This window comes from Beta vulgaris, chromosome 1 (genome assembly GCF_026745355.1).
Source record: "Beta vulgaris subsp. vulgaris cultivar EL10 chromosome 1, EL10.2, whole genome shotgun sequence".
Lineage (NCBI taxonomy): Eukaryota > Viridiplantae > Streptophyta > Magnoliopsida > Caryophyllales > Amaranthaceae > Beta > Beta vulgaris.
Window position 1 is genome coordinate 2,469,986 of NC_079202.1, and position 60,948 is coordinate 2,530,933.

The 60,948-nt window shown below is 35.8% G+C and overlaps 4 protein-coding genes across 6 annotated transcripts in view; 2 read left to right on the top strand and 2 right to left on the bottom strand.

Annotated features, from left to right (window-relative positions):
- The window catches only part of LOC104901651 (hypothetical protein), a 10,263-nt gene extending 497 nt beyond the window's left edge, over nt 1–9,766 (top strand). The window contains exons 2-4 of one of the 2 annotated variants that reach the window (XM_048647646.2): nt 165–363; nt 604–690; nt 9,623–9,766. In XM_048647646.2, coding sequence (XP_048503603.1) covers nt 165–363; nt 604–690; nt 9,623–9,649 — 313 coding nt within the window. In that variant the 3' untranslated portion in view covers nt 9,650–9,766. Of the gene's footprint in view, nt 1–164; nt 364–603; nt 691–2,572; nt 3,068–9,622 lie in introns of those variants that run through there. The other variant, XM_010689247.4, reaches the window with a different exon arrangement.
- A 5,064-nt stretch (nt 9,767–14,830) lies between these two features.
- Nucleotides 14,831–21,430, top strand: LOC104901642 (squalene monooxygenase SE1). The gene is made up of 8 exons (XM_010689236.4): nt 14,831–15,244; nt 16,323–16,434; nt 18,386–18,560; nt 19,130–19,298; nt 19,485–19,703; nt 19,783–20,058; nt 20,636–20,914; nt 21,032–21,430. The coding sequence occupies exons 1-8, from the start codon at nt 15,026–15,028 to the stop codon at nt 21,137–21,139; spliced, it is 1,557 nt and encodes a 518-aa protein (XP_010687538.1). The 5' UTR covers nt 14,831–15,025; the 3' UTR covers nt 21,140–21,430.
- A 1,796-nt stretch (nt 21,431–23,226) lies between these two features.
- On the bottom strand, nt 23,227–42,278 carry LOC104901632 (hypothetical protein). Of its 2 annotated transcripts, XM_010689223.4 has the most exons (7): nt 41,865–42,278; nt 36,351–36,401; nt 32,821–32,943; nt 28,914–29,158; nt 26,695–26,731; nt 23,912–23,969; nt 23,227–23,820 (listed from the first exon to the last, which is right to left on the bottom strand). In XM_010689223.4, the coding sequence occupies exons 1-7, from the start codon at nt 41,997–41,999 to the stop codon at nt 23,744–23,746; spliced, it is 726 nt and encodes a 241-aa protein (XP_010687525.1). In that variant the 5' UTR covers nt 42,000–42,278; the 3' UTR covers nt 23,227–23,743. The 2 variants fall into 2 exon arrangements, with proteins under 2 accessions (XP_010687525.1, XP_010687528.1); XM_010689226.4 differs by lacking the exon at nt 36,351–36,401.
- A 1,558-nt stretch (nt 42,279–43,836) lies between these two features.
- On the bottom strand, nt 43,837–47,724 carry LOC104901624 (hypothetical protein). The gene is made up of 3 exons (XM_010689216.4): nt 47,553–47,724; nt 44,216–44,635; nt 43,837–44,130 (listed from the first exon to the last, which is right to left on the bottom strand). Exons 1-3 carry the CDS (start codon nt 47,598–47,600, stop codon nt 43,918–43,920), a joined length of 681 nt encoding a protein of 226 aa, XP_010687518.1. The 5' UTR covers nt 47,601–47,724; the 3' UTR covers nt 43,837–43,917.
- Between the last annotated feature and the right edge of the window lie 13,224 nt (nt 47,725–60,948).

Genomic DNA, 60,948 nt, shown 5'->3' on the forward strand with positions numbered 1-60,948 from the left:
TTCTAATTTTTTGTTGTCAGTTTTCAAAATTAACATGTTTAGTATAGATACGAATTAATTTAAATTTATTATAATCCATATATATCGTGTGACTTTTATATTCATAGAATCAAAAACGAAAAACTTACAATTTTATGATTTTCTAAAAATTTTCTCTCTTCTAGACCTCGGTTGCTGGGGTTTGTAGCGTCGCTTGACGAAGAGCTTGTGAAATTGGCGTCACAAAAAGCGTTTCTCTCTCTTCCAAACGACTTATCTAATGCCGTTTCGGAACTCACCGTTCTTAAAGGTGTGGGTCCCGCCACCGCCTCCGCTGTCCTTGCCGCCTACGCACCAGAAATTGCCCCTTTTATGTCGGATGAGGTGAGATTGTTTATATCTCAAGCGTGTTTGGATCCTCTAGCGTTTGTAAAACAACTCTACAAGGTAGAGTTTGAGCAATATTAAGCTTGTAAAATAACTCTACACGGTAAACTCTACCGTGTAAAGTTTTACTAAAACTCAAGAGAATCCGGACTCATTTCAATTTTATGATATTATAATTGATGTTTTTTTATTTTATTTTATCTTGATTTAGATTTAATTTGGATTTTTTAAAAATAGGCTATGGAAGCTGTGTTAGGTCATTCAAAAGATTACTCTTTGAAACAGTATCTTTTGCTTGCTGAAAAATTGCGGGAGAAGGCAAAGGTTTGTGATTTTCGTGCTTCTTTTATTTCATGAAATGATTTATATTTCTTAGTAATAAAAAAATTATAGAATGATACAGATTTTGGATAAATGTCTTGATGCTGAGATCAATTTATATTGGTGGTCAATTATGGTACTATGTTTTCGGTTATCATAATGTTATTGTATTCGGAAATATCTTGATGATGATGATGGTGATAAATATGTTTATTTCGATGATGATGGAGTAAATCTTTCTTATATATTCTAAGAGTTTGATTCTTTGAAGAGTTGTTTATATTGATACAAAATACAATTAAGTATATAGTACTCTGGATTCTTTTGAAATCTATCATGAGAACGATAGGTCTTGGGTGCACCGAGTGTATTTTATACAACATGTTTACTCGCTCAGGTTACAAACAAGTTAACTTTGTAGAGGGGTGACTTTTAAGTAGTTTTGGTGGTCAATTATGTTACTGTGTTTTGGGTTATCATAATGTTATTGTATTCGCCAATATCTTGATTATAATGGTGATTATTTTGATGATGATGGAGTAAATCTTTCTTATATATTCTAAAAGTTTGATTCTTTGAAGAGTTTTTTATATTGATACAATTAAGTACATTGTACTGTGGATTTTTTTGAAATCCATTATGAGAACAATAGGTCTTGGGTGTACCGAATGTATTTTATACAACATGTTTGCTCGCTCAGGTTACAAACAAGTTAACTTTGTAGAGGGGTGACTTTTAAGTAGTTTTGGTGGCTAAACTAAAAGTTTTTGTGTTGTAAGAATTGACAAGTATTCTGGCTTCTTTCTGTGAAGTTATCTTGATTAATAAATTAGTAAAAGGATCATATGGAAAATGGATATTAGGAGTGTTGTAATCTCAGTTGATACTCGAAGCAGGGGGTTGTCAATGTGAAATCACAAATGTGACTCTTAAAGACTTAGCTGTTTTATTGTTCATATGATGCATTTCTATCTACTTGTTCCTATAACCTTATCCTGCAACCTTCTGTAGAAATGACACAAGCTTATTGTTTAGATTGTAATATATACCAATGGGTAGTTTAGCTATTGTCGGATGAGTGGAATTGGAAGGGAAAGAGAAAGAGAGAGTGAGGAATCCTATATCCCTTATTTGATAAGGGTTAAAAAACTGCAAATTAGAAACAAGAAATGAAAACCAACAGGCCCTAATGTCTCATGCTTTAAAGTTTTCCACATTCTAGTTTTGATTATGTTCATCTAAAGGAAACCGTGTCCCACTAGTTCAAACTTACAACTTTTGTTTGAACTGTGGTAAAATTCATTAAAAAAAAAGAGCTTAGTGCTCTCTAGTCTATATTATAGCAAAAGATTCCCCAAACTCTTGACTTGGCTCATCGATGACAATTTGGCGACGAAGTTATGTTTCTATGCTCGAAGTCTGTCGTGGGATGGAACATGGAAGTAAACTCTGCTTCTTCCAGCTAGTGAATTTTGTGAACCTGCTGCTGATTCAGCTATCTTTCTACGTGCCAAGTCTATCATTATAACAATATTAACCCATATCTATTAGAGATAATGATCCTAGTTAGATGCATTCTGAAGATCCTGACTACCATTAAGTAATCAGCTAGTGTTCCTGTAATCATGCTTTAGGTTATTATAGGAATTATATCAAGTAAATATTCTTCTTACTGATTTAGTATAATATTCTCCCAAGTTAGTGGCTTAGTTCCTAGGATAAAGTCTTGCCTTTCTATTTTGTTGTGTATAGGATCAATATAGTTTTACATGTCACACATCTTATGCCTTATAATATCACCATATGAAGGATGATCAATTAGTCGATCTTTATTATAACATCCATGTTTGTATTATCAATAGGCTAATTTGGGTTGTTATATCAGGAATTAAGTTCAGAAGATGAGCAATTCACAGCGTCGGATGTGGAAAGGGCTCTTTGGAGCTCTGCTGTTGAAGCTAAGCTAACTGGTCCGTCTGCAAAGGTGTTGCAATCTACTTCAAAGAAATGTTGTGGAAGAAAAAGGAAAAACTCTAGTTAAACTCCGAATCTCTGATTAACGCTTGTTGCTGGAAATTGGGTATTGGGATGGCTGTCAAGGATCGTGTCTATATGCTAATCGCACTGGAGAAGTAGTAGCTTTCATGTGATCGCCCGGTTTAAGTATCTGACTTCGTATCTTCTGTCCAAAGATGGCTGCTACGGTTTTTGGTTTCAGGATGTCTGAGATAATTAGGTTTGTAACACAGTTAACACTGACTTCCTGATGTAGAGTTACTGGCATGTGTACTTTGTATTTATGCAAGATCCTTACCACTTCCCTTCTTTCCATACCTCCCACCACTTCTCTTGTTAATAACAACAAGATCAGTTTATTTTCCTTGTCCTTTTGGGAATATGGGTTTGATATTGGCATAAATAGTTCATTTCTAAAATTAGATAAGATGATTGGTTCTAGGGTATTCCCCCTGAAATTCGGAATAATACTTCACTGATCTACCACCTTCTTTCCACATAAGTAGTTCATTGCATAAGAGCTACTACTTACTACTATAGTGGTATCCTAATTGGTACCATTAGATTGTCACCGTTCTGACTTAGACTGCCTTGTACTCTTTTAAGATTAAATAGGAAATTTTGTCTTGAGAAAAGGCATGCTTAGTTCTCAAATAGTTGACTTAACCCAATACATTTAATGTGTTAGGTTGAATTTTCAACATGGCCAACCAATTTACTGGTTTTGGGTTGGATTGACGCACTCAACTCGAAAACCTCATAGTCAAATATATTAGTTTTCACTTTAGACTTCTTTTGATAGGGATGGGCAAGGGTAGGGTCTGGGTCGGGTCCAGCTGGACCCTAGACCCGGACCCTAAATATTTTTGCAGACCCAGACTCGGACCCGGACCTTAAGGGTCTGAAAAAATTGGACCCTGACCCGGACCCTTAGGGTCTGGAGGGTCTAGAGGGTCTGGAGGGTCCAGGCCTAAATTTTTTATTTTGCCAAATTTTCAGCATTATTAATATCAATAATCATCTGAAATTCGTATGAAACAAACACAAAAAATCGCATGAAAACAAACATAAGAATTGGCATGAAACAAACACAAACATATAAATTGAAATAAACGAAACAAACACAAACATAAACTTATAAACTGAAAAAAAAAAAAACGAAACAAACACAATTTACAAACATATAAACTGAAAAGAACGAAACAAAAACACAAACATACAAACTGAAAAAAACTAAACAAATACAACTTACATAAGAGTTCAGAAAGGGTGTTTTGGTGTTTTAGTCTTTTAGAAAATCAATTTTTTTTTAAAAAAAAAAAGTTAAAATGTATATATTAAATAAGTTTAGGGTCTAAGGATCAGGTCTGGGTAGGGTATGGGTCCAAAATTTTAAGACCCGGACCAGGACCCTAAAACATTTACTTGGACCCAGACCCGGACCCTTAGGGTCTGAAAAAATTGGACCCAGACCCTTAAATTAGGGTCGGGTCCAACAAGGTCCAGGTAGGGTCCTGGACCCATGCCAATCCCTACTTTTGAACCTTATAAGTCTACGATACAGAAATTGTGAGCTTCTTGTTAGTTTTAATTGTAGGAAAATTTATTAGTAGATGAAAATTTGATAATATTGCTAAAGAGGTTAGTGGGTTGTTACAAAGTTGGTTGGATTAAAAATCTCAACCCATTTACCTTATTAAGTTGGGTTCAGGTTGAGATATTCAACCTATTTATCTTAATAAAGTCAACCCGAAACCTAATCTAGGTCGACCCATTGCCAGCTTAACTATTAGAAGTGAATAAATGAGTTTTTATTTACTTCATAAAATAATTCTAGCAACAATTGTGATTTTAAGATTAATTTTTATAAATTTTGACAATAAATTATCATATATCATTATATAGTGAAAATTTGTCAATAACCCAAGTGCTTCGATTGTAACTAAGCCGCGCAAACATTTGGTGCAAATTTACAACCTGTTTGATTAAGTCAAGACGGTTGAATTTGGCAATAAAGTAGACCTATCTGTTTAAAAAAAAAAAAAATTGGTCTCATACCATCTAGAGCCCACATTCTCTTATCTTGAGAGATATAATCAAATTTTGGGAAGCCACACGCCAGACAAAGAGCCTGGAAACTTCTGGAGTGCAGAGTAGTCTGCCTAACACCCCCCAAAGTGATCATAAGCAGTGTGCTCATGAGGGATCAAATATCAGCAGCAAACAGTCTCCAATGTGCGTGGTTCGAGACATGCGAAGAGGAGCATGATACCTGAAACAATGATACGGAAAGTGCGCACCCTAACCCGAAACCAGGCGTTCTTCCACCCGTGCCTATCGTTGATAAGGCCATGGTGGCCCATGAAAGGGAAAAAAGGATCACCCAACCTTCCCAGCAGAAGTGTTGGCTGGCCTAAGTTCGAAGAAAGAGCAAAAAAGGGTATCGTTAGAGGATAACCCATGGACTCATAAACCTAGATGAAGCCCAGCACCCGCGTAGACTAGGGGTGCTCATAAATATTCGATCCGGTGAATCCGATACGTAATTCAGTCGATTCGATCTGCTAAATCGGATATCCGATCCGATTTTTTATTAATCTGGTATTTTGGATCGGATACGGATCAAAAAAGTTCTTTTTCCTATAGTCGAAAATATCCAAAGCATTAGAATTTTTTTGGATATCCGATCTGAAAAATAGTATCTATTTTCAAGACCGGATATCCGATCTGAGACTTATTTTATGAACTTTTCCTTAAAAAAATTCAATGTGCTAGTTTTCGTATATTCAATCTGGAATTTCGGATATCTGATTTTTTAGGGTTCAAATCGCATTTTTCTCGATCCGAAATTTCGAATCGAATTATCCGGAATGAACAACCCTAGCGCATACTATAGCAGGTGAGCCAGACTGATCTCTTGTGAGACCAAAATTTGGGTCATAAAGGGGTGAAGAGGTAAATGGAGACCGAACTACAAGTCGGCCACATAAATGGCCACCCGACCTTTCGGAGGAAGGTGGCCGAATTTACGAGATCATGGATCTCACACTCGTGTCCCCTACCTATAAAAATAGTCAAACATGTCATCGACATGAAAATGAGTGTGGTGCTCCTTCATCATCGTCTTCCACTAGGCTAGATTAAATTCAACCTTAATCAAGTTGTCGCTCTCAACCCGCTCATTCTAGATAATCCAAGGGCGGTTTGCCTTGGGAGCAGGTTGGGTTGATTGAGGCTTCGACACAGAAGCAATTCTCTTCGTGAGAGGAAATAGGTCCCTCCCAAAAAGAATGGACGATAAAGGTCAAATTTCCTCAATGGAAGACATTTTCAGTTCGCTAGACGTAAATTTGATGAAGAAAGGTTTTTGGGATGATTAAAAACTAACAAAGTTACCTAGGTTGAACTTCAGGAACTAGAATCAGTTCGAGGGAGATTGAAAAAACAGAGCTAGTGAAGATGGTGAAGAAATGGTAAAAGGGCCCTATTTATAGAAGAGTGGGGTGATAGTTCAGTTACACCCAACATTTTTAAATGACGGCTCCACTTTCGCAACAAATGCCATTAGGTGGTGTGTGCTCAAGAGAAGAAGGCGGCTTTGGCACTTGAAATCGTTCATCTTCCAAGGCACGATTTGGGTCTGGATCAATAACTTCAATTAAAAGATGAAATAATTATTTTGAAATCCATTGTCCACACGATTGGGTCTTCCGGAGAAGTGTTGACATCCTAACACCACAGGCCATGGCTCAATCACCAAAATCATGCAAAGTGTTCCAAAACTTGATCAATTTGTTATCCTACAAATAGTCAACGGGTTTGGGAGGCAAAATCGACGCTCGGAGGAGAGTCTGTTGTCGCTATCATCTCATCTGGGTCCATCATGTCCTTCATACCTCCTAGGCATTCAAGGTAGAGGTCAATGTCTTTTTGCGGCTCCCACGATGCAGTCTTCTTCATCAGGTGTTGATACATCAGCTTTGCCCTCACCCTCGTGGTCACCTCAGCCTCTAGCAGGTCTAGCTCATTCTTCTGAGCGTCGACCTGAGCTTGAAGTGCCTCGATCTCCAGATGTGACGTTTTCTCCAAATCGTCAGCCTTCTTTTTTATTTCCTCTAGCTCTTCACCATTCTTCTTCAACGTTTCCTTTATCTTCACCATGGCCAGTTTATTTTTATTCAGCTCTGCGTCCTTGCTTTTTACCTCAAGCTCAAATTTGTCAGCTTTGATTTTCATTGTTTGATGACCCTTCAGCAGGGACGGCATCTCCTTCTTCGCCATGAGAAAATGATATGACACCTGCATAACGACGAGTAAAAGGTAAGTAACATTTGTGATTCATTTCAAACAGTAGTAAAAAAAAACATAAGGAGCAAACCTGGAAAATGAGCTCTAAACCATCCAACATCATACAGGGACGTACGAGTATGCTCTTTTATTCTTTCCTTGACACAGGGGAAGAGAATAATCTCTGCTTCAGGCCAAATTGATCTTTCTAACGACATAAAGTCGTTAGGCACCGTAATGGTGTACGATGGACCTCCCTTGTCTCACGGAGCTATGAAGTCAGTTTTACGCATCTTTGGCGTAGCTTTAGATTCGTCGTCCTCCAATTGGACAATGACAGTGGTGTCCGTTTTGCTTAACGTTGTCGCAGACGTAGTCACAGTAGATATTTCTCTATCCCTCTTCTTCCTGCGCAGTGTCTTCGCCAACGCTTGGCTGTCCATGGAGCCCCTATGACACAATTGGGAAGAATATGTTGAAGAAAGGTCGTTATGCAAACGAAAATTCTGACGATGACGAAAAGTTAAGAAGCGACGTAGAAAATACTTACTAGAAGCCATGGATGAGCAGCTGTCTTGGTTGGCGAATAAAATTCTCTTAAACTGTCTTTCTTCCTCTGACGCTTCCAAAAACTTTTCACACAGTCGCAGAGATGTAATACTCAGTAATTTTGGAGTTATTCTTTATAAATAAGAAAATATAAAGAATAGAATCGAAAAGTATTTTAGTATTATATAAAAATAATAATAATAATAATATAATAATAATACAGTTTGAGTATGCTTACAAATATAACGTAATCCTATTATCGTTCGATTTGTTTTAATTTCGGAATAAATCAAATAAACCAAGACCTATTAGACTTAGGATCGCCACACTATAAATAGAAGAGAATAAGAAGAAAAGATAAAATAATCAGAAACCCTAATTCCTCTCTTTCTCTGCGAAGTCGAGTGGCTCTGCGGCGAGCGTGGCTTGTGGCTTCGAGTGTGTTTGTGCGATCGATTCGTGACGAGGGTTTGTGCAAGGATTGGCTTGTGTGCGTGTCGTGTTTGTGTGGTGTTCGTTGTGCGAGTGGTCGCTTTCGGGTGTGCGAACCAAGGAGGAGGTTCGAGTGCTGGCGAGTGCGTGAAACGATGGTGTGTGAGAAGGCGTGCGAAGCCTTCGAAGGTTGAGGGTTTGTGCGACGAGGGGTGTGCGTCGTCGAGGCTACGAGAGCCTTGTGCGTCACTGCCAAAATGACGTCGCCGGTGATTTTCGCCGGCGAGTCTAGGGGTATAAAAACAATAATATGTATAATATGATATTATGTTAGTTTTAATATTGTATAATCTGTTTTCTATTATATTAAATTGTAAGTTAATTAAATTGTAATTAGAGTAAATGATTAATTATTGATTGAGTTTGTAAAATTGATTTAAATTGTTCATCTGATTTAAGTTGTAAATGTGATTTAGGGTTTTGTAAGTAAGGTGTAAAGTTAAGAAATTAGATTATTGATTATTAGTTGGAATGTTATAATGGCCTTGCTATTCAAATCTGATTTTAGTAGTATTGGACATATGGACTTAAATGGAGTTAGTAAAGGTATTATGTTATTAAGTTAACTAAAATCAGCTTTGCTCACTGTTATTGGCTCTTAAAGTCGTTAAGTTCAATAGAGTTATAAAAGAAAGGAAAGTTTATAAACAACGAGATTAGTTATTGTTTATACTTCGAAATACTAAGTTATATGATAATAATATCAAGGACGTAGCACTTAAGTACTTCCTTACTCATTTAGGTCCCAATTTCATAAGCAGATTGTTTGATTAGGCAATGAAAATTCTTCGTTACAAGGTACGTATACGTACCAGTTCAGTTGCAATTATTAGTATAATGTTAGGTTGTGAATTATTCTATCGGAACATAGAATCATGATAGGGAACGATTGTGATTGCTGAGATTGTTTGATAACATGATTATGATTGGAAATCGATATGTGGCATGGTAATGCGTAATTCTATCGTATCATAAGCATGATTATTGGATTTGTATTCTTTGATCCATGGTGTAACAAGAATGTTACAAGAAGTAAAGATTGGAGTATTGTATCTAAGAAAGAATATTAAATGATTCTATGTTTAATGTGATATAAATGGACAATACTAAGAATGGACTTTGGCAATAAACTTGTAGACGGACTCCCTGCAAGTGATGAACAATGGGGAGAGTCTGGGACTTAATCTACACTCCTACACAGGCCTACTGTGACGACACTAGTGTCCTTATAAATTTTGATAGCTCAAGTAGGCGGAAGGTTCCGTACGATCTTGGGGGGGTATGCAGACTAAGGTGATTGATGTGGGACGGAACGAAACCGTATTTGCATTTCATCTAATAGACCAAGTTATCTATTAAGGATTAAGTAGCCCGTATGATTCTAGTAAGATGATGGTGCCCATTCGCTGCCAACTAAATAAAAAGTAAAGAATGTAATGCTATTATAGTATCATGTCTAGGAATGATCCTTATGGCTTTGTTTATGCTTGTATGCACTCAATATTTTGCTATGTACTCAACATAGCTAATTGTGTGTTATTGTGTTGTTTGTTGACCTGTGATGAACCATTGATGCTACAATGGGGAGCAGACTAGGTGTGCTGGTGTTGCTGCATGATGTTGAGCATACGGGGGATAGTTCTTAGTCTTGAAACTTTAAAGCGTTTTAATTAAGAATTATAAGACTAGTATGATTTACTTAATTAGTTGTGGTTTGAATAAAAAGGGGTCGTTAATGATTCCTAAGTTGTAGTTACATCTTTTTTTCTGCTGCATTTCAGGTTTCGTGACAATGATTTGAGTTAACATTTCTTTTCAATAAGCCTTGTCTTTCACCGCGGCGGTAACACTCCCAATGTCGATGCGACGTAGTCATAAACGTGTATGGATTTTGGGGGTGTTACAGAGATTCGTCGCGATGAGTCAACAATTTTGGGTTTAGATCCGTAGAAGAAACATTGTAAGAACAATGTTAACGTCACGACATGTTCACAAATGACAAAAATGTTACGAACCTTCTGTGTTCCAGCCTCCAATTAACATCTTTCCAACTTCCCCCAAGGAAGACTTATTCACAAAGACATATCGATTTTTCCAGCCTATGTCATTCGATTGGACTCCATTTAAACAACGTCTCTAGCCTTGCCCCGACATGAAGGGCTATTCTGGTTTTTGCCTTAAACCTAATTTCATAGCACAATAGCAGATCGTGAAGAGTAAAAGGTTCCTCCCATGGCGCCGTCACTCTGTTAACGACGCTTAGGATTCTCCACACTTGGGGCATTATTTTCCCTGGGCTAATTTGATAAATCTGCATCAGATCTCTAGCTATGGGGGAAAAAGGTAGGCGAAAACCTATTTTGAAAGGATATTCGTAGAGAACCACCCAATTACTTGGGCACGTCTCAGGTTCTTCATGAGATTCTACGTTTCTAAGGACGGTGTCGGTCAGAAGATTCCCTAGTTCCAGAAATTTCATCATATCATCTTTTCGTCATGGTTTATTGTTCATCCTCGAGTTCACCTCTCTTTTCTACCACTTTTTCTTACCCTTTTGATTTTTCTTGATTTTTTAAGAAATTCCTAATGCTACGCTTACTAGGGGCCATAAATGCGATTAAAGAAAGAAAAATTGAGAAACGAAGTTCGACATTGGCGAGAAGTTACCTGGTGCTAAAGAGGGATTCCGACGAAGTTCAGCGGAGAAATCTAGAGTACAATCGAGTGTTTGAAGAGAGACAAAAAGGTGGCGTAGAGTTTTGAATTATTTGGCACGATATTTATAGCCAGAGTGGTAATCATTAGCTTTACAACGGATAAGTAATTAATTGCACGGTTTTCAATTATCTTTTACATGCTAACCTTTGGGTTATCTTTGCTAAGTCTTATGAACGTCAGGTAATTGCTTTTTTTTTTCTTTATCTATTAGCAGATGGTCTAGCATAATAACGCTCGTATTAATCCTTGTATTTTGTATCTGATGAAAGTTGCATTTAACTAACAATTGTCTTATGGTTCTTGGACTCTCCCCATTTCAATAATTGGGGGTAAATTGTTATGGCTGAAATTTCATGTTGACGTTGACTTAATGACACAACGACTTTGAGGTGATGACACAAGATCAGTGACATTGTGTTAAAGGATATTGACGTGAAGACTGAGTCAATGGAATCCAAACATATTGTCCGAGAATGAAGGAGTTAAGTTAACAATTGCGCTTTGCCAACGGAATGAAGGAGCTTAAAAGTTGCACAGAGTAAGGAAGCCATTACAACCGAGCGAGCTTTGGGCGGAGAAGTTTCGAGATTCCGACAGAGATACGTTGGAGTTGAGCTTGATAGTAGCAGTAGTATTTAAGTAGAGAAAAATCTAAAAGAAAGATCATCTGAACTCCGAGAGAAAAATACATAAGAAAAAGGCATTCAATACTCTTGTTTATACACATTACTTGTACTCAGATCGAATAACTAAGGCTGTAACAATTGTGGTTCATCTTGGACGACAGTCGCTAATAGTAGGTTGGTGGAATCATCTCCACCCGCGGTTTTTACCCACCTTCATTGGGGTTTTTCGTGTCACCATTTTTCTGTGTCATTCCCCTGAAAATCCCCTTTTGCATTCATTTCTAATCATGATCATATAAACATCTGATTGTTATGATACCTAATTTTGATCCTTTTGCTAAGGTAAAATTTAGCATAAACAACGAGTATTATAAAACAGCGGAAGTAATAAATATACTACGTATGGCGAGATGGGGGTATGGTTTGTGAAGCATAATTGCACACGAGCTATATGCTGGCAGTAGTGGTGGTGCGTACCAAAATCTACCAATGTCAATTGTCAACAACGACGAATCCCTACTCTCTGCACGCTTTCCTCGAGGCTAACTCGGACAAGTCAACTCAACATCGAGTAACCAATTAGCATATGCAATATTATTGGCAGAAACAACAATACTACGTAGATTTGGATGTAAAATCAGAAGAAGAAAATAAATATAAAAATCACCTGTTGAAATCCCTCGAGGAAAGCGTGGGGGCTTTGTGATCTCACTTCAATTTTTAGCAATCATCTGCACTTTCTGCAAGAAAAACATCGATCCGAATCATATCCTCGTGTGAGTATAAAAATGTACAATTGCTATGCATTTGAAAGCAAATTTATAAATAGTAAAATCATCGTACATGGAAACATAAGAATTAATAAGACTAAGAGATGGAGGAACTATTATTAGATTAATTCTTAATAAACAAATTACGAAGTTTTTTTTTTAATTTAACATTAATTCATTGATTTAAAGTCATATGACATGTACAATAGAAGTAGAAACTAAATAAATACATATCAAAATGAAATAAATACAATTTTAATATGATAAAATCACGACCCTTGAGTAAATCTAACACTTTTGAAAACCCTCCTCTTTCACATCGTTGTCTTATGCAACCTTCTGCAAAGGGATCTGTCGATCTTTTGTAGTTTTGAAGTAGAACTAGATTTAATTCAAGTGATTGTAAATGAAGTCTTGACGTCTGTTGCAACTTCGCAAAAATTTCGATTAACAATGAATTACACAAAACTCCAAAAATAAAGTCTTCTAACTCTCACAGGGAGAGAGATAAAACCTAATATATGTGTATATACAACCCAATATATGGGTAGAAAAACTCTCCATTAGAGAATGAAATTTATTAGACACATAAACATAAAAAACTAGTAACAAAAGGAGAAAAAAGGGGCTTAATTACCACCGCCCAAAAGGGTGGTGGTAGACTCTAGGTTGAAAACTAGGATTTTGTGAGAGGAGAGAGAAGAGATAGAAAAAAGAAGAAGAGAGGAGGCAGATAGTTTTTACAAACTATGAAGTTTATAAGAAGAACAATTGAAGTTTACCATCACTAAAAAAAAGTTGAAGGGATTCTGACGCAGTTGGAAAATATGGAGATAAGCAAGCGCTAATCTCGATCAAGAACGAACAGATTTACAAGCGATAAATCTGTAGAAAATTCGGAATTCACCAGAAAAGAGTAGGAACTCTGTGATATTATTGAAAGTAAAACTGCCTCCCAATAATGACCTAATAATGTTTAAATACTTAACACATAATCCTAATACGAAATTAAGGAAATAATAAAATCCGAAATTAATTAAAATGCTGATTTCGTGCCTTAAACGAACTCGGATGGCTTAAAAAGCCTATAGATCACAGCATAGCAGTGAGTTTGACTCGTTGGCCCGTTCCGCTTCCAGAATGATATCACAATAAGCAATCGGACTCCGGAAGCCCGATTAGTAGAAATCATTTTAGGCTCTTTTATCGAACTTCGTTATCGAACTTATCCGCTAACCTTCCTATGTCAGATTCCCTAAAGCTAAGAATGTTTGGAGTCCATGTAAATTTTTTGACTATATATCAATATACAACCATAATATATATATATATATATATATATATATATATATATATATATATAATATATATATATATATATATATATATATATATATATATATATATTTATATTATATATTAAGGTAAGATAAAGTTCCTTGTAAAGAAGGGGGAAATTCGGATCCCTACTTGCAAGGGGCGAGACTCGATTTTAGGATCTCTGCGATTGAAAGTTAACACCATTAGAATATTTGGTAATATATTAGCTATATGATAACTATGTTATTTTGGTTACTAGTACACCATGTTTATTACTTTCTCTGTTATTTTAATTGCACAATTTTTTTTTGGATTTTTTGTCCCAAACTACCTTTAATTTTCAAGTTTTGGCGAGAAACTACCTTATAAAAAAATTTATGTCCGAAACTACCTTAATTTTACCATTTTTGACAGCTACCTAATGTCGAATTTCGGTGTTGACTTTTTTAGATATATGAATAGGGTAAAGCTAGCTTTCCTATTCAAGACATACTACCAATTCCTTTGAAGCTACTACCACTACCGAAGCCGGCTTGCTTCTTGCGGATTGACCTACTAACAACTAACTTGCACGAGGAAGGAGGTTTGCACACAGCGGGCTTGCTGTACTCTTGCCAACCTTCTAGAAAGAGTCTTCGAGATCTCACTTCCTTTCCCCCGTAGAAAGAATACAAGCCTTACCAGAAAGAAAAGGGCGGTCTTCTGGCGGGAATCGTTTCGGTTGTATATATGCCACGAGGTCCTTACGGGCAAAGGGATAAGTGTTGGGAATTTGTGTTTTGAGCAAATTCATGCATCAACCTACCTCAGTTCACTTTCAGACATCAAAAAAGATACTCTATTCCAATAGACTTTATTATATTCTCTATCGTAATACAAGATGTTTTATCTGTACAAGGTGAGAATAAACCCGAAATAAAAAAGAAAAAAGGTTATCATTATCGTTCCAGCGTTATAATAGATTTTACTCAAACACATCTCAAACATAAACTTTTTGGTCCAGCAAATGGATGTTATTAAATTAGGTAAAATTAATTATATACTCCATGCAAATAATTGACCTTGGATTATAGCTCTAAACTGTGGATTAGTGCATAAACAAGCATTAGTTCACCCCTTATTAAGCCAAAATGGTGGGGCCTACCCATACCCGTGAGGCAAGTAGGCAACAACGAGCGTATAATAATCTATGACTAATTTCCATTTTTCCGTCCTCTATAATGTAAAATTGTAATGTATTCTTCTTAAAGATTTTCATTAGACATCCACAATATCTTAATCTTAATTAATAATAAAAAATGAAACACACAAACAAATACAACAAGATACTGCTGAGCTGTAACTCTTATAAAAGCGATGCCATCTATGATCTCTCTGTAACAAATTCATCACCCCCTAAAACTAAACTAAACTAAACTAACAAACAAACAAACAAACTCTCAAATATTTTCCGATCAAAAAAGAAGAAAAAGAAAACCAATTGAAGTAAGAGAGAGTAAAACTACGATCGTCGGAGAAATTATTCCGACGAGCGTAAATTTCACGAGTCAACCTTAAAGAATGTTGTTTGATGAGTACATTGTTGGAGGATTCATTGCGTCGCTGTTGGCCGTCGCTTTTATATGGAGTCGGAGGAGAGAGAATAAATCATTGCCGGAAAATGGCGTCACCGCTGTAACAACCACCGTTGCTGTCGCCGGAGAATGTAGATCTGATTCTGACGTCATCATCGTCGGTGCTGGCGTAGCCGGTGCTGCTCTCGCCCATACTCTCGGAAAGGTCGTTTTCATATTATAATTCCGTTACTCTCTTTTTTTTTGTAGGGGACCTTTTTTCTTTTTTGGATATTCACGTGTAGTTAATTTCTTTTCACTTTCTTTTTTTTTTTAACAAATTTGGGACTAGTTAAGGATTAATTTAGAAAGTACCATGGTTTGAAGTTTGAACGTTATTCGTTGAATTCGGATTAAGGGGTGAAAATTAAACCTCTATCACTAATACGGAAAGAAGGCATCACAACTACAATTACTAGGTGGTTGAAAATTTAAGGTGTTGTTTGGTTGGAAGCTATTTCCCTTGGAAATACAAATTCCTAGGAAATGCATTATGGGTATTGTGTTTGGTTGGAGGGAAATGGGAGAAGCATAGGAAATACAAATTCCAAGGGAAATAGAATTTCCCATGAAACATGGGAAATAACTCACCAAGCCCCCCCTTGGTGAGTAATTTCCTAGGAAATGCAATTTCCTATGGTGTCAACCAAACAATTTTTTCTAATTCCTAAGAAATTAACAAGGGAAAGAATTTCCCATGAAATGTAAATTCCCATGGGAAATTACTTCCCATATGAACCAAACGAGACCTAAGTGTGTGTTTGATTAGACGGAAAACACTTTTAATGAAGAGGGGTTTTTCAAAACTATTTAATAGAGAAAAATTCAATTCTAAATAGATTTTTCTATGTTTGGTTGCAATGAAATACTTTCTCCATTTCATTTTAAACGCAATATATGAATATTTTATATCTGACAAACAATACCCTTTGTTGCATTTAAAACGAAATAGAGGAAGTAACTTTTATTTGAACCCATTTTCTTTATTGTTGTGGAATTGTTAGATTGAGTGGGAAAAGTGTAATTTCTCTTGTCTCTCTATGAAAAGTAATTTTTTTCACACTTGGAAAGTGATAATTTCACTTCCTTGATCCGGTCCAAACCAAATTGAGGAAAGTGCGGAAAATAATTTTTCGAGCAAATATTTTCCTCCTGACCAAACATACCCTATGAATAATTTTAGGTTTTAGCCATGTATTATTAAAGTTTATGCTGACATTTTGAAGGTGAAAAATAAAATGCAGGATGGAAGGCGAGTGCATGTAATAGAGAGAGATTTAACGGAGCAGGATCGCATTGTTGGTGAGCTTCTACAACCAGGTGGATACTTGAAGTTAATGGAGTTGGGACTTGAAGGTAATCACTCTACTCCCATCAATTAAATGCAACCCAGGGGATTCCTTTTATTTTTTTAGAGCATGTGTTATGAGGAGATAGATAGAGATGCATAGATAAAAACGGACCCATGTGATAAAGGACACGTAGAAAGAACTGTTTAACCAAAATTAGAAGGGAAACAGCTTTATAGAGCTGCATATAAGAAGTTAAAAATGAAAAAAAAATATGTATTTAATTGATATTTATTACATAGGTTGATGCATAATTTTTCCCTAAATTCACAACTTATTTCTATTTTAGATAGTGTATTTATGTCTTATATGCAACCCCATATATCATAACCCAAATTAGAATTGTTACATTGAGTTTGCAATTTCTCGGAAAGTATTGCATCTGTTTTAGGATTGAGGAAGTATTACCCTCCGTTTTGCTACAAATTTGACTGTTGCACAGTTCATGTGACACTTTTAGGGACTGTTCTCCTCAACTTATTTTCAGTTCAATTCAGTTCAATTCAGATCAGTTCAGTTCAGACCAGTTCAGTTCAGCTCTTGACAATACTGTTACTCTCACATATCACTATTCATTTCAGTTCAATTCAATTCAGTACAGTTCAGATTAGTTCGGTTCAGTTCAGATCAGTTCAATTCTGTTGTTTTATGCCGAAGAGAACAAGCCCTTAATGGGGTTATTTTAAACTGATAAAGTATAGATCTATCCGTGGGGCCTCAACCATCAGCTTAAGCTTTTGGTTGAGTTGGTCCTTTGACATGGTATCAGAGCCAACGTGACATAAAGGTCACAGATTCAAATCTCATCCACCCCTCCTTTCTAAGTGGAATATTTAGCGTCTGATATGAGGGAGACCTGTGCTGTATCCACACTTCAAGCCCTAAGGGCCCTTGCGTGAGTGGGTGTGATAGAGTATAGATTTATTCGTGGGGCTTTAACCATCCGCTTAAACTTTTGGTTGAGTTGCTCCTTTGACATAAACTAATATATACAAACAAAAAATTAGCGTATAAGATGTTTGATTTATCTTGATGTATTTTTCATTAAATCAACATTTTACAATTTTTACTAAATGTTCAAAGTTGTCGTTGGCAAGTGTGAAAATCAGATTTTAGCATTTTAAATAACCAATGGAAGTATATTGAAACTGAATTTTGAAATTTATTTGGTTAGGAGGATTTGGATGTGTTAGAATAAATAAAAGGGAATGAAGGGCAATGGAATGGTTTTTCCTTATATGCTTCCAAAAATTAAATGGTATGTCATAGGAGGGGGAAGGAATTGATGTGAAAAGAGAAAATAAAATGTGTTCTTTCCTTCGGAAAATCTACCTCCGTTTTTTCTAGTTGCAATATTTTGACTCTGAAACTTTTCGTATTAGGACTTTCACTGCCCATTTTTGCCCAATACTTGATACTGTGTAGAAAAACAAAAATAAGATTGTAAGATATTGGATTCATCTCATGTTTATTTTTGAAATATAACTTTTTCAAAATTTTATTTTGATAGATAATAATAGATATTAGAGGTCAAAGTTGTGCGTTGGCAAATAATAATGTCAAAACGTTGCAACTTAAAAACGAGGAAGTTTTAAGAGAAATGTAAGACGTATCTTTTTTATTTTTCTATACTTTTGTTCTTTAAGTTAAGCAAAACAAGTATGAATTTCTGCAAACCATTTTACTAAACCAAAGTAGGGAAAAAAGTTATAATTAATCCTTTGCATCTTTCATTTCTTGCTCTTTCCTTTCTTTCATCAAATATTATCTTGGACAAAATCTGGTGTAAGGCAGATTTGCAACAATAGTTAGTGAGACCTTATGATAACTGATAAGTTCATAATGCCTCACAATAAGTTTCAAGTCTGCATTTGCTTGTTGGCTGTTGTTCTCCAGTCATAGTACGCTTGATGGATCAATAATGATTGGTAAATTTCAATTTATTGTTGGAATAACAGATTGCGTGGAAAAAATCGATGCACAACGTGTATATGGGTATGCTCTCTTCAAGGATGGGAAGAACACTAGACTTTCTTACCCTCTGGAGAAATTTCATGATGATGTGTCCGGGAGAGGGTTTCACAATGGGCGCTTCATTCAGAGGATGAGGGAGAAAGCTGCTTCTCTTCCCAAGTACTTCACTTGCCTAATTCCTTTTTTGCCAATGCTTACAAATTACTTAACCATCTATTCTTGTGTGTCATTAGTCCACATACTGCAGCTTCTATCAACTTTATCATTTCTATGTTCCACTTGCTAGCTGCAATATTCATCGAACTAATTTTGTTTTTTTATAGAGAACAAGATCATATATGATGATGATTCATATATTTTCTTGCATATGTCATTAGTTTGATTTTTTTTGCAATGTGTTATAAAATCTATTACATAAAATCTATAATCATCTCCAAGTGCATAAAATCTGTTACTATGACTTTTAAGAACTAGTACAAAAAACCACTATTTTATTTTACTGTGTGTTGAGAATACCAAATCAGGAGATATTACTATGACTATGTAGATGTTATTATTATTCTGTAAATACTAAATACTAAATACTAAGATGAAGAAGTTGGAAATTTGCCTGTTTCGTTGTGTTCTTGGTTTGAGAACCATTACGAAAAGAGAATTTGGTGTCTTTCTGGTCAGTTATGTTTTATGTTGCCATTATTAGGAAACTTTTTAAACGTTTTCATCTCCAGTGTGCAGTTGGAGCAGGGCACAGTCACCTCTCTTGTTGAAGAAAATGGTATAATTAGGGGTGTGAGGTACAAGAACAAAGATGGACAGGAGCTATTCACGTATGCGCCTCTGACGATTGTATGTGATGGTTGTTTCTCAAATTTGCGTCGCTCACTATGCAAGCCTAAGGTACATTTTATGATACAAACTTGAATTTCCTGTCGATTATCGAATTTTCTTTAGGTGTTCAATCTATATGAATGTGTGTGTGTGTGTGTGTGTATGCGTAAAAGTTTAGTGTTGTTGCCTACTTGCATTGTATATAAGTATCCCTCTTGTACAAACTAACTGATAAAATCACTTTGTTTCTGGCAGATAGATGTGCCTTCATGCTTTGTGGGACTTGTTCTGGAGAACTCTCAACTTCCTTACGAAAATCATGGACATGTTGTTCTAGGAGATCCATCCCCAATCTTGTTCTACCCAATCAGTAGCACTGAAGTTCGATGTCTTGTCGATGTTCCAGGAGAAAAAGTTCCCTCTCTTGCTAATGGTGAATTAGCCAAGTATTTGAAGACTGTAGTGGCTCCTCAAGTATGTAGATTTTCGTAAACCTTTGTTTTAGATCCCTCTTGCTTTCAAAATTTATTGACCCATCTATATGTTATTTCAGATACCTCCTGAAGTGTATGATGCCTTTGTCGCGGCTGTTGATAAAGGAAACATAAAGTCAATGCCGAACAGAAGCATGCCAGCAGCTCCTCTTCCTAAGCCAGGGGCCTTATTGATGGGAGATGCATTTAACATGCGCCATCCTTTAACAGGTGGAGGAATGACTGTAGCTCTGGCTGATATTGTTGTACTGCGGAATCTCCTTAGACCACTGGAAGATTTGAATGATGCACCTAGCCTTTGCAGATATCTAGAGTCCTTCTACACTCTGCGTAAAGTGAGTTTTTGTTTTTTTAAGGTTTTTAATTGGATCTTTTTAGAGTGTGTTGGGATAGGGGAATTTGGGAGGAAAGGGAGGGATTTGTTTCCCTGTTTTGATATATCATGAGAGAAGAGAAGGGAAGGGAAGGGAAGGGAAGGGAAAGGGAAGGGAAAGGGAATTGGAAGGATTTATTTCCCTTCTCTTGATAACCAAATCCTTCCAATTTGGAAGGAAAAAATGCAAGCTCACTCTTCCATCCCGTTCCTTTCTTTCCTTGTCCACCCTCTCCTCCTCTCCTCCTCTCCGTAACCTTCTTCTCTATGATTGCTACCCAAACAAAGTGTTATCTTACATTTTGGTTAAGTCACTAGTCACGGCAGTGTCTGACTCAGAAGAGTTCATCGATGGCATTAACACTGAAAACTTGAAGTTGAGTGAATGCCCTTTCTAGTTGCATATAAGAATGAGATCATATTAGCTACAATCTTCATGCATAGTGTTTCTGTCTCTGCAGAGTTTGCTCACTTAATTTAGTGTAGAGATTTATATGTAACATTTAAACTGACATTTAGATATATTACATCATTTGCAGCCAGTGGCATCTACGATAAACACGTTGGCAGGTGCTTTATACAAGGTTTTCCGTGCTTCTCCAGATCAGGCTAGAAAAGAGATGCGCCAAGCTTGCTTTGATTATCTGAGTCTTGGAGGCATCTTTTCAAATGGACCAATTTCTCTGCTGTCAGGGCTGAATCCTAAGCCATTAAGCTTGGTTCTCCATTTCTTTGCTGTTGCCATATATGGGGTTGGTCGCCTACTACTGCCCTTTCCCTCTCCTGCACGCTTATGGATCGGAGCCAGATTGATTTCTGTATGTCTAGCTTCACTTTCATATCTGATCCCTGAACAAAAAAACAATACTTTGTCCCTTTATGTTTCTCTTTGATTGGATTGAGTCAATTTTCTTGATGTGATTTTTTTGTTACAGGGTGCATCAGGAATCATATTTCCAATAATTAAGGCAGAAGGTGTGAGAAAAATGTTTTTCCCTGCCATTGTTCCTGCTTATTACCGAGCTCCCCCTGTTAAATCATGACCTCTTAATTGGTTGACACACTGGAAAAGTAGGGATCGACTGCCAAATTCATATACTCAATTGTTGTCTCTGTATTGTGGTCTTCTTTTCTTGGTTTGAAATATCAGAGAAATTTGGATTGAAGGTGCAATTTTTTTGACGTGTATCATCTTGATTATGATGTTCAAATTGTACATATCCCAATTTGTATTAGTTTAGGATATTAGATGTTTTTTAACAGTTCATTTCTCATTTGGATCTTATCAGATGTTGATTGTTTTTAAGGGCAATAATCTAAAGTTTGTTTTTATTCGTTGTGGGAGGACATTTTACATTTGTGATTCCAATCTCGCTCTTGAATGTACCTCAACGCATATATTGTAACCACTAAACCAAACGATACTTGATGTTATCACTTCAAAGTAAAATATTAATAAATGAAAGATATAAACGCGAGACGTAGTCTAGACCTAAAAACTAGTTTAACATGATAAGTTGTTATATTGGTTACAACTTCTTGGAAGCATGGAGAGTAATTGTATTAGGTTGAATTACATGGAGTCACTGGAGCACCTCTTTAAAGGGTTAAAGCTATACAGAGTCCTTGAAAGTGTCTTTTGTTTTTACAGCAAGTACATACAAGCAACACAAACTCCACTACTCATGACCAAAGGCCATTAGGTTACAAGACTCGAAACACAACAATTATTACAAAGCAAAATATTATTTAAGTCACCAATACTAGATTTAGTACTACAAATATGACAACCACTATGTAAATGTCACTTTTCTTTGGACAATAGCAGAGGCATGATGGAGAGATCAAATCCTTTCTTTTCCTGCTTGTAGTAACCTACGTCCAAAAGCACAATTAGATGATGAAGAAACATTGGTGAAATAGAAAGCCACGAATGCTGCTTATCTCTTGAAACTCGAGCACATCAGGATGAGGTTCCAATACTTTTCATGATCTTGATATCATGGCAGAGTCCTTGAAAGTTAGAAACCCTTTTTGAGGTTTACTAGTTTATGGCAATGACACTAAATCTCAACCTATACTTGATGGAACCCTAATCAAGTTAGTTTTGATTGTCAAACTCTATTATTTAAATTTCTGAAAACACGTAATTTGAATTAATTTAACTCGCACATTGTCAAAGTTATGCTTTAAACACTTGTTCTTTTTCAACTTACTTTTTATGAACTTGTCTTAATTTTTCATAATTTTTTTGATCTAATCTTATTTTTGTGATCTTAGTTTTCATAACTACACTCTAATTTTTGTTAACTTCTTACTTATTCTTTTTTCAAACTTTACTAATTTTTTTTACGAAGTTATCTTATTCTTTCAGAAATTTTCAAATATGATCTGCACTTTTTTTTTTGAAGAGAAAAATCTGCTCTTTACTTATTATTAACTTTTGCTTATATTTCTGAGAACCTTTTTTTTTTTGTAACTTCTTATTTTTTCTGAAAAAAAGCAAATAGAAGGCTAAGAGAAAAGTTCCTAGTGTGACTTTTAAAAAAAAAAGAATCTTTTACAGATTTGCTAATGTGAATTAATCTTTTACATATTATGGATGAGAGGGTCAAAGAGTGCCTCAAGCATTATGTGCAATTGTTGCTGTTGACATTGTACTGTAGCAATCTGTGTTGTTCAGGATTGGCTAGAAAGTAGACGCCAGATGTCGTACCACATGCAATAAACTTAAACTTTTGGAGGCAATTTATCTAACTTATGTCATGCATGGAGCCTGGAGAAGGTTTTCCACACGACAGATAATTCCCTTTATGTGAAGCGTAGGCTCATACGCAAGAGATTCCGGAAATCTACTTGAAGCCAGTGAGTGTTCAATTCGAGACCAGTGAGGATACTCCCTTTAACATGCATTATTGAAAGACTGCCTGTTCTATAGGGTATTTGAGTCCAGTGAAGATCCTCTATTCTATTTTGTGTCTGATCCTATGTCTCAATCTCTTCTCCTTATAACACATCACCATTTTTGGTAACGAGACATGAGATCTCAATTGACTCGCGTCTTACATTATATAATATTCTGAAACCCGAACATACACCAATTTTCCCTTTCACATGCACACACATCAACTAGAAGAATGTAATTAGGATAAAAGAGTTTCATATCAACACATATACATAAATGTGTAACCAGCCAACATCTGAATAACATGTACTTCTTAGCAACTAGAAAAATGAACTAGCTACTGTTTTGAACATATGGGTGAATGCTATACAGCCTACAACAGAAGATTCATTAAGGCACTATAACATTGATGATCACCAAAATATACATCATACAAAAAGGTGTAGCTTTATACAGTAGTGGGATCATGGGATTTTTTATTTTTTCACATCCTGTAAAGCGAGAGAGGGATGCATTAGCAACACGTTAGTCCCTCACATTTTTTAGGAGGCTGATAATTGATCAATGAAAGAACAAGGAGGATCCTAGATTACAACACTAGCTCTCTGACTTTCAGAAAGCACGGTACATATTGCAGAGAAACAGATAGGTAGCCTTGCCGAGCTAGTTTACCAAATAGCTCAATGTATAGAAGACTCGTTTCTGCACTAATCAGTGATCTGTTGTACATGTTACTTGTTCTCTATTTAGATTCTTTCCTTTCAGATTTTATAGCCTCGTATGATGTCAATACCTCTTTAAACTTTGCTTCAGCAGCATCTGTAACACCAAAGGTATGTGTCAGCGAGCAGCAAAAGACAGAGTTGGCTAAAAGGAAACATGCTAATCTATGGAATAAGGACTTCTCAACCTTTATTATCCTGGTTCTGATCAGGATGAAACTCCAACGCCTTTGCCCTGAAGGCTGACTGCAAGGCGAAAAAAAAGTACGCCATTATAGCTACTGATGAAAAATATCTATGACAAGAGCCAACAGCCAAATGCATTTACTGTGGTAATATCATAGACAAAATTAAACTGCATAAATAATTCATGCTTATATTCCCCTAAATCTAAAGTTATAGATGAAATTGAAAGCAATAATAAAGCCAATAATAATAATGTAGATAACCTAGAAGCTCGAGCTCTATATTTAAGCATAGGAACTTGTTTACATAACTTTAGTTTCCCGAAGTCTAAACATGAGTAAGAGCTCGTTTACATATAACGAGAAAAATATGAAAAACCCTGTAGTAAAAGAATAAAGCATCTCTTATAGCGACTTTGGATGAGCGAAGGAAAAGGGGCAGGAAAGTGAGGGATTCAGTTTCTATTACTTGGGCAAGGAATAGAAAATACTGGTTCCAACTTCCTCTACCTTAATAAATCAAATCCTTCCAATGTTTCAAGAATTTAATGGAAAATGAAAGCCCACTCATTCCTCCCCTTTCCTGAGTCCCTTCCCTTCACTCTGTAAATGCTAAACAAACACATTGTTAGGAGCAGATGTATGAACAATAAATTGATCATGATCCAAAAGGTCATCAAGACTTAAAGCTTAAAAGTTCCAGCTATGAGATCATAAGATGAATTACATCTGAGGTGGCAGATTCTGTCTTTTTTCCCGGAGAGATGGTTCTATTTCATTGGCAAGACGATTGGCATGATCCACAAACTCTGAATAGGAAATAACAATATCCAAATACCACAAGAAAAATTATGAAGTATTATTTGATGTCCCCTTCTCTCCCGAAAAAAGAAGGAAAATGGTTGAAATAGAAGTACTTCCTCCGTTTTTTTACATGTAACACTTCTAAAATCACGGACTCCTACGCAATTTTTGGAGAGGAGAGAGATAGAGACAAAGCAAACAAAAGGGTCCCATGTGAACATGTGATAGGAGAGAGATAGAGAGAAGTTATTACCCAAAATGAAAGTGTAACATCTAATTTGAAACTTCTTAAAATAGAAAGTGTAACATGTAAAAAAAAAACGGAGGAAGTATATTATTGTATTTTGGGGGAGCTTAGATCAGCCCAATATTCAAAGGAACAGCAGCAAAGCTCTCTAGGTCTAGTTGTAGTTTCCACTTTCCCACTAGTTACACCTCTTGAATAATAACATTGTGAAACCGCCCACCACATTTTTTCAATGTCCATTAAAGCTTCATGACTCGTCAATTTACAGCTAAATCTCTGCTACTAAGACCAAACATTTCTGTCCATAATGAACCCAAAGAACCATATCATAGCCCAAGTCAATGAAGCAGTCAGCAACGCTTCGTAGTCTCTTTGTATTTTCACACTCCTCAAACCCCTTCCGTCCATTTCACACAAAAAAGGTTGGAATATGAGCCCTAAACAGTAGGCATATTTGAACAGCTAGTTAGTTGTTTGCAACCACCACCACCTGTATCCCAATGGGGTTTTCCACCAAAAGAAAAGAGCTAGCTAGCTAGCTAATTCCAGTCAACACCAGTGTCACTATGCTAAGAGCTAGGATCTCAAAAGCAATAAAAGAAGAATTAGAGGCAACATATAAATGTTGTATTGATAGAACCAGAGTAGCAAAACCAATATAACCCACAATACTTTCGAGAGGATTGTGGTTCTCTGCCAAAAGGTTTCTCTCCACTATTTTATGCATGCCTCTTCTCTCTTACATTTCTGTTATTTAAACTAAGGTTGATGATTACACCTCCTATCAACCTTCTAGAATCTAAAAACTTTCTGCCATCAGCACAGACCCCTAACAATCATATTGCTGTTTGATAGTAAATAAAAGCAATAAAAACAATTATAATGACTCAGCCATCATAATTCTTTTTGTGCCTCCTAGCATAGGTAAATAGTACTGGGGGACTCCTTGACAAATCTCTTGCACACTATTTACAGATCTAGCCTGATCACAGGGAGCTCTGAGCATGAATCCATGTATACATGGAATACGATAGAAAATATTCACATAACACAGTCAAGTCTGTTGACCGTCCTCAATAGCAAATCTCGCAATTATAAAGCGAAACACTAGCTTTATCTCGCGCACTATTCACTTATAAAGAATATTTGAAGAAACTTGTGTTCAAACAAAGGCTAGCACGTAAAAAACTACTCCATGTGTACCTAAATAATAAATCTAGAATATGACATGGTTGAGATGTGAATTTTCTAAATAATGAAGGTTACATATAGTCTTCTAACTTAATTTCTGGAAAAAGGCACCTTCATCAGATGTGGCCTATAATCTATCGCCGTTTGCCCGTTTCCTTTGGTTCTACGCATTTTTACTTTAATCCTTTTGGGTGATGATTTTTTTTTCCCCATATTACTCTCTCTTATGCAAAATTTTCCAAACCCACTTCATGGGACCTAGTTAACCCCATAAATTTCATCTTAGTATTTCTCTCTCCTCGAGAGAGTGGAATAGCCCCAAAAGCTATTCTCATCTTCTCCTTGGTGTTTGGACAGTAGAACATTAAAAAAAGTAAAAAATGAAGGAACCACTATCTAGTGATGGACTGATGGATGAATATTGCAAACAAACACTCGATAGTTCACAAGACCTTCAAAAATATAAAAAAGGGAGAGGTTACAACAAATAGAAATTTAGACTGCATTAAAATAAAATAATTTAGAATTATGTGAAATGTAGTACCTTAATCTCATCGTCCGTATATGGTTTTGTTCTTGACCTACAATTAAGAACTTAGCATGAATAAGATTTACAAATAACTTTGTGAGAGCAAATATTAAAAACAAAGAAGTATAACCAAAATTGGAGGTATAAATGGCCGAATATAAATTGCTCATGGTAAAAGACAATAGTGGAAGTCCAATCAGCTCAATCCCACGGAGAAGTGAAAATAACTATCAGGCAGGGTATATCTAACAGGCCCTGTCCACAGACTCAATTGTGCCATTACTCATTACTTATTGCCTTCCACAGTTTTAACTCAAGCCGAAATATAATTACTCCTGACAGCAATGTATTAATCCTCAACTTGAAGGAGAATAAATCTTCCAAACCCACAGCATCGAAACCAAATATTTCTACAACCTTCCAGATTGGTTCAGCATAGCCAGTAAAACCAGAAGTTAAAAGAGCAATTTTATCCAGTAGATTGGTCGAGTACTGACTACTGAGCACTGCAATAAGTCCAGAAGCTACAATTATCACTTCTTCAGTTGGGCAATCCCTAAAATTCAAAAGCCATACTTTGTTTATAAGACCCTTTGGATGATCAGTCCAGAGGAACTTTCCCAAAAAGTAACATTATGTTTTTTTAGCTACACAATTAGTTTACTTGGATAGAGGAGAATTTGGAGGGAAGCAAGAGATGAGAAAGGGAAGGATTGATTTTCCCTTGTTTAGATACAGCGTGAGGGAAGGGAAGAGAGTTAAATCGATTCATTTCCCTCCCCTCTTACTAAGCAAAATCTTTCCCATGTTGAAAATTTTCAGAGGAAAATGCAAGCTCAATCTTTTCTAACCCTTCCCTTTCCTTCCGCTTCCTTTCCCTCCATTTTGCTATCCAAACATAGTGTTAACACCATTCATGTAACCTTTCATTAATATCATCAACTTATGGAACTTCTATAAACAGTAATCAAATAGAGGAAACATTCTTTTCTTTAACATTCCATATAGAATCAAAATGTACAAAGATTAGATACTTCATTCACTTTTATTAAGAAAGAGAATCTCTTTCCATTTCTTCAAATAGTGATTCAATTCCATAATGGGTGTAACTTCTAATCAAAATAGCAATGTGCAAAACAACATCTATAATACTTAATGATCCTTGAAGCACACTCATACAGTCATAATTCTTTCAAATCTGTTTAAGAATTACTCATGCATATATAATGTAGTTCAATAAAAAGACTGGCAAGTCAATTTAGTAAACTGGCTAGGTTCACATGTATAAAATCTGGGCATTCACATATTCTGTCAGGACTCAGAAAATATAATACAGTACACAGAAAGGAACCCACACTTATCAACATACAACCAAGGTCTAACGACTAACGTTCATATTTGAATTTCATAAAATCCATCAAACTTAGCTTTCTTGTACAAGATCTTACACTTCCTATGGGCTGTGTTAGGTACTCAGGCGTGAGACACCTCACACCTGTCTTGACCCATTTGCAAAAGGAGGCAAAAGGGGAGTTTAAAGAAGGCACTTACACTCCCTTTCGCCGTGTTATGTAAGACACATCACACATGTCTTCACACAAGAGGTCAACTTTACCCTCAAGGGATCAGTAACATGGCAACATCAGATGATGCATATTACTTGGCCATAATCAAACCAAAGGCCCAAAATGACAGCCATGATTTGGTAAGTATCAGAACAATGAAGAAATGCGAAGAAGAATGTTATTTTCCCAGCTCTAGATTTCTAACTCCATTTAATAAGCCTTCTCAGCGGCGACCTTTTGCAGTAGGGGATCAATTATCATATGCTAACATCATCTTTGGAAAGATGGCAGCTTTCCAAAGCAAGGATCAAAGACAGTGTCCCAAGCATATTTGTTGTATCAAATAATCATAAAACTTAAAATCAATATTGATCTCTAATATGAGGGCAACTCAATATGATTCAAGCTTATTGCATCCCTTTTAGGTTTCTATTGTATGGAGTTTCTTTCCCCCCAATTATATGCTCCTCTTTCAATGACCACCGGATATAAATCGACTCATGGAGCCTACCCCATTACAGTGGGAATAAGGCTTTGACATTGTTGTATACGCTCCTGTTATTGTTTTTAACTTATTATCCTCTTTTATAAAAAAGGACTCTATTGTCATCAACTCGTTATTTTTGCTTTCCATGTAGCGAATAGATTTTAATAAGTTTGATTCTTTACCTGTCGAGTCCCAGAACTGCATAGTGGCGAGATAAAGAATAAGTTCCACTGTATTGAGGCGTCTGTTTATAGTTTGTCTTCCGATCTCTGAAGGATGACTCAGCTGTCCAATACCAATCCTCCCGCTGGAAATGCTGATGATATGTACCAGTCCCGTTCTCTCCATTTTCTCTCCAGCTCTCATAGCTTCTTTTAAACTTGTTTCTTTCTCTGTTAAACACATTTTGCATGCGACGTATACGCTCCTAACAATAGATAAGTTACGAAGTAAACCATTAACAAGGGCTGAAACTAGCAGTGTAAGAGAAAACTAATAAGTAACACGCCAAAAGAATAGAACAAAGCATATTCACTCTCTACAAGAAAATGCACCAGCTTAAACTAAGTTAGACACCAAACATCAGGAACTCAGCAAATTATACGAACATATTGACTGCAAAGAGAATGCATTAACATTCCAGAACCATATTGATATATAATATACTTCAACTAACAACATTCATTACTTAGATATAATAGTGAATTAATAATCAATGAAGCAGACTCCAAATAAGATTTTTGGCAGCTTCAACTTAAATTTACCAAGAATTTATTTTTTAAAAGAACCCAATAAGCAAATATTTCTTTCCCTTTCTTCATACCCCGCCCATGGACAAAACCTCCTCCATGCCTCTTCCTGGAAGGAAGCGCAAAGCAAGAACTAAAAAATGCTCTCACCAATATATCAAATGTAATAGAAAATGCATCAGGGTGCAAAAATCAAAGAGAGATTGGGATTAACAAGCTATTGGAGAGGTATGGACAAGCAACTCAAGAAATGTACTTCTTAACGACTAATAGTAGAAAAGGTCCTCTAAGGGGGCGTTTGGTTCGCGCAGGGGTAAGGGAAAGGAATCCATAAAGGGTTACAAGGAGAAACGAAAGGAATGACCCTGATTTTGCCTGTCTATTTGGTTCCAACCTTGAAAGGGAATGGTATACTCCCTGATTCCCTTTGTGACTATTTGATTTTTTAAGAAAAAATCAACCAGTTTATTAGATTATAGTTGTTTTGACCTATAATTGTACTCATTCAACCTGTTTTACAATATAAAGTTCAAAATACTTTTTGAACAATACCATTTTGAAATTTGCTTATGATCGAATTTTTTACATTGCTGCTTCATTTCGAAAGTTCCAAAATACCATTTTTTTAGCAATGTTAATACCAACTAAAACCACAACAAAATACTTGTCTAAAACACAAAACATGTCTACAAATAAACATGACAAAGTTTTAATGTACTTCAAATACAATTACTAGCTAAAAATAACATTTCTTAGCCATGCTAAAAACACCACAAAATACTTGTCCAAAGCACATAACATTAGTCTACAAACAACCATAAAAAAGTTTTCAAAAACTACAATGCAATTACTAATAGTCTTCCATAGACTTGCCATCATCTCCACCAAAAAGACCTTTGACAAATGTGCCTTTTAAAGCATCTGGACACTTAAAAAGTTCAACCACTTGTGTGGATGTGCAGTTAAGATTTGAGCTACTTCCAAAGTTTGTTGGGGACTTACACCTTCCAAAGAGAGTAGTTCATCTAGCACTTTTTCACTCTTTTCAGCTACTTGTTGCTCATGTTCATCCGCACGGGAGATAACATTAGCCATGGTAGAGAGATGAACATTCATGTCTTTCGTAAAAGCTTGCAGGCTAGCTAATTCAAACTAGCTACTTCACTTTCTTTCGTAAAAACATAAACGAGATCCTTCGGTGTCTAGCTCTCCAATCATTGAACATGCTTTGAGTTCATCCGTTTATGTTTAACGATTGGAGAGCTAGACACCGAAAGATCTCGTTTATGTTTTTTTTTGTTGATATTTGGAACATATGGCGTGAACTTGTTTTAATTTGTATCAATTAGGCTACTATGTCATGTTTGAATTAACCTTTGATTAAGTTTGTATGAATTGAATTCACTCTTGTATTTCTTTTAGAATCTTGGATGGTATTGATTTTCTTTGATAATGATTAGTTAGCATTTTTGTATGGATGGATGGATGGATGGATAGTAGAGGTAGAAGAAGGAAAAACAAACGCTTTTGGACTCCGGAAAAAGATAAAGCTCTTGTAGTTGCTTTGTCTAACTTAGCTTCTGATCCTCATTGGAAATGCGATAATGGCTTTAGAAATGGTTACATGATTCACTTAGGAGAGGTCATTGGCAAGACTATTCCTAGATGTGGTTTAAAGGCTTTATCACACATTGATTCTAGGCTCAAAACACTTGTGACCAAGTTGTTCAAATGCTAAATACGAGTGGGTTCAAGTGGGATGATGAGAAACACATGATTTATGTGAAGAGGACAGTCTATTATGAGTACTGCAAGGTATCAACCTCAAATTTGATAACGTATATAGAATTTTTTTTTCATATATATAATTTATTTCAACTTCATTTGTTAAATTATTAGATTCATCCAAACTGCAAAAACATGTATGGACATGCTTTTCCTCATTTGAATGTAATGGTGAAGATTTATTGCAAGGATTATGCCACTGGGAAACCGGCCGAGGGTTTTGTTGATGCTATTGGCAATATGGAGAAATCTGCTCCTATGCAAGTTACGGTTGATTCAAGTGATGATACTATTGTTAGTGGTAATGAAACGCAAACGGTTGAATCTAAGCCCTCCATCAAAGAAAGTGAAAGTGGTGCTAGTTCTGAATTAGCTAGCTTGCAAGCTTTTACGAAAGACATGAATGTTCATCTCTCTACCATGGCTAATGTGATGTCCCGTGCGGATGAACGTGAGCGACAAGTAGCTGAAAAGAGTGAAAAAGTGCTAGATGAACTACTCTCTTTGGAAGGTGTAAGTCCCCAACAAGCTTTGGGAGTAGCTCAAATCTTAACTGCACAACCACACAAGTGGTTAATTTTTTTCTAAGTGTCCAGATGCTTTGAAAGGCATATTTGTCAAAAGTCTTCTTGGTGGAAATGATGGCAAGTCTATGGAAGACTACTAGTAATTGCATTGTAGTTTTTGAAAACTTTGTTATGGTTGTTTGTAGACCAATGTTATGTGTTTTGGACAAGTATTTTGTGGTGTTTTTAGCATGGCTAAGAAATGTTATTTTGAACTAGTAATTGTATTTGAAGTACATTAAAACTTTGTCATGTTTATTTGTAGACATGTTTTGTGTTTTAGACAAGTATTTTGTTGTGGTTTTAGTTGATATTAACATTGCTAAAAAATGGTATTTTGAACTTTTCGTGAAATGAAGCGGCAATGTAAACAAATTTGATCATAAGCAAATTTCAAAATGGTACTGTTCAAATAGTATTTTGAACTTTATATTGTAAAACAGGTTGAATGAGTATCATAATAGGTCAAAACAACTATAATCTAATAAACTGGTTGATTCCCTTTCTTGAAAAATCAAACAGTCACAAAGGGAATCAGGGAGTATACCATTCCCTTTCAAGGTTGGAACCAAACAGACATGCAAAATTAGGGTCATTCCTTTCGTTTCTCCTTGTAATCCTTTCTGGATTCCTTTCCCTTACCCCTGCGTGAACCAAACGCCCCCTTAGAGGACTTAGAGATAACCTAATAGGAAAAATAGGTAAAGGGTTTCATTAAAGTGGTGAAACAAACAACATAAAAAGGTTTCATTAATGGTCTTTCCCTTACCTTTTCTTAACACCCCCCAGCAAACGCCCCCTTAATCTAGCTGAAGAAAATAAGAGATTGACATAATCAGATATATTCAAATATTCCATATGGAAGCATCTAATTCTATTAACGGTTAAGTAGACAATTGATCAAGCAGACACAAAAAAAATCCATTCGGCATCACTAATAATTTTGCCAAGCTTTCCCTATACTCAAACACAATAGAAGAAGATCTTACTACTCTCTCCAGCTCTTCTTCATATTCCTCTTGCATCCTCTTTCTGTACCTTCTCCGAGCTTCCTCCTGGAAAGATGATCTAAAAGAACCACTTGCTCTTTTCCCTGACTGCATCCTGGACAACTAATGAAATGAAGCACCAGCCAAAGAGTTAGTCATGGAATAGAATCTGTTCATTTTAAGTCTACGAAGGTAAATCAATTTATCCTTATTTTGCTAGGAGGCCAATAGAAGCTATTTCATAGTTCACAATATATAACAACGTAATTCAATTGAAATAAAATCAAATACTACTCAACTAACTAAAAAAAGAAGCAGCATATGAACATAGTTAACCCAAATTAGAAAGCAACACATCCTCTCAAGCAAATCATTTGCACAAATAAGGAGAACAAAATACAAATATAAGGGTTGAAAAACAATCCCAGCAAGACAGGACATATCCCAATTTCCATGGTAATCCTTGTCTATCTCATATATCTATTTTTTCTTCATAAACTTTCATTACAATTGCTTACCACTTTAGAGGTGTAATTGATTGGTACTAGAAATTTATGAAGAAAAACAAATGTTTTCGGATGTAAGTTCGGTGTCATGAACATTGACATTAAACTTTCTATACAAGTTACGGGATTCATTACTGTGACCATAATTTAGTGTCGCCTACCAAACAGACCCTTAATGATATCAACAGGAAAGGCGTATATTAACTATAAGGTGATAATGCTGAGAGTATAAGGGAGCGTTTGGTTCATATGATTCTGATATGAGGTATGGGTTCAGAATGAGCAAAACCCGTGCCTAGTGTTTGTTTAATAAATTGATATATCTAAAACCCATACCTCAAACCCACAAAGTAAGGGGTTCAGAAACCCAAGGGTGGAGGTAGGTATGGCTCATACCAATACCTCTAGGTATCAAATAAAAGAAAAAAATCCACACCTAAATAAAACCAAACACAGGGTATTAGGTATCAAGTTCCAAACCTATACCACCTTGATTTCATTCTTGATTCTAAACCCATACCACTATCGACCAAACGCCTAAGAGAGTTATAGCATTACTAGAAAGGAGTAAGGGCCGGGTTTCAAAGAACTTCTAGATTCTAAGGACCAGACTTCAACGAGCTTCTGACTTAATATTAACTCGGTCATGATCAAATAGATTAATTGCTATACATTATATGATGGTACTTCCATCTAGCTCCGAATGGTCTCTGCGCTTGATATCTTAAAAAAGTTATATGGCAGGCATGAGGATACTCTGGTCATTGTTTGGAAGACACTCCTACGAGATAGTGGGATCCTGTGCAAATTTACAGTGAATAAAATCTTAGGGCTCCATATGCTTTTACTCTGAGTAATTGTTGTAATCAGGGAAATTCCAGAATATGAATGCTTACAAGTTGATAATAGCTATACTTCAAGACCTTCTGAACTGTTTTTTAAGTGCCGCCACTAGGTGGTTTAATAGCAATACATTATGTAATGGTTCTACTTCCATTTCATCTCAATTGGTCTGCATGCTTACAATAAGGGAAGTTATATATGGCAGGCATGATAATACCCTCGTCATATTTAGGTTTAGAAGTAACTCCGACGAGTAAGGTGATCCTGTGCAACAAAAAACTCGGGATAGATCTTAGGGCTCAGCATGCTCTTAATAAATGTTGCAATCAGGCAACTTTCAGCATATAATGGCTTACAAGTAGAAATTGCAACACACAAATGATTATTGGTGCATAACTACTCCCAATGGAGTTAATAAGCCTAGAGATACCGTAACTTATAGTTCGCATGCTTGAAGAAACTCCCAACTGACTAACTCATGCAAGACGAAAGGCAGCAGCTTCCCAACTGTACACTTAAGATTGTGCAATTGAGAAAGAGTGCTTAATATTGTCTGACATAGTCTAGTCCAAAGTTGACACTGAATATACATTTACGGTGGGAAGGACTTAAAACATGAGCCCGAATAGTCATCAGGTACAACAAGTGCAAAAAAGAGGAAGCTACAGACTGAAGGCCTTGCCTTGATGCCATAGTTTATGAGCCATCGTCAAAAGCAATTATATTCTTTTTTTTGGGAAGAGACAACAAACCAACATCAGCAGTAAAAGATGTTGCTTTTAGAGCCAATGGTAAAATAACTGAAAAGGTGACAAGAAAGCTGTGTGTATGTTATGTTGGCGAATTCTGCTTCCTTTCTTCCCCACTATTTTTGTTCTTTTCCTACTTTATATGCCTTAGCTGTTTAGAGTCAGACTCCATTAGCTTCTCTATCATCTCCATGAAGTGATTTTGCTAAGTTAGATTTTATATCCTCTTAAGTTCTAAAACTTCTGCCTGCTTCTGGAATCCAGATAATTTCCAGGGTTTTATAAAGCTTGGCCCATACTTAGTGATTTGTATACAAGACCATTTTGCTAACAAAGTGAAAATGATAAAAAAATACTTATTATTCATCATTCAAATGCTAGACAGTGTTCTGTAATAAAACATTTTCCTCTTTTTCTTCCCAACATAGCAAAAAACTTTTCCAAAACAAAAGTAAGACGCCTAATAATTCTCCTCCCAGTCTCCAAAATGTGCCATGACTTTTCTTTTTGGGAAGACACTGCGATCTGCATATGAAACCTTTTCCCTTAACCTTAACACCTAGGAGACAAGGAAGTGAACAAATATACCATCTTTCTTTAAAACAAGAACCTTTGGCTTTTAAACAATAACGGATTACAATAATATGGTCCATCAAAGTATATACACTTCTTATGCATTATGAACAAGCAGATAGTCATTACGTAATGGATTAAAGGTCAATATAAACAGCTCCGACAGGGGAAAGGTTGCGTCGTCAATCTATTCCTCCACTTACCCCTCCCAAAAATGAGCCTCCAATATTGGGCGATCTTCATGTCAATGCTGTATCAACGCATTCCTACTAATATGTAGCCATGCCGAACTAATATATTGCATTTCAATGGCTTCTTCAGTATATTTTGGAAAACTGAATTAGTCAGTATAAATTACATGTTGCACAGATTTTTCAAAACCCTCTAATATTAAGTGTCAATCATGGACCATTGAGAGGGTAAAAGCAAAATCACTAGTTTATAATAGAAGCTCGTGTCACAAACATGTAAATTATCAATAACTTGATAAGGCAAGAGGATAAACCTAACAACTCTGACCAAGCTAAAACTTTTTGCAAAATGAATTGCGCAAGGAGAATGAGCCAATAAATTCAAAAGTGGCAACAAAAGATCACTCATTCATAATCTTAGTTACATGGACTCTTCAATTCACCTCAAGTACCCATGTCGAATCCTTAACACTCGGACGTGGACGCAGACACTTGGACACTTCATTTTGGGCCAAAATCATTGAAAATTTTCATATATTAGCCGAGTCAGACACTTGGACACGTACCCGTGTCAGACATGGGTATAAGAGTCCAGGTAACATAGTTCATAATCCTCTCCATGAAGCAGTTAATACTAACTAGAAAACCACATGAAGGAATATATTTACCTGGGAAGAAAGCCAATCAACAGTTCGTCCCAACTGTCTCAGTTGTCCAACCTGTCATATTTTCATTGACTTCAATGGAAAGGAAACATATGATATACATGCAAGCAATTATCTTTTTTTTTGTCATAATGATTTTTCTGGCCTTTGGCAGTCTCTTTGCTAAAAATACTCATATTTCTGTTCCACATGACAATTAGCAATTATAAGAAAAACCAATTGTTGGGCTTGCTAGGGAACTATATGACTTGATGAAATACAATTCTTTCAACAAAAGTTAGGAACTTGGAAATATATCTAACATCAATAGAAAAAATGGAGGAAGTTATTTTGTTGCACCAATAATGGCCTTATAGTATGAGAATGGGTTCTCTGGAATAAAAATTGACCTCAAGGTTCCAGATTTTGGAGTTCTCTTTCCGCAAAACCCCGTTACAGAAGAACGCCATATAAAATTCAGATCTTGCTTGCCGCTTTTCCACTAAGTAATGATAACTCGCCATGTTAGAACTTTTTTTAACCCACTACATCCGTTCGACAAATATATACTTCACTAATTAGTAATTACTTGTGTAGTTGATGAAAAATAAATCCTCCGTCTTTAAATAGTAAGAAAATTTTGACTATCACTATTCATATACTCCATTTTGACCCATTTTTTACTAATATATAAAGTTAAATTTTAGCATGTAAAATGTAATTAACTTTGCCTCAATGTATATTATCAAGATATCAATTTTTAAAAAAATGTCTACTAATGGATGATTAAAGATAATAATGGTCAAAGTTGTGCTTGGCACATGTGAAAATCAAATTACAACTATATAAAAACACAGGGAGTATTAGTCACTATTGAAACTTACAATCCACTTATTCCTAGGATAAGTTAGGTCATAAATTGTTGAGAGAATATATTTAACTAAAAAAGATGCAAAGGTAATCAGTGAAAGCATTCAAAGCAATATGAAGTGGAATCAAATGACATGAGAATAGTGAGATTGCATAAGAAAAGTAAACGACATCGTGCAGCCAAGAGCTGTCAGATACGTTCTTACTTTTAAAACGATGAAACCCAAAAAATTCTCTCACCATTCTAGCATATTGCTATATCAACTAAAACCAATAAGCATTTAACTTCTTAGCAGAACTACATATCTTCATAACAGAATTCTTATTCTCATTCAAGACCAAAAAGCAGTATATTAAAAAAATCTGCAAATTTTCCAAACATCAAAAAGTGAACATCAAACCCACCCAACAAAAAATGATAATGAAAAAGAAAATTTGTCCAGAACAACCTATTCAATATTTTCTTATGTCGAAAACTACCTTCCAAAAAAAGTTTGGTTACCTTAGTACCTTTTATGACACTTTGGCGGCAAAACGGTACCGCCAACCAAATTCTGTCACGTGATTAAATTTACTGGTGTTGACTTTTTCCCCCTCTAATCTTCCTTTTCTCTCCCTTGTTCCTTAGGTTTTCCTATTGCTCTTCACCAAATTTACTGCGGTACCTAGGCATCAAGTTTTATTTTCAGTAGGGCTGCCTTTGAGCACTTTGAAACAGTTTCACAATTTTTCATTCGTGCCTTGGTGGCCACAAACAAAAAGGGAGACAAGTTACAAGCTCAACTAATTGATTTGCACATCCTCCTCTTCTTTGTATATGTCACAACTACACAGAGTTACAAACAGCAGAAATAATGTGGATAATAACCCACTATTCTGTGTCTCTAATTCTCTATTCCCTATTCTGAATCTATATAGGGGGAGAAAAAAAAGAGGTCAAATTGTACAGAAGCAAAGGGTGAGACACACTTCCTGTAAGTGTTATGGCTATGACTTGTATGTGAAATTAACACATGAAGAAGACAATTTACCCTCCACATTCTGTTGTGTACTTTATTGTGTTCTGCAGTTATACTGTTACTAGTAAGCTTGTTTATCATTTTTTTCACAACACAAGTCAACACGACACCTGAGGTAACTGAAGGTGTCGGAGTAACAAAGTGCTTTTCTATTGAACATAATCTACACCAAAGTACTTATAACATAATCGGAGAAGCAAGCTAAAATGAATCACTTACAGTCAATTCATCATGATAGCATCATCAGTGATAAAGGGCGGAGTAGGTCATGGGTCTTAAGCTGAGATACAGGCCATAACCATAGCTAATCCATATTACAAAATTTCAAAGTAATCTCAATAAAATCATTAAAAAAAATCAGGATCATTCAAAATTTAATTTAAGAGGGAGGGCAAGTGGTGGGTGCTTCACAACCCAAAGTCTGGTAAAGAGAGAGAAAAAAACCAAGGAAAAGGAAGAGAACAGGAGGTAAAAGACTTCGGTATTTTTATCAATTAGTTGGAATCTGGTGGATGGTACCTTTAGCCACCAAAGTATCATAAAAGGTAGTTTCCAAAAATCTTTTTTTCTATAAGGTAGTTCTTGACAAAAGAAGTGTTCATAGAGGTTTTTTCAGCCTAAATTTCCATAATAATCTAATAGCATAACCTAACCCTAGAAATAGTGAAAAAGCATCATGTGCAATAGATCCGCAATAGGTTGAGCGCTATACGTGTAAGAATTATATGCACCATGTTCCCATAGGGAAGCCGAGTAACGCACTAGATCCGCAATAGATTCAGCGCTACATGTGCAATATGAAAATTTCTATTCTCCCGAACTTGAGACATCAAATTCACTACTCACTCCATTTCACATAAATAGTTATACTTTGACTTTTCACACTTGCCAATGTAGAAATTTGAGCATTTAGAACTGTATTTTTAAAAAATGATAGAAAATACATACTGAGTCGTACCATACAAGATCCAAAATTACTACATTTCTCATTGCATGTAACTCACAAAGTAATGTGAAAGTATAGTATGTAAATTGTGTCAAAATACAAAGTGTAACAATTTTAGTGAAACAGAGGAGTACAATTTTCACGCCTTAGTCTTGTTTTCCTACTCAAGCCCAAGTGTAACACAACTTCCCTTAAAGTGATCTAGAATAGCATCATAGACAAAACCAAAACCCACCTGATTATCCCACAGAAACTCAGTTACCTAGAAAAAGTGATGTGGAATAGTATATGCACTTTACAGTTTACACTTATACTAACGACTTCAAAAACATAACACAAGTCAAGATGTGGGAGAACATAATCAGCAAAATAGTGTAACATGAAATAGATTTGTCTTTGGTATATTCACGACCAAGGTCCAGATAATGAGAAGAATGGAGTTAAGGAGAAGAATACAGGATTCTGAAGAAGTTTACATGTAGCTTTTATATATAATTAGCCTCTATTAGCATTAAAACCGCATTAGAGAATATGGAATAAATTTACAATTACAGTAGGGGTTTAATCAAAAGATTATAACAAAAATTTAGAAAAGAGAGAGAGAGCAGGCCAAGGGAGGCTTTCATATGAACTCCTGATTAAAATTAAACTTCTAGCTCGTACGTGGAAATTGGAAAATCAAACTTACAAAGGTGGGTGCCAGAAACAAGGCTCCCACTTTTAGTACAACATCTTATACAACTTCATGAAAGTATACTTTATTCTGAAGGCCTGTTCAGAAGAAATTGAGTTCAAGAAGAAAGCAACATGAACATTTCCCGGCAAAAGCAATATTCTAAGACTATATTTCTGCGCCCTCATGGAAATACACTTTAACTACAAGTCTTTTATCACAACCTTTCTACTATTGTAACTACAACTGTGTAGTTTTTAAAATCAATATATGAGATTCCCACAAAGTAATGAATTACTCTGGAATGAACTGAATTTCTCAACTCAAATCTGTATAAATAAGGAACAAATTAACACAGAAAAATGGGAGGGATCTTTATTATATTGCTAATAAGTTGATCTAAAGGTTGCTTACAACCTGCTGCATTTTCGAGTGATCCAGCACACTCCCACAACAAAATTTTCTCAACAATTTTCAGAATGCTCTCTTCTATTCCCTCTCTTCCCTTTTATTTATACAGCGACTCAAAACTAACTCTGACAATAGCTAACTGATTCTGACATCATAACAAATAAATAGGTAATTAAATTTATTTTAATTACCTGAATTCAATTAATTCTTTGAATTTCCATTTCCCTTTCTTCTACCACAAGTCAAGTAAGCCATGTCTTTAGGTGGGTTCATAACACACATCCCATCGCCATTCTACGATTGGCAAAGTAAAAGTGTCTCTTAGAATTCTGGTGATCAAACCTAAACCAGTTTCTGCCATAAGTTTGCTCGAGCCCTGGCTCACTAAGAGGTCACTTATATGCTATACAACCCCAAACCAAAGAAAATCTTCCATCACATCCTCAAGCCCACTTACACGAAAGTATTAGAGTAGAGAGAAGATATACAAAAAACTAGAAAGCCAAGATTGATTATGGCTTATGGTGATTGCTCTCTGTGGACATATAAACTATAGGTTAACTAGCTACTACCCATGTCTGAACCACCAAGTCTCTCAGTGACATGAGACACCATTTAGTCCCAAAAGGAACTAACCAAGTATTACCACCAAAATATCTGCATATGTGTCATGTGAAGCTAATTCTTGATCTAATATCTAGTATAAAAGGCAAAGCAATCGCATCCAACACAACTTGATCATTTAATTCCTACCGATACCATTGTGGTGGAATAGCCTTCATGTCATTGAGTGGGAAGAAAAAGTCATGTAGTTTAAACCCCATTCCTACCCAGCACAGATGAAAGAACTTTCCAGCACTTAAAAGACAAGTCTTTCCTAGCATGGATACCAGCATGAATAAAATTGGAGATTAAAGATCTAGAGCTAAGCTCATGAACTTAGCAGCTTTTATAGCAATCAGAGTTGCAAAATTTGATCATAACCAACAAAATTACGCACATCCAGCTTTCCCACTTTCAATTATCAGCAAAATCTATGTAACTAAGCCGCAGTGGAGGAGGACTACATTGAGGCAAGGGTGACATTGAGAGTTGACACCCAAAGAAACATAAAGCTTCAGCTTTTTCCCATTCAGCGATTAAAAAATTCAAACTATTGTGTTAACTGTCGATACTACCATTCCAAATCACTAGTCTCATAACTTATCACTGGCACTTCACGACTAAAGTCCTGAATCCTCCACTTACTAGAGGTTTGTTCTATATACTTGGAAAAACTAAATATACTTGGAAAAACTAAGTTTCATGGTTGCTAAGGTCTAATCGGAGCTGATCATGTTCAATTAGGCTAATAAGCTCAATCCAATCAAATTCCGGCGAAGCGAATGCACCCTAAATCAATAGAATTTGTAAATCCACCAAACCTTATGAGACAATCTGAAAATTTTCCCGTTTGCAGAAAAAAATTAAGCATTGAGCATGACAATTCACAACGAGTTCCATATTCACACAAAATTATGTAACCAAACCACCTTATCAACAATAAATTTATAGTTCTCAATCAAATGCACATAAAATAAGAAGAAATAGTATAGCACTAAAAAATTGACAATACATACAGCAAAGGTAGTTGCAGTGGCGCCAATCAAACTGAAGAGCACAATGCTGCCCCACAATTTCTTGCCATTATCTTCTTCTTTAGGAGAGTTAGCCCATATTTTTGTAATTCTGCGGAAATCGTCACCTTCTGCCATGTTTGAGCATGTCAATTTTGCCAAATTCAAGGACTCCAAGCAATTGATGAGAATCGAATCGAAAACCCTAATCGCATGATCCTGTGTCTTATCACGTCGAATTTGTAATTTGATTCCCCAAATTGAGTTAATTCCTTTCACCGCCTTACAAATAGATGGATATATACCAGAATTTGGAATTCAATTCTCACTACACATATCACCTAAGATTTCATACTGATCTGATGTGATCAAATGTTTTACTCCTCCATCTCATTTTAATTGCAAAAATTTCTTTTTTAAGGAAGTGTCAAAATAGTTGTCAAGTTTATTAAACAATAAAAATATTTAATACTCTATCCGTCTTTTATTAGTTTACCTTTTTTGACTTTTGACACCATTCACATACATGACTTTGACTATCTTTTGTAATTTGTATTTAAGGAAAAATATAGTGTAAGATCTTGTTGGATTCGTCTCAATGTGTATTATCTAAATATCAACTTTTTGTAATTTTTGCTTAACGAGAATTAGAGATATTAAGGTTCAAATTAGTATATCGGCAAATGTGCCCCAAAGAAAGGGGTAAACTAATTGAGGACGGGTGAGTATGTCACTAAATTTAATTTTTATTGGTCAAGTAATAACAATAAATGATGTTCCTTATTTTTTATATTCGAAAGTATGATAACTAAAATAAGATAGACAGGGTAATATTTTATTCTCGATCCTTGATGCAAGACCTCATCTCATGATGTAAATATTTAAGGATTAGTAATCTAGGCACTTTTTTTTGAAGATGCTAATTGCACACCAATAAGACATCTTACCAAATATTATCCTATTGGAGCTTGTCTGGACGTCAATGTGGTGGAGTCTCCTGGTGACTCTACCAAGGACGAATTGGTAAATTCACATTGTAAAACGAGGGAAGACAATTACTAGAGTAAATGAGCGTGCGAAACTCTTTTCCTTGGACTTCCTTTTTCTCTTCATCCATAGAAAAGTAAGCCCCCTTTTCCAAATAATCTAAATCTATTTTCTGGACTAACAAACTTACCAACTTCATCTATAATAATTTGCATTGCGGGTGATTTTGAATTTCAGCATTGGAGTCTCTTGGAGACTACACCACATTGACACCAAGTGTTTCTCATCCTATTGGGAATTGGGATTGCACTTGAGTAACAGACAAAATTTGATATACATTAGTTGTAATTTGTATGGTACCATGTAAATTTGAAAAAAGCTTAGGATACAAGGAGTATTTTTACACTCCATCAATTTCTTGAGTTTGTAGATTAAAAAAAGAAAGAAAATTAAATTTTCAACTATGTGGATTCAAAAACCGGGTGCAAAAAGAAAATTGAGTGCATATATTACAAATAAATGGGAGAAGGCCTCCAACCAACTAGGCCAACCTTGATACTTATATCGGACCTAGCATGCATAATACTAAATTAACCTAAAACAACATTCGAAACAACATAATCTTTCCCTTCGTCCCATTTTACTCACAACAATTCACACTTTCGAAGGGTTGCATAAGTCATTTTCCTCTATTCAGCCATCTATTAGTAAACAATTTTTTGGACTGCAATTCTCCCTAGAAATGAAGATTGGTGCGCGTTAAGGTGAAATGCCAACTTGCTCCAACTTCCAAATGAGGAGGAAGAAGAAGGTAATGACTTCATCTCAACCAGATTCAACTTTGGTTCTTTCCAAACAAGTCCAATCAAGATCATAGAAAGAAAATTGACATCCATGCAACATCAATGCGCAATCTCTAAACTAATGGAAGAAACGAAAGGACAATTGCAGCTTAGAACGGCAAAAGAACTGATGATAGCCATTAGAATCGATTTGAAGAGAAATTCTATTGAGATTAGTCGTTTCTTGACATCGTTATCTTACATACTACGTTTATGTTCATAGAGCTCTAAGGAACAGTATTTTCAGTCTCTACCAGTTGTGAATGCACTTCTACATCTTTGTCCTGAGATCTTTTCCATAACCACAAAATTTGCATTAAGCCACCATTTGCTACATGCACAGGAAACATCCAGCGCTGACTCGCAAAAGCTGTCGAGATTAACTTGAGAACAACGAACACAGTAGCAATGCCCAGAAAATTCCAGTTTACACCTTTCACCTGCACGGAAGAATATCAAACAATGAGATTGCCATGAAGAAAGTCAGGAAAAAGATAGATGTAAGATGACAGCACGACATAGTACCTCTTGCTGTGGAAACAAATCTTCCAATGTGTCTTTCATGAAGTCAGACATCAAGGAGCCAGCGAAGAGACCAAAAGGCATGACTAATTCCTGATTTCTAGATATAGTAACTATAACATCTGACAAAAAGCTCGATAAGAACCAGGCTACGAAAGACCACTTCAATGCTTCCTGGCCAAGAGACAGCAACCGTTGCAATACTTGGTCTTCCGCTTTCTTCCATGGAAAATCTTTAACTGGATAAGGCATAGATTTCCATAATCGCTCCTTAAAATGATTCATTTGCATCTTTGCTTTATCAGGTATCCCAAATTGTGCAGTAACTTTTCTGGATGAAGGATAGTAAGAGACATTCCGATGGAGAGCACAAGTCCGCTTACATGCTTGAGGTTGAAATGGAGAAGCACTAAATGCCTTTACCTGCCAGGGTATGAGAAATTTAATGAAAAGTTTCTGGAATGGTTTAGAGAAATTTAAACAGAGCAGGAAAAAAGAAATAGAAGAATAGAGAAAAATATATAATTCATGAATGTTGTTGTGACAAAAGCAATTAACGAAACAAACAATTATTGAACAATTGACACAAGGATTTAACGTGACTGAGCTACGTCCACACGGCAGGGAGAACTGATTTTAGTAAGTTTAGAAGAGAGAGTATATATTACAGAATAACAGAGGCAAAAGTTAATTATAGACCCTCACTCTTCGTTAATTTTAGCGCCAAATAATTCAAGGCATATTTCAACAAATGTTTACTCTTTGACTTGACAATGTGAATATATAATATAGTACATAGGCCATTTTTCATGATATATTTTCACCCTCTGGGATGGGAGAATTCAAGGAGCCAATGTTCATCACAACAGCCAAGAAAATCACCACTTTATGCAACAGGAAGTTACAATTCTTGGTAGTTTTACCTTTTGCAAAAAGAAAAGAACGTTCACATGTTCATATATAAGTATATTCAAAGGCATTTATGAACAGATAGACGATTTGTGGCCAAGAAAGAAATCAGTGCCATAAATTAGGTCATACTCAGTAGCCAAGGCAACAAAATGATGGTGCTGCGAGTAAATCTTTAAGATGAAAGTACCAAATTTACCAAAAATTCATAGATGTTCACTGAATTAGTTCCGATCAAAGTATGAACAAAATCTCTTCCTTAATCCATCATTAGTACTAATCAATGTAGGGTATGTGTTTGATCATTTGATGAGTTACATATTAGAATATAAAAGTAGGGTCTAACATTTATTCTTCCTCTCTAAATAGGATGTGAGAATGTAATAATAACCCTTTCTTGAATTTTTTTCATAACACTTCTAGATTACGGCATTATGCTATAGCTGTCCTGATTCTCACCCTCACCTCATCCCCTCTCATAGTTAATTTGCAGCTTTTGCTTATATAATTTGCAAAATGAAAGGATAGAAAACATTGCATCTGTGACATTATTGCCTGAATCTCACCCTAACCCCGCCCCCTCTCATTGTTTAAGTTTGCAGCTTTTGCTTAAATAATCTGCATGCATAATGAAGTGATAAAAAACACAGCTTCATCTGTGACAATATTGCAGGAGGAGGATACACATTATAAACAATATGACTTCTCTCTTTGGAGTCTTGAACTTAGCAGGCTACATTATGTCATTATCATTATCAAATGCTCGCCGCAACCCATAGACTATAGATTTTTAGTTCAAAGTTTATACACTACAAAGTTGCATGAAATGAGCGCGTTCGGATGCCTATAATCATCTGCTTTACCATCCCAACTATTTAATGCAGGTTTAGTTACATGAGATCAGTCGTGCACTCGTGCTAACTATAGGTCTAAATTCTTAAACAAGGTTTGTTCAATGTTGTCCATTATCTGGGTTTAATTCTAATCCTAGCTTGTAGATTCATCTAGTATGATCAAACTCATTATAGTACATTACCACACTATTTTAGACTTGGACCTTGAAGCTAGGTCTCCACTAGGTGCTCAGCCTAACAAGAGTCAACAATCCAGTGGGTTTCATCTGCTAATCTAATGTCTACCCGCCAAATGCTTACAGACTCAGGCCATACTTGCCTATTCACTGTTTGGTACATCACTTAGTATCTAATTTGCTGTTATGTTAAGTGACAAAAACTGCAAGTAAACTACTTTTTTGGACTGCATTTGAAGCCGCTCTTGTTTATTTGCCAACAAATTCTGCTGTTCTTGGCTGGAATGCATCAAGGAAATTTGCTTCCAATTGTTATCCATGTAGCGTCGACTAGGCATTTTGGCTACCACCTCCGTATATGATATGACAAAGATATGGGTATGGAATCCACCTACGATTTACCACTGCAATCTAATACTTCATATTGGCTACTGCTTCAAACCAGTAGTAAAGACAGGAGAGAGGATGGGAAAACGGTAATGTTAGGCTTAAAGGAGTAAAATCTACTTGTATTAGATTTATTAATTAGACAGCAATTAAAAGGTGATCTCTCTTCCTATCTGTTTCCAACATCACAGACTTTGATTATTCTGATTAAGCATATGTTACGAAACTTCAAATGATGTGTTCCCTAGTGTCCACATTTAGGTCACGGTCCCTGAATCCTAAATTTTGAGGCAAGGCAAGTCGAACTCTCATTTCATGATGCTAGGACTCCTATTAAAGAGATCCCGCAATCTCTATTGAGAGTCGAGACATGTGTGCGCTTTTTTCCATTGACGAGCCTATGATGTCCGAGTATTTTCCCTTGCATAACTTCCTAAAAGGCGAGCTTTCAAGATTACTAATGATTTAATACTCTTACTGGGAATATTTAGAGTTTAGGCATCATTTTTTTTTTTTTTTTGCATATTTTAACATAATGCATACTGCTCCTGAAATTATGTTCCCAACAGCCCAATGCATCTAAATTCGAAAATATGTTTTTCCCTTCTTAGACAAAGATACAGAGCATGAAGGGTATATATAAAAAAAAAAAAAAAAATCATTTTCAGTGAAACAAAAGAACTTGGTAATTTGATTCTACCTCACTTGATAGCAAAGATGGTTTCGATATCAAAAGTTGCAAACAATTGCACAGAACTTTCCAATAAACCCAGATAATATGTTTCAATACTCAGCTCGAAATATCCAATAAAATGTTTCTTTTTTTGTAAGAATCAAAGGTACATAATTATAAAATCAATCTAATTATTTCAACAATATATTCAGCAATAAAGCAGCAAATGTTGAAGCTAGAAACAAAAAGATAAATCTATTTATATAGAAAATGACTGTAAAACAGTAGAAAATAGAGTAGCAATAGAGTCATAATTAAAGAAAAGCAAAACAACGAAAAACCTGAAAAGTGGAGAATGAAACTGTGGAGGGCAGCAAGGCCACCGCCATGTTCTCGCCGGCTGCTCCTGTGTCACTGCGTCTATCTCCTCATCCCACACAACCAAGAGACACACAGTTGGGCCTTTTTTTTTTTAAGGAGTGCCCATTTTTAGGAATCTGGAAAGTGAATTCAGTCTGGCTATTATGTTTGGGCTTTGGTTGAGGCTAATGTATGTTGTGGGGAAAATTTTGGGAATTTAGGGGGCGTTTGGTTCGCGCAGGGTAAGAGAAAGGAATCCAGAAAGGGTTATAAGGATAAACGAGAGGAATGACCCTTATTTTGTCTGTCTATTTGGTTCCAACCCTGAAAGGAAATGATACACTCCCTGATTCCCTTTGTGACTGTTTGGTTTTTTAAGAAAGGGAATCAACAGTTTATTAGATTATAGTTGTTTTGACCTATGATTGTACCCATTCAACCTGTTTTACAATATAAAGTTCAAAATATTATTTGAACAGTACCATTTTGAAATTTGCTTATGGTCAAATTTGTTTACTTTGTCACTTCATTTCACGAAAAGTTCAAAACACCATTTTTTAGCAATGTTAATACCAACTAAAACCACAACAAAATACTTGTCTAAAACACCAGAGTCATACACGTTTAAATGAATAATCAAACATCTTCCTTTTATTATCTCCTATATGTATTGACCAAGTTCGTCTCCACGATCTTATTGACTACTCCCTCCGTCTTTTATTAGTTTACCCCTTTCTTTGGGGCACATTTGCCGAGATACTAATTTGAACCTTAATATCTCTAATTTTCGATAAGCAAAAATTACAAAAATTTGATATTTGGATAATACACATCGAGACGAATCCAACAAGATCTCACATGACTATAATTTTCCTTAAATACAAATTACAAAAGATAGTCAAAGTCATGTATGTGAATAGTGTCAAAAGTCAAAAGGGGTAAACTAATAAAAGACGGAGGGAGTATATGGAATGCATCCTGAATTGTAGGCTTGATTACCATGTTCTTCACATTAACCCAATGGGTTTTCAATCAAAAATAAATGTGCAATTCATTCTGGCTTCCTAGGACTCATTAGTGTTTGACATAATCATCAAATAAGATCATAGAAGAAAACTTCATTCTAAATCATTCATATCAAAGACTTTCAGCAATACCAACAACAATCTCACCCAAAACCTCACCAAATCCACCTTCATCATCATCACTAGTCTTACTCTTGCCTGACAAACACCCATGGGCAGATCTACTAAGTAACAAGGGGTAGCATATGCTAACCCCTAAAAAAAAAATTAAAAAAATTGACTAGAAGAAAAAAGAAATAGAAACTAATATATACAAAACCTAGCAATATGTTATTGAAGAAACTTGCTTGCCGCAGTGGTAAGCTAGTTTTTTTTCTCTTTCCAAAGACAAGGAGGTTTCGATTATGCCTCATTACTTTTTGTTCCTCCTCTTATTTCTTTTTTCCTTTTTCTGTTCGATTATACTTGGGTAACATTTTGTTATATGTTACTTTTTGTTCATCCTCTTATTTCTTTTTTTCTTTTTTTTTTTCCTTTTTCTTTGATTTGCCCTATGCGTTATAAGAAAATCTTCTTGAATTTTTTTTGATAAAGTATCCATGTATTATTTCATTTTCTTCGTTATATTCTAAATATTTTTTTCTTTTCAAAATGCAGCTTTGATTTTTTTTTTTTAATTATTCTATATTGTACCCTTTTATATATTAAATCAATGTTAAGTTTTTCATTAGTTTCTTATTTTTAGTTCTTCACACTTACATTATAAGGGAGAGAAAATTCGTCGGCTTCAAAATGGTTGGATACGATAGAGTAGTGGGGTACGTAGAGTTTTTATGGAAAGAACTCTCTCATAATGTAAGTATAAATAATATAGTATTATCAAACATATAATAATAATAATATAGTATCGTATTTTTATAAGGGTTATAAGTGTAGTTTAACGTGAATCATGTTCTAGTATTATGAAGGGTTATTTGGTTAGTTATTTTATGCTACCCCTGATTGAAAATCCTGGCTCCGCCACTGCAAACACCCAGCATGTATGTGAACATCACAAATCCCACAAAAATACCTCCAATGTTTGCATGATTTATCACAAACATCACATTTACTAGATGCCATTAATAAATCTTCATCTACACTACAGAACAGTCAAACAAAAAAACAAATAGAAATCAAAATTTTCATCTATTGCATTTATTTATACGGTGGTCACAGGGAAAAAATTTTCATCTTTATACGTAATTTTCATCTACATCTACTGAATCTGCATCTACTGCATTTGTTTATAGAATAACTACTGCATTTTTTTATACTGCATTCGCCGGAAAAAATAAAAATCAAAATTTTGAGTAGAAATCATGCATTGGTCGCCGGAGAAAATACAGAACTCGCCGGAGAAGAGGGAGAAAATTGATGGGGTCGTTGGGGTCGGCGTAGTGGTCACAGGGGAAAAATTGAAACAAATTGTTGAAGTGAGTTGAGCAGTACACAAGAGGAAAGAGAGGAGGGTAATGAGTTGGGGTAAGGGTTTTCAAAACCCTTGGGGGGTGGGGTAATCAACTTAGAGGACTTTGGGGGTAACCTAATAGGAAAAATAGGTAAAGGGTTTCATTAAAGTGGTGAAACAAACAACAAAAAAGAGTTTCATTAATGGTCTTTCCCTTACCCTTTCTTAACACCCCTCAACCAAACACCCCCTTAGGTTAAAAAAAATATGAATGGTTCGGATTAGCAATAACTTATTATGCATTGAAAATCATATGGTATAGTCAGTTTTCATTTAATATACTCCATCCGGACTTTATTAGTTTACCCTAAACCTGATCAAATCAACCTAGCCCCGCCCGGTCCGATTTTTTTACGGGTTTTGGGAAGATTTTTTGGCCCGCAGTTGGACCCAGCCGATTTTTTTTGCTTTGGGCAAACCAAAAATATCTTTTTAGTCTATTTTTGACCCGACCTGATTTTGGCCCGAAAAGTTCGCTCATTTTGACCCGAAATAACGGGCTTTGGGCATAAAATTTTGGCCCAAAATTTGCCTCGGCCCGACCGATGGGCAATTTTTCTTAGACGCGGCCCATCCCATGATTACCTCTAGTTTACCCATATTCCTTTTTGGCGTGTCCCTTATTACTTTACCCATTCCTTTTGTTTTTATTTTTGGAATGGGACCACTAATTTTCCATCGCACATACATTCAACTTTAATATAAAATAATAATTTATCTTTCTTTTTATGTCCCACAACATTGTTCTCTTAAAACTCTATTTCTTTTTACACAGGTAAACGAATAAAGATCGGAGAGAGTAGTCATTTTTCGTTTGATGTAGCCAGATTTTTAATATAATCACCTTTTATATAGTCAGTTTTTGAAAGATAAAGTTAGATCGGATGCACAATAAATTATTGTGAACCCGATCCATCCAAAACGTTTTGTTTAGGTCTATCTGTTAGGAATTTTAATAAGAATTCTCTCAAAAGTTTAGCTATAAAGTCTCGACACATGAAGCATATCTTAATTCATAAACATTTTGCTTTTGACATCAATTCTTATTCAAAATTATCTAGAATCTTCCCCAACCTATCTTATGGCAACGACTCAGGTTTCCAAGAAAATATGTTCTACAATAGATAATATCAATCGAAAGTTTTTCTGGCGCTCCTGGAATTTCCTTAATTGCGTGGTCAAAAATTTGCCGCCCTAAAAAATATGGTAGGTTGATTTTTCGGAAAATAGTTCACGTTCATGAATCAAACTTAGCTAAATGGGTTGGCGAATCTTCTCCCAACACTCTCTTTGGGCAACTCTTATGCGCCAAAAATATCTTTGGAAAACTTCTTTTGGTTAGTACAAAGTAAAGCCATTTGACTCCTATATTTAGAAGTCCATCCTTTGATCTTGAGAGCTACTAAGAAAACAAATCTATTGGAAAATTAGATCTGGTACAACTTTCTATTTAGGATTGATGATTGGTGTACCAATCGAAGCCTTATTTATATTTTAGATCTTCAAATGATGTCTATTGCTACTTTGGATCTCATTGTTAGTACTACCATCCTGCCATCAAGACAATAGAATGTTTCTCTCCTTAATGATTAGTCACATCCCATATTGTCTACCTAATCTTGAGAATCCTTATCCCTAGCTATTTCACCCCAGATATTCCTTGTTAGGTGCTTACTAGCTCATGGAATTACTCTTTCTAACAGTATTCCTTGGTCTTTTAATTGGATGTGAAAAATTAATATTGCCCCTAAAGTCCAAATTTGTCTATGGCAATGTTTGTATAATGGTCTTCCATTTATATTATATTTAGCTCATCGTCAAATCACTAATAACACTCTCTGACTCCTTGAAAATGTGATAGTGAGACTCTTACTCACTTACTTTTTACTTCGCCCTCCCATTTGTCAATATTGGAATCTAATTCTATACGAGCCAAAATTCGTCATATAGTGCCTAAAGACCCTGCATAATGCCTAACGTGTCTCCGTCCTTATCCTTAGGCCTAACAATTATTCTATTACAATTCGTGGAGTATTTGGAAGGAACGCAATTCAATTGTCTTTGAGAGTAATATGCTTAATTTGAATTGTATATACTACAGAGCCTGTCATCTGTATTTGGAACTATGATGGATTATTCCTTTACTATCTCTTCACTTTATGCTTAAGGTCCTCTACTTCCATTATAGTAAGTTGGTAACCTCCTCCTTCTAGCAGTTTTAAGCTAAACTTTGGTGGTTCAGTTATTGGCTGCTCCCAACCGTTACCGTTGTGGCCATTCATAACACCGTTGGCCTTCTTGTGGCTGCACAAACTTATCGTTTTGGCTAAACCTTAGCTCTGGTTGCTGAAGTCTGGGGGTTAAGCAATGGACTTATTCTTGTCATTCATCAGCATTTAAGATCTAATAAGGTGATGACCAAGTGGTTATAAGAGTTCTACAAGGGAACTATGCTTGCCCTTATACCATCCAAACCCTTATCGGTGACATTCGGCAGCAGATTCAGAAGTTTGATTCTACACTATTAAGCATATATATATTGGCTGGGAAGCTAATCGGGTAGATTATCTTCTATATATATAAAAAAAAGGTCACAATAGCTCTTTGACTCAGTTGACGTGGATATATCAACTGATTTTTCGTTACATAAATTTGTTCTTCTGAATTAGTTAGAATTCTTCTTTGAAAGAAGAATATCTTAATTTCTTCATGTACCAAAAAAAACATCTTGCTTTTGAAATAATACACGACCCCTTTATATAAACCCTAAATGACATTTTAACTTAATACTAATACATATAATATTTCACAAGCCATTAACCCCAAATTAACTATATATAGTATTGACTTGAAAATTTATTCAACTGCAAATAATTAAGTTTCCTCTTTACTATTGCATTATTCTTCCCTTTTGGAAGAATAGTTTACCCTCGCATCCGTTGTCTACTCGTAAGATTTGGATATAGAACACAGATGAAATCACGGACAAGGAGTACCCAATATGAGTATTGCTTGTGCCGTATATGGCACAATTAAAGATTAAATCTATATGTGTTGGTGCAGAATTAGTTCGGTGGTCTTGTAAACAAGTCAATGGACACCCAATAGTTTAATATTGAATACCTTGGGAGATATAATCTTTGGGGGTTATCGATTTTAATTGGATAAAACCTTGCTAACGTACTCTGTTGCAATTTTATTAATGATCAAACTACAATTAATTATTTTCAGGCGAAAAGCAATAAAAATAGAGCAAACAATAATTAAACTTTTTTAATAAAGCATAAAATTCTCATACATGCCACAAACTTAGAGACGGGTTTTACAACACACAAGGGATAGATCGGGTTGGACAACTAAAGGGCAAACAGGAAGGTTGTTACCTCCATGGTTCCTTGCTTCAATCAGAGTATTGGAGATCTTGTCTAATGGCGCCAGAACATGCTTAGATGCCAAAGCTAAATCTACAGTACTAAACTATAACCCCGGAAGGGGAATGGCTATGCTAAAGCTAAGTTACGCTAAGGAATTAAGAAATGTATTTTTTGATGGATTGTTCGTCCCTTTGCTTGATGATAGTTTCTCTATGTATAGAGAAACATAACGTATAACTTCCATGCATGTTAAGAAGGGAAAATATTTTGAATCATATTTGATTCAAACCTCATCTGCTTTCTGGCGTTGAATACCTGTCACCCTATAGTGCATGTTCTTCTTCATGATGAATTGTCTTATGATTACCCACTGATTGATCGTTCTTTACTGTCCTTGACTTTCATCTCTTGGTAGTCTTAGTGGTCTCCCTTTGCTGATCTTGACCTCTGTTGACCTCACTTACTGGGCTTTATATTTATGTTAGACCCTTATGTTAAAGCAAATAAACTTTTTAAGGTTTGATTTAATGTACCACAATAAATATTACTAGGCATCAGAAAACGGTAGTAACAATATGTAACCTTGATTGATTTCTTATGACTTTGTAATTTTCCTTTATATCCTTCTTTCAATTTTTACCACATGCTAATTGTTTTTCTGGAATGCAACATTTGAATTATCATAGCAATTACTTTCATTGTCCCACCCTTTTTTTCTTTAATGTTAACTTCATTTAATCAACCATGGCATTCTCTTTATTTCAAGCAACCTGTCAAAGTTTATCAAAATAGTAAAAGTGGGCTAGTTTGACTAGAAAAAAAACTCTTATTACTAGAATTGGATTTTGATAATCTAATTTTTGACCTGGTGAAATTAGATATTTAGTTAGAACCAAAATCTCAATCCCGACCCGCTCCTTAAGCAAGCTCGGATATCCAATTTTGCTCACACCTAGTTATAATGGACTCTAGATAAGGCAATATAATTTGATAGTCACTATTGTACAATAGTTGGCTTGTTTTTTTTGTTTTGTTTTTTTACTAAATTAAAGATAATTAAAAGTGGTTCTCATCATTCATTCTCATATACAAATATACTATTGTTTATTACACAAAACTTTTTTCTACTTCTATTGTACCATGTCAATATTGGCTGGTGGTATACATATATGGATTTGAAACATATGGCAAGTTAATTACATTTTTTAATTTTAAGATAAAGGAGCCAAATTTCAGATTTATAATTTTCATAATTTATTCCCTATTTATATACAAACACATTAGTAGTTGACAATGTGAAGAAATGTGATTGGTGGGATATACCACCTATCAATCCTGACATGGTACAATCGAAGCAAAAAAAATGCTCTATATGTTTTCCATATACTATTAGAGTGTCATTAATATCAATATTAACACTTTGTTTGGTATTTTTTTAGTGAAGGAAGGGAAAAGAAAGGAAAAGAAAGAAAAAGAAGAGAAAAGAAGATAGTTGTAGTTTCCAATGTTTGGTATAATTAATGGATTTGAGAGAAATTATATGTTTGGTTGTCATTAGTAAAGGAAAGGAAAGGAAGGAAATAAAAAAAAAACCTGAGTAAAAGCTTGTTAACTTTCTTTCCTATCAAATTCCTTTGATTTTGGGAGGAAAGAAAAGCAACGATTTAAGACTATTTTTTTCCTTCCACTTCCTATGCGTTCCAATCAAACCTCTCTTATTTTCTTTTACCAAACATAAGACAGCTTGTTTTTACCTTTTCGTTCCTTTCTTTTCCATCCAAATCCTTCCTACCAAACAAAGCCTGTAGTAATAACTAACGACCTCTCTCTATGAAGCTTCTGGAGGCGATAGTTTGAGTGATTTGTAGCCCACCGACAGCCATCTCAGTTCCCTGGTCGTCGACAAGCGTTCCTCCGAGGGACTTCTCTACTGCATGGGCTCCGACGAGGCCCTTATCAGCGATAAATAAATTTTAGCTTTGTTTTTTTTTTCTATATCTTCGCTTCAATTGTGAGGTTAATTTATCACCTGTTTAGAGTGGGCTTCTACTGAATTGTGTTCAATAAAGTGTAAGCTTCGAGTTAAGCTCTGTTTAATGGGTTCTAGTATTATCTAGGATTGAGTTGTATTGGGTCTTTATGATGTTTTCCTTGGAGGGTTATAAGTGTCTTAAGGGGGAGATCAATCGGCTCCTTACTGAGGAAGAGGATCTAATGGAGGAAGATGAATGCTTGATTGAGTTAATTTCAAATTCTAGAAATTCAAGAAATTCAAGGGGCGTTCTCAATGTTGCAAAAGAGTTAAAGGATGAAGGTACTAATCTATTTATTAAACAAAGGAAGATTGATGATGCCCTAGAGAAGTATGGCTATGCAGGGATCATATATACTTGCTCGATGTCAATTTGTTGAGGAAAAGGAAATAATTGAATGTTTTGAATTGGCTATTTGTATTCTCTTTAACTCTGCTGCTTGTTTTAGTAGAAAAAAATGAGTTTGAGCATGTAGGTCGAATTTGCACAATCGTCTTAGATTTCAATCCGAATAGTGTTAAAGCGTTGTTTCGAAGGGCGACGGCTGTAATAAAACTGGGAAAAAGAGAGTGAGCATATTGGGATTTATTGATGGCAACCCAAATTGAACCTAGAAATCAGGGAGGTATGCATGAAACTTGAGGAAAAATCAAAAGCTTTTTGTATAAGGAAAGATGAAAAATGAACCTTGAGAATGATATTAAAAAAGGTTTAAGTTTAGGAATTTCTTCTCAAAAATGGTGACTCTAATGGAGATTGTCACCAACTTCATTAATCAGTCAGGTCTTCAGCAGAAGGATGTAGAGATGCAAGAAAATGCAGTCCATGAAACAACCCAACATAAGGTAGGTTCTACAAAAGAGCCACATGCAGGAGTAACGAGCAAGGGCCATGAATCATCAATGATCCAAGTGGTGTCTGCAAAAATAAAAACAGCTAGAGAAGCAAGGATGAGAGCACTTACGATTGTGAGGTCTAACATATGAAAGGCTTTGGTCAATGTTTGTTCGAGATCACTCAAAGGTTTGTATCCAGGCAAACCAAGGTCGAGGGGCTTTCAGTATGTAGCTTCAAAGTCTTGTCGCCCTTGTATTGGTTGTAAGTGCAAGTTAGTTGCGTCAATTCCTTTAGATGTGACCCCCCCCCCTTAAGAAGCTTACTATTAGTGTGGTGTCTTGTAGAATATGTTCTAGGTTTAATGTGTCGACCCGTGAGATGACTTGTTAGAATGCACGAGTTAGTTTGTTCTTTTTCTTCTTTATACTTGTTGCCAAAAAAAGTAGTAATAACTATCGACCCACTTTAATTAATCATAAAATGGTACAACAAAACCTCAATTCTAAAGTGATTTAGTATTCCCGTTAAAAAATGATTTAGTGTTAACTAATATGAATCATCATAGAAAATGATTTCCACGACTCTGAACATAAAAGGGTACAAAATAAATTAAATCATTTTCTTTTAGCATACAAACGCTAAGTTAATCTCATACCTAACAACTCTCTCTCTCTCTAAAAGAAGAGCGAAAATTTTCGAGAGAAAACCCTAGCGTCCTAGAGCAAAGCTAGGGGGTTCGACCGCCGCCTGAGCCATCGCGCTCCTCTCGGTTGCCATCGACCCCCTCCCCTTCCCCATTTCCTGCTGTTTTTCGGTTTTTAGTAGCCTAAGTTGGAGGCGCAGCAAAGGGTAGCCGCGAAGTCGCCGCTGCAGTTTGCCGTTGTGGGTCAGGGGTGGTGGTTTTAATGAGGGAAACCATGCTTCGCCGCCATTTATCGGTCAAATCTAGGGGGCTCGACCATTGCCCGAGCCACCGCGCTCCTCTCGGTGGCCATCGAGCCCTCCCCTTCCCCATTTCCTATTATTTTTCGATTTTTAGTAGCCTAAGTTCGAGGCGCAACAAAGGGTAGCCGCGAAGCCGCCGCTGCAGTTTGCCGTTGTGGGCCAGGGGTGGTGGTTCTAATGAGGAAAACCACGCTTCGCCGCCATTTGTCGGTCAAAGCTAGGGGGCTCGACCGCCGCCCGAGCCACCGCGCTCCTCTCGGTGGCCATCGAGCCCCTCCCCTTCCCCGTTTCCTGCTATTTTTCGGTTTTTAGTAGCCTAAGTTTGAGGCGTAGCAAAGGGTAACCGCGAAGCCGCCGCTGCAGTTTGCCATTATGGGCCACGGGGTGGTGGTTTTAATGAGGAAAACCACGCTTCGTCGCCGTCTGTCGGTTAGGTTTTTGTTTGTATTTTGTTTTTTTCAACAAGTCCCAACTTTGTGATGGTTTCAGTCCTCTTTATGGGATATGTTAGTACCCCCTTCTTGATTGGTTTATTAGTATTAGTTTTGGGTGTGTTTGCTGTGTCTAGTTCAATGGACACATATTTGGTAGGTTCGTCTTGTAGATTTGTGGAACTGGTGGAGCGTCGGTCTAGGGGTGCTGATCTCGAAAAGCAGTCATGTATGACCAATCCCAAGACTCAAAATGGATCTCTGATGAGGTGGATGTTATAAAGACATCTAATTACAGGATATCGGAGCAGTTCTTCAATGGAGCTAATATGTCTAGAGTTTATAATACTTGTATTATTTTTCAAGTCTTTTTATAGGTTATCTGTAAACTTTTTATGTTTTATAATTAATGGTAGGAAAAATTGACAGGAATAATCCCAACTTTCAGCTGTTTCTCAAAATAATCCCAACTTTAGATTATTCTAGAATAATCCTCACTTTGAGGGAATCTTCTCAAAATAAACCAAAGTATCACTTTTCTTGCATATGCTAATCCGTTTTAGGTCTATAATATATAGAAAATTAATAGTTCGGATTATTTTGAGAAAGTTGGAATTATTCTAAAATAATTCAAAATTGAGATTATTTTTAGAAGACTCGTGAAAGTTGAGATTATTCATGTCAATTTTTCCTTAATGATATCATCCCTTTCTTTATTCCTAAAAACAAAACAAAAAGTACCAAAAGAAATTTAGTCAGCCTAACATTAAGGACTAAAACCTTTTAAAGTTGACTTCATAACAAGATTGCAAATGTGCGACTATTTTGAACTATGTCAACCACTTCTACCAAATCATGACCCCGCCTTATCAGCTACAAGCATAGGAGAATTCTTTCTTTGACGTTGATCTATTATACAAGTTTACAACTGTAAGCAACTCATGTATGTGAGCATGCAACTTTGAAAGTCACTCAATCATCAAATGCAAGTGCATTTGCCAATGACTATACAATTATACATACCTGTCCAAAATTTACTTTACTTGAAACCGGTTTAAAACCGACTAGAGAAAAGTGGATTTTGGATATAAGATTGTGAACTGAAATATGATTGTATCCAAACCTATCCTTTGAAATTGTAATTCGAAAATCTGATAACTTTCTAGCCAAAAGTACCTTCAAACATTAATATTGTTAGATGCTGCATGATATGTGTTTGATTTAGACATCATTAGTCTTATATGCACGCGATATGTGCGTTAATTTTAAAATTTACTATTTTATTATATACTTCATTTGTACTATAATTATGACTACACTTTTTTTTTTACCAAGGAAAGAAAAACTAGGCCAACCTCCTACCGTGGAGGTCAACCTAAAATGTCCTTTCGGACCAAGAGGAAAAAATCAATATCATAAGGAGGAAAGAAAAGGATGGGGGAGTTATAATGATGACCCTTTGCTGCCATAAAATCCGCTGCTCTATTGCCATCTCGGCCAATATGTCGAAAGTAGATCTCCGAAAATTCCGCAACCTCTTTACATACATCAGAAAAAATAGAGTCAATACACCAACAAACCTTATTAGTATTAGACATGGCTTATAACTTCACTATTATCTCCTTCAACAATACCTTTATTCAGATTAAGACTTCTACCACAACGAATTGCCTCCCTGGCTACCCAAGCCTTAACTTGGAGGATCGAGAGCTCAGGGTTGATAGAATGAGCACCCGCACAAATCACCTCACCCAAATGATCGCGAATGACAAAGCCAATTGCCATAGTACCATCATTTCTCTTGGAACCATCAAAATTCGCAATCACTGTCCGGGGGGGGGGGGAGACCAAGAAGTTATCTTGGGCGAAGAACTAAAGGAAGAGGGCCTAGAAATAAAATTGGAGGGAAGAAGAAGTTTCCTTTCCATATCTTGAGCACCATTCCAATACCGAAGGAAATTAGTAATACGACTAGCCGTAGCAAAGGCAATATAGAGGATGTCTCTAAACACATATTGATTCTTTATGTCGCGTTACCGAGGGCCTCGTTTCAAAAAAATACGCCGTTTAGGGGCTTTACCTGGACTAACCAATAAAAGGCCTAGAGCGGGAAGTGATCTTAGAAACCAATCGCGTTCCCTAGTGAACCAAATAAACCACCAAAAAATAGCTAGCTTGGCAGTGCCTTCCAGACCTAGAGAATCTTTAACCATTATAATGATATTTCTAGAAAACAAATCCAAAGGGGGACTGGGAAAAGTTGGCTAGGAATCCATCGATTGAAGAATATTAAAGGAATTTGTAGTATAATCGCAATGGATGAAAAGATGGGAAAGCGTTTCTATATTCATATCACACAAAACACATTACTGGGGAGTAAAAATATGGCTTCTTTCAAGTCTATCCTTGGTAGGAAGATAGTTATTAAAGATTTTCCAAAGGAAGAAGTTGACTTTTGGAGGAACATTAATGTTCCGAATCCAATTAAAATCCACTTTATCTTTAAGGCCACTACCTTGCAACAAATGGGATTCCGATTTAACGGAAAAAGTCTCATCCTTTGTAAGACCCCAAATACTTTTATCCGAAGTCGAATAATTTGGAATATAAACTGCTTTGATACTGTTCACAATAGAATTAGGAAGAAAAGAACTCAACAACTGAGTGTTGCAACTTGTACCATTTAAAATCACATCCTGGACTTTATGGGTAGAAAGACTAGAAGGGGGCTAATAATTTTATTGATAGAGTAAGGAAAAACCCAATTATCCTCCCAAAAGTCAATTTGAGACCCATCCCCAACAATCCATCTAAGACCTTTTGCAAATTATGATCTAACGGACACAAGTTTTTTCCATTGCCACGAAGCTAAAACATGAGTCTTGACTTTCACAATATCTTGATATTTAACATGTTTTTTATCGACAATCTGGACTCAAAGATTATTTGGGTTCGAAATTAGCTTTTGTAAAAGTTTCATTTGAAGAGCTTTATTTATACTAGCATTTCGAAATCTCATACTCAAAAATATTATACTCATGATAAGTAATTCATGTTTAAATTCATGATTAAGTTCATGTGATAAGTTACTTATTGGTTGGTTATGAGAAAGTTCAAGCATAAGAATAAGTGAAGATACTAGTATACTCTTTGTACAAGATCAAGATACATTATGTAGGTAGATCTTTTGAAATGTGATTTTATGTGGTAAAGTTGTTTATT

Excerpts from the sequence above, each read along its gene's own strand:
- LOC104901624 (XM_010689216.4), bottom strand. The coding sequence starts at position 47,600 with ATGGCGGTGGCCTTGCTGCCCTCCACAGTTTCATTCTCCACTTTTCAG. Across the intron at positions 44,636-47,552 it reads TTTCATTCTCCACTTTTCAG|GTAAAGGCATTTAGTGCTTC; the intron begins GTTTTTCGTTGT and ends ATACCCTGGCAG. Across the intron at positions 44,131-44,215 it reads ATTTGTTTCCACAGCAAGAG|GTGAAAGGTGTAAACTGGAA; the intron begins GTACTATGTCGT and ends TCTTCCGTGCAG.
- LOC104901632 (XM_010689223.4), bottom strand. The coding sequence starts at position 41,999 with ATGGCAGAAGGTGACGATTTCCGCAGAATTACAAAAATATGGGCTAAC. Across the intron at positions 29,159-32,820 it reads AAGAAGAGCTGGAGAGAGTA|GAGCGTATACGTCGCATGCA; the intron begins GTAAGATCTTCT and ends ATCTATTGTTAG. Across the intron at positions 26,732-28,913 it reads GCAGTTCTGGGACTCGACAG|GTCAAGAACAAAACCATATA; the intron begins GTAAAGAATCAA and ends TCTTAATTGTAG.
- LOC104901642 (XM_010689236.4), top strand. The coding sequence starts at position 15,026 with ATGTTGTTTGATGAGTACATTGTTGGAGGATTCATTGCGTCGCTGTTG. Across the intron at positions 19,299-19,484 it reads GCTCACTATGCAAGCCTAAG|ATAGATGTGCCTTCATGCTT; the intron begins GTACATTTTATG and ends TGTTTCTGGCAG. Across the intron at positions 19,704-19,782 it reads AGACTGTAGTGGCTCCTCAA|ATACCTCCTGAAGTGTATGA; the intron begins GTATGTAGATTT and ends ATGTTATTTCAG.